The sequence below is a fragment of the Mytilus californianus genome, unplaced genomic scaffold, assembly GCF_021869535.1.
Source record: "Mytilus californianus isolate M0D057914Y unplaced genomic scaffold, xbMytCali1.0.p SCAF_5, whole genome shotgun sequence".
In the NCBI taxonomy this organism is placed as follows: Eukaryota; Metazoa; Mollusca; class Bivalvia; order Mytilida; family Mytilidae; genus Mytilus; species Mytilus californianus.
In genome coordinates this window covers 57,168,522-57,240,610 of record NW_026262701.1, presented here as the reverse complement: position 1 = coordinate 57,240,610, position 72,089 = coordinate 57,168,522, and the positions used below count along the sequence as shown (strand labels likewise).

Below are 72,089 nucleotides of genomic sequence, written 5' to 3'. Positions count from 1 at the left end.
TGTATAAAGTAAGAAACACGTTAAGAAGTATATGATAAGAAATTTAAAAAAGGCAAGAAGATTTCAAATCATTTTTTTTCTAGAAGGAAAATAATTATGTAAGGTGCAAATAAGCTGTTCTGGCTAACGGAATGTGTAGAAATTTTAACTATCGTGCATTATTGTTATAATATTGATTTTTATTTTCCTTTCATCCAACAATCATTATGTATACAGATCAATGTTATATTGGTTTTAAATCTTTAATTCAGTTAACAACGCTGCATTGTTTTATCAAACTTTTGCGCCTGTCCCAAGTCAGCAGCTTATGGCCTTTGTTAGTCTTGTATGTTTTTAATTTTAGTTCAGTAATAAGGTTAGGAGTGTAGTATGACGTCCATTTTCACTGAACTAGTACACATTTTTTAGGGGCCAGCTGAGGCCCACCTCCGGGTGCGGGATTTTCTCGTTGCGTTTAAGACCCACTGGTGGCCTTCGGCTGCTTTTTGGTTGGGTAATTGTCTCTTTGACATATTCCCGATTTCCATTCTCAATTTTATTGCATACTATAACTGGTCAACATCATTCTAAGTGATTTACCTGTGACATAAACTCCTTCCACAAGCCAATTTGAACTAGGTTTGCCACTGTTATAATACTCCACAATCCTACATTCTGAACAAGAATAATATTAAATTCACTTCATTGTTATCAATTATTACCGCCTTAATTACAATCGCCTCATTTACGGCAAGTGATTTTTTTTCTTTCTTCATAAACTGATTTTTAGTCTTAATTAAGCAAAGGTTACATAAGTTGTTTGTTTATACTATCAAGGTTAACTTGCTTACAAAGTTGCGTGTTTGAACATATATTTTCTGTCAAATATTTTGTTTCTTTTTATGTTGCTATCAAATATTTCTGATTTTGTTTAGAATGAGAATGTATCTTGAATATATGAAAATAAAATATGTCAAAAATATTGAACTCCAGTGCAAATTTGTAAAGGGAAAGTTCATAAACACTGACAAAACAAACGCTATCAATCAACGGAACAAGAGAAAAGCAACTGCCGTATTCCTGACGTGGTAATGGCATTATTTGTTTAGTTTTTTTCCCTCAATAACTTAAGTTAGATTGTCTTTCCTTCGTGATTTATACATATCTTTAACTTTCATATGAAAACAAAATAACTGAAACAATAAAGAAGTAAAGTGTTGTTGGTCCCTGAATTGAAATGAACTTTAACATACTTTACGTCGTTGACTAAGCTGGCTCGGGTGTCTTCTTCCATTATGGATTTTTAAAAAGCAGATAACAATCGGTCTAGATCTTTATTGAAATGTGCAAATTTCGAGAGTTGTATGTAATTCATGTGTAAGACTTTTCTTTGTTGTATAGAAAATTATATGTTTTATCATATTTACGGCAGTTTGATTCTCTTTTTTTTCAACTTTGCCACATAAGGGGAGATAACTCAATTATAAGGGGAGATAACTCAAATAAAGTAAATTTTATACAAGAATGTATTGTGAATTTGCCTATTTGATTTTGTAGCAAGAAAACGAGTTCATTGAACCCATTTTTGTTTCTTATCTGAAAGCATATTATTAGAGCTATCTTCGAATATTTTATCTTTAAATTCTATGGTGTAGTTTTCTTTTTATCACACAAAATTAAGTCTTCCATGCATAATCTATACAAAATCAGACAATTTTGCAAAACCCGTAGCATGGAAAAATGCCCTATGACACATACTTTTATTATATGTTTGAATAAGGTATGATGTAAACTACCTTTTGACAAATTATTAAAATATTCTATGGATTTTAATTTAATTGTTGTCTCCCAATTTCACATTTGATATTAAGCATATGCATTTTGAGTGTTCATATTTTTCGAGGGATGTCTTTTTTCCTGTGTTTTTAATTTACCTTTTCTTAGATCATTAACCTTACATATATTTGTATGTTCCTCGTTTACACGTACAATAAACAACAGCAGCCTTTTCCATTTAGGTGAGACCATAGAACCAACTGAGTATATCAAGAGAACAATCGACGCAGATGAAAAAGTAACAACAACAATGGAAAACATTTTGAGTGCTCTGGTCAGTGTTTGGTCTGCTATTCTGAACTCCGACAGCAATGCCTGTATATCTATGTTTCCAAACACGGAATCATACCGAACGTATATTGCTAATCCAAGTGTTCCAATATTACATACCTTAAATATATTGATCGGTGTTTCAAATCATCAATGTATCTATTTAAAAACTACTAAAATTCTCTTTGTGAACATTTCTTGATTATTTTTTGTTGTTTTTTGTTGTTTTATTTTTTTAGTTTTCTAAACTATTTGTATTTTGGCTTGCTTCCTCTTGTTTGTCATGGTGTTGTCAGGTTCTCTTCGACATTTGATTTTTTTTTTATATCATCGGCCTTTCTACCAATTAGCCACCTAATTTCTTTCTATCTTATTTTAAAAACATATCAAATGCAATATCATTGTTACTGTATAACCAGTAGTTTTTTTCGACATTTTATTAAACGTAGCTCTATAGAATTTTTTATATCATTTGTATTAACCATTTCTTGAAATCATTATTACAAAATTTGCGTTTTGATCTATTTTGTAAAAAATCACAATCATAAATAAACTCAGACATTTTCTGAATTTAGAAGAAATAAAACTTACCTATTTCATAATGTATATGTATCTGTAATAATATTAATTTACAATATTTTGTTTCGAAATCAAGACATATGCCTCATTCTTTCTAATCTTTCCTTTAACTTATCAATATTCCTCAGAACCCAAATATACGCACTCACCAGCACAATCCCATACAAGATGAAATGTAACAGCGAAGTTTTGGATCTAAAAATGAAAATAATTCGTATGTTCTTGAAGTAAGAATACACTATATGTTGTTGCCTTGCCCATAATTTTAAGCATACGCTTTAGTTTTTAAGGATTGACAAATTTCAATTCAACTATTGTTGATCGTTCGTGTCTCTTTCAATGTATACGCTGCTTTTTTTCTAGACATTTTTTCGATATATATGCATAAAGAAAACTCGACCAAACAACACATTACTGAAACATAATTGGCATTAACATGACTTTTAAAAAAAATCACCTTTATCAAAATAACATGGTAAAGTTGCAACCTTTCTCTGCAAATGCAAGTATTTTGTATTAATCCCGAGGTGATGACTGATGTGAGTTCACCTTTCGGAAGTTTTACGAACACCGGCATGACATGAGTAAATGCTACGATAGGCATCAGATAAAAAGATGGAAAAATAACTTGTTCCGTTCCAATATCAGTTCCACGGATATTGACAGCTTTTGAGAGCAGCCACGTTGTCCATTATTTGATGTCTGAAAGTATCTATTGTTTTATAAATCATTGTGTTTTGGTTATTTTTCTGTTTATAAGCAAAATTGTTATTTTTTCTGGATGGAGTCTTGTTTTTCATAATTGTCTTACGTAGTTGAGTACTAGTAATTGTTCTTACATTCATGTGTCAATGTTTTGTGTACATTTGACCAATAGACAATTTTCGAATTTGTACCATTTCTTCCAAAAACTTTAGTTTAAGCGAACACCATTTGTGCTTTTAGGGCATCGTCGTTTCCTTCCCACGTTTAGCGAGTGGTTGAAAAAATATAATGCCGTATTGCACGAATTATTAGTGAAATTGAATTTTTATAATTCAGTACTGCTGTCATTAAGGAATTGTGATTAAGTACCTACGGAACAAACACTCTTTTTAGTTTATCCTGCAAAGTGACGATCACGAAGACGCTTGATGAACCTATGCAGGGATACAGGTGATACCCTATGTCTGGTAAATGACGTCATAAATGCTCGCAAAACTGTTCCGGTGAAGGACATAAATCGAAAGTGGTCTAGTGTATGTATCGCTCGATATAATGCGAAAAAGATGTAAACAGAGGAGTAGTAAATAAAAGAACATTTTAAGAAAAATAATTGAAAATATTATAATTAGGAACTATATAGAAATTGAAAAGTACTACTATTCCAGGTGCAAAGGAGAAATATGATAGGGAAGGAAGTCGGAACATGAAGATTACAGTTGCTTGGTATTCACCAGTCATATTCAAACAGTGGTGGCGAGGACCAAAGGGCACTTATAATCGATAGGACATTTATTTGCACTATCTAACAATCATTTGAAATACAGAACGTTGCATTTTTTTTTTACTATTCTACAAAACAAAAGCACTGCAACTTTCATCTAGTGACATATTTTTAACCTCAACTGTTAAGGCTTTCCGTTTTAAATTTTCCTCAGAATTCTGTATTTTTGTGATTTTACTTTTTAGTCCACTTTTGGTAATATCATTAAGGGGTTGCTTGGTATGTATACATCCCGCAATAGTGTTATGTGCTATTTTTCGTATTCTTGTCTTGCAGTTTATGCTCATGTGTTTTATCTATAGAGTGTCTAAATGCCATTTTGTTTTCATATGTTGACATTGTGTTTTTTTTTACTCATTAAGATAATAACACAATGATGACTGCTGTACACTTTTTGACATTTTTACCTTTTATATATATTTGTTGTGCTCACATATTGTTGTCACCAAATGGAATTATTTGCAACTGTCATACAAGTTTCGGTCTTACATAAGAACAAAGAGAGAGTTTTAGCCAACTGTTTTATGTAACTGTACCTTTTCCAGCCAATGATAAAGAAGTGTTGTATCCCTCCAAATATTTTGCGTAATATTATTGTCTTTGAGTTAGGTGCCTTATCTGGGTCAGCAGTACTTTTAGTGTCAAGTGTATTCATTGATGTGATCATTGAATATTCTTTGTTTGCAAATAGGAATCCGATAATCTATAAGTGTAAAGTCATGAGATTATCATTCGAAACACGAAATTTAATATTCATGCATCCTTTAGATTATTTTGAGAAATTTCATATTAATAATCTTTTTTCATAAGATTTGTTTACGCAAATGTCTACATGAGCAGAAATTTTACTACATGAAAAACAACAATGTATAGCAGAACTTTTTGTATGCCGGTTATATATCATTATATTGAACAGCTAAAAAGATATTAATAATTCATACGTTGTACATTTATTAACACATAATGTTTTTGTGTGTTTGCGGACCATTGGCTGTTTGACCTGTAATATAATATCAATGCGTTATTAAACTTTAAATGTATTCTATTACGACATTATTATTTCACGTTTACTGGAAAATTCTTTTAATTTACATTTGGGTATCTTGGTGAAATTGTTTGCCTACAACGTATTACAAAAAGTGATTGGAATTTTGGTAACGATAACATAAAATAACTGTATTTGACAAGTCAATGGCTCTTTTTTAAGTGTCCATTAACAATATATTTAACGCTTACTTTATCGAAAAACCCAGTTTATCATAAAGGAAGTTTCCAATCAGCATGATGTAGTTTAAAATGGATAATTATGGTTGTCATAATGTTTGCGTATGGGCTGTCTTTTTCGTATGTAAATAAACTCATCATAGATAATATATTGTACTTTCTCGTGTGGAGAAGGCTTACATAGACTCGGCATGTAGCCTAATCAAATCTATGGATTTAAATAAAAACCATCATTCAAAGTAAACCATATTCTTGCTCCTTTTAAGAGTTTATGCAATTCCATCCGTTTTTTTTTTAATAATTTTGTATTTTGCAGAGCTTTGACATATTTGTACTATACTATAGCAGTTGTCCTATTTTAACAGGTATTTATTCTTTCTATTTGTTTGGATTGATAATCATTTGCATTTGTCCACTATTTAATCGCCCTATTGTTCAAATCACAAAACAAGGTTGAAGGGTTAAGATTGACATTTCAATGTATCTATGTTTTTCTTCTTCTAATACCTCAATGATTATTTGCACTAGCACTATTCCAAGAAACCAGCCAATAAACATTTTGGTTTTGAAGACAATCGTTCCAGTGCATGTCTAAAAGAGCATAAAAACATTCAATCACTTTAATTAACATTTTGTATGTACAAAAACATAACCTGTTGTGTTATCTTTATTTGATGTGTATCGATATTTTTTTTAAAACAGAAATCTTTCATTTGCAAGAAGAGATTATGCCTAACCACGGATACATTTCAATTCGCAGAACATTTATACGTTGATTTCTTAGAATAAACAAATTTTGTGTTTTTTCTTTATTTAGGCAAGGTCGCAGCAATGACTTTCAATGATAAAGGTAAACATATCTTCTCGAAGTGAGTCGCTTTTCATTCTATGAACGTTATGAAAAGTAGTACATATATCTTTAAATTGTCGTACATGTGAAGTCGTATTGTTTCCATCCTTTCATCGTTTACCACACATTATAACAAACAAAACAATTTGTACTTTCTTGACGAGCACAGTTCTTATGAAAAAACACAATATGATACATTCTCTGTTGAGAATGAATTTCAAATATCTGACATTATGAAAATAAGTCTTCAATATAAAGCGTTAGACATAAATTTGTAAAGTGTTTTAATCATTTTTCATACTGCTGTTGGTACACTGAAGTCCCTTACTGTATTCTTAGGTCATTGGTGCAGGATTTTGTACTGATATGACAACTGGTTCCAATTGTTGTAACTACAATCCTGTCTCCTCTTCCCCGAATGTGACCTGCTGAAGGGTTTGTACTAACATGTGCAACACGATGGGTGCCATACGTGGAGCAGTATCTGCTTATCCTTTGGGAGCACATGAGATCACCACCAGTTTTTAGTGCAGTTCGTGTTGCCCAGTCTTTGGTGTTATGTGTAGTGTGTTGTGTATTGTTGTTTGTTTGTCTTTTCGGTTTGGCCATGGCGTTGTCAGTTTATGTTTTACGTGTGGGCTTGAAAGTCCCTTTGATATCCTTCGCCTCTCCTTTTACAGCGTTCTTTACAAATAATTTCCATTGATGAATTTATAAATTATATAATCACAAAGTCGGTTTACTAGAAACTATATAGACTAGGATCGTTTGAACAAAGATAATTTAGAAAGTAAATATTTATTAAACTTACGTCTCTTTTATATCCACCACAATTACCAAAATAGTCTAAATTATTTGAACTTGTAGTGTAATACGATCCTGCATCCATTCTACTCTCGTGAGCATTTTTACAACAGAACTGGTATGCGTATATACCACCAAAACTGGTATCAGAAAACCAAAACACTCCACAGCACTGTAACTACATATGTTGACATGTTGTTCAGTTGTTTGTTGTTTATTGGTGTTGTTTATAAGTGATTTTCGTTTCTCGTTTTTTACAAATATAAGACCGCTGGTTTTCCTGTTTGTATTGTTTTACACTTGTCAATTTTGGACCCTTCATAGCTTGCTTTTCGGTGTGAGCCAATAATCCGTTTTGAAGGAAGTACTTTGACCTATATTGTTTATTTTTTATACATTGTGACTTTGATGGAGATTTGTCTCATTGTCACTCATACCACATTATCTTATTTATATTGTTGATACTTTCAGTATGTTCACAATATCGTCATTACAAAAAGTAAGCAAGCTCTTCTATTTCAAGAATAAAACTTGATCTAGTTGATCTACGGCGGCTGTCCACTTATTTAATAAGCGAATGAATAAATGGTACAGAATAATTGGTCTTAAAGGATATTGTAAATAGGAAAATTATGCCTTTTGAGTTCAACTGCTAAGATTTTGTAAATACTTTTTTTACACTTATTGAGGTGTTGTTTGAGTCATTCAGGATGGAACAAATAATGGATTAAAAACAAGCGTAACAATTTCCTAATTGTATATGCTCCGATAATACAAAAGTAAATAAACTCATCATAGATACCAGGACTGAAATTTTGTTTTTGCGCCAAAACGCGTTTTGTCTACAAAAGACTCATCAGTGACGCTCGAATAAAAGAAAAGTTAAAATGCCAAACAAAGTACAAAGTTAAAAAGCATTGAGGACCAAAAATTCCTAAAAGTTTTGCCAAATACAGCTAAGGTAATCGATTCCTGAGGTAGACCTTAGTATTTCAAATATGTAAAGTTTTGTAAACAGTTAGTTTATAATTATGACCATATCAATGATAATTCATGTCGACACAGAAGTGCTGACTACTGAGCTGGTGATACCCTCGGGGAATGAAAACTCTACCAACAGTGGCATCGACCCAGTAGTTGTAAATAAAGTCATCATAGATACCAGGATTTAAATGTTGTATTTGCGCATTAAGGTAGAGTTTAGCCTACTTCCATCAAACGTTTTATGTTAATAAAATATTCATGATTATTTAGAAAGTTGATCTCTTCTACTAATATTCGACTTCGGTCAACAACTTAATAAAAGTTTTTGTTCGAAAACTATATTATTCCAATGCTAGATATGAGATTTGAAAAGAAAAAATACATAACTTATAACATTATTTTTGTACTTTTAAGAGACGTCAATTTTGTCAAAAGTGAGTCCTCCGATTATTTATAATCTGATCAGCAATACTAGATACCTGGCACGCAAGTTGATATAGTTCGAATGCAGACTATTTTCGTATGCGTATTGAAAAAATGCATGTTGCATTTCTGAATTTACTCAACCTTTATTCGTTCGTCGTAAAGTTTAAAGAATTTCTTTTTTCTAGTTACAACCATGTGTGTTTAATTATTCCTTTATTTGGCTTTTACTTTGAAGGAGTGACATCGACATTAACATAAGTGAATTATTATCTTCTTTTAAATAAAGAGTTCAGTTGCCTAGTTATAAAAGATAAATTTTATCTAGTAGATACAATAAACGTTTGTTATAGGTTTTGAGTAAGTGTCCTGTCATCATTTGTTGCAGATATATATATATATATAATAAAGTATTGACACAATGCGTAAAAAGTCAAGTAATCGTTTTGTATTTGTAACACAGACATATGGATTTGAGAAGGATTAATGTCGATAAAAGCAAATCCAGCATGACATCGTGTATTGCATTTAACGACGAATACATTATATGTTATTCAGGTCTCAGACAGGGTATATGCTGTGACATTCCCGGCTTTGAGTTTATATAAGCCCTAAGCCGGGAATGTCACAGTATATACCCGGTCTGAGACCTGAATAACACATATATTAAAGATTACCCCTGTCTTATGGTTTTTTTTCCCAGTGCAGGTATTTGTTAAACATTCACAATGCAGCATGTATATTCATTACATGTTTATTGTTTCTTAATATTTTGGGTAATCCATTTAAATGCACCTTTTTATCTTGACAATTTTTTTTTCAGTTAAGAAAATGTTTTCAATATAGTTTTTAGATTTCATGTTTTGTGTTTGTATGTGTGTGTGGCTTCGGTTTTTATAACACATATATTGAAAAACCCAACCTAATTAGTTCCACATACGTGAAGGATTTTATAATTTGCTGTGAAAATAATTTTAGCGTGTATGTAATAATTTATAATAACACTTTAAAACATTAATGTTTCGTAATTGAAGAGCAAATTGCGTGATTTTGTATTAAAAATGTATTATTGACGGATGCACGTCAATATATTCCCTCTGTGAGCCTCTGACATTCCTGAGTGTTCTGTATAGCTTTTGACCACGTCACATAGTAACAGGTGTTATGATGAGGTTTTTGAGGTTCCAATTGGGGATAAAAACGTCGTATATACCCCGGCAGTTTCCTGAATATATACTGACATATCTGTGATGTTCTCCAATCACGAAACTAGACACATTTGTAATCCGTAATATATATATACGGATTTAACATTATTGGGCAGATCTAACATTGTTGGGCTGATGTTTAGACGAGTTGTATATACAGAATGTACACAGCCACTGCTGGTGATCCGATGGATAAATCTGTTGTAGAGTTGTCACTGGTTCAGACGTACTTATAAATATAATTATTTCTGTGACTGTATCTTGCATTAATTTGTAGGATACTTTACAATAGATATTTCAGCTGATCTGTAACAATTCCATCTTCATGCCTTATATATCATGTACTGTATTACGACGCTAGATTAAAACTGACGAGGAAAGGTAACACCCGGCCACCGAAAGCTTTATTATGAAGCCTAGGTGGTCGTGTGGTCTAGCGCGTCGGATACAGTGCGATTTGGAGTCACGATATCTCAGTAGCATGAGTTCGAATCCCTGCGAGGGAAGAACAAAAAATTTGCGAAAGCAAATTTACAGATCTAACATTGTTGGGCTGATGGTTAGACGAGTTGTATATATATAATATATATATATATAAATATATGCAATATATGCATATATGTATATGTATGATCGAAGAGTGGTATGGGTTCATATCAGGAAATTTAGTACTTTCCGTTAAAATTGAGTTCTTGCAAGAATTATGTTATTCTGTTGGGTATTGTATTACAGTTTTTGAGTTATTTCTTAAACACCTGATTCTTTGTTACCATGTCTATATTTCTTCCTCATTTTTTGTCTATGGTTTGCTGTCACACTAATGGATACAATGCAATTCATTAAATTGATTTGTATATTCAATGTCATTATATGAAAAGTATAAATTTTAAGTAATAAAACGGCTTTGCGTCAATCAATTGATGACGCTGTTATAAGTTGACCTTTAAGAATAATTTAATATGTTGTTTATCAGAAAGCACGAACGCTAGTCGAAATGTTCATGTTGACGATCAATCATATTTTCATCGAACTTGCAGCTATTTTGTTAACAAATATTATCCAACATACTTTCATTATCATGTTATTCCAGCTTTCTGTTAATTTGTTCTGAGTATTGTTGTAATAATACCCATTCTGTTGTATATAAAGTTGATTTTTCATGTCGTCCTTAATCTCAAAATGAAAAAAAAAGAATTTTATCAACATATAGTTATTACTACAGATTACTGATCTTCAGGAACAGACATAAATGGAGGTGACTCACTTAATTTGTAATTTATCGTATCATCGATTGGTAAAAAGGTCGGGAAATTGCAATTGTCATCTTTTTTTATACTACTGAAATGGTAGGAAATTCAGTTAAATCAGTTAAGAGATGATACAAATTGAAGTGTATGTGAATTCGAGCAGAACATTCCTCTTTTGCAATACAAATCAAAACCTATTTCTATATTTTTTTGTTTGTTATGTAATATGATTAAACAAAAACATATGCATACCTTCTGAATTAATACAGAGAACACAATGATACTAATTAACCTTGGAACATGTAAAAGAGTGGACAAAGCTGAACTCTGGAAAATAATTATATACATATATGTTTCTAGCAATTATAAAGCTGACTGATCAATATAACGTTTAAAAAAAAAATCAATGTTGATTGGATAAATGTGTAAATCGGGCAGACTTACACTGCTCAAGAACAAGAATCAACTAACATGTAGGCTAGGTCATTCAGATTCGGATATAAATACATTTTGTATGTGACTATTCCAAGTCAGGAACTTGTACTTTGGTAGTTTTCATTTTTCGATATATATCTTTTTGTATTTTAGTTTTGTTCATAAATTACAGCGTTAGTTTCTCATTTAAAAAGTTTTTCTTTTGTCCTTTTGGGGGCCTTCAGTAGCATGCTATGTGGCATGGGTTTTCCCTTATTTTGGTCGCATTTGCAATCATACGATATGTTATTAGTTTAATACCTCTTTTAATGGTATCACATATGTCTCGGCAAGATGCTTTAAACTCGGATGATTTTTCATAAAAATGAAGCTCTGGATGTTAAAGTTAGATTCCTTTGCATTGAACCAACATTTCAGAAATTCGCTATAGTGGCTAACTATTTGGTTACGACATGTCAATCTGTGCTTTTGATGGTAAAAAGTAGCAAATGAACAAACAAATGTTAATTAAAAATGCAAATGTTTGACTTAAGAACTACATGTTTAAGGGTTGAACACAGTTTTCTAGAGGTTATTGATTTAATAATTTCAGTTTACACATCAATAACCTCTAGAAAAATATGTTTAGAACGTTCCACTTTACTTTAATTATCATTAGGTAACTAATGAAATAGGTTAGCCTAAAAATAAGTATTTGACAACCTACCATGATCAATAAGGCTGCTGATTTCCTCCATGACCCTACTAATCCAATGATTGATATTACCATCGTCATTATACCAAATATTGTGCAAGAAGCAGCCAATCCCACTAGTATGTCATAGAAATAGTAATTGTAAAACTGTATTTGATAAAAGATATATTTGAGGGAACTGTCATAAATAAAATTGTCCCAAATCAAAGTAAGTCCTAATCCAAGGAGGCCACCTCCTACTATCTGAAATGTAAACCATTAACTATTGTCATCTGACTATGTGTTTACCCTCATAACAGGGTATTCCATATGGGATGATATACAGATCATATTCTTTCACATATCTATGTATTACCGTATAGAGGGTTATTTTCGCGGGGTGTACATTTTCGCTTATTTCGCGGATAGAACAAAACCGCCAAAATAAATTCCGCCAATTTAAAAGTGTACGTGCAAATGTATTGATTAAACTTTTGAATCCGCCAAAATAATAACCGCAAAAATATTTCGCATACCTTTTTCAATGAAAATCGCGAAATTTTACACCCGCGAAAATAACCCGCTATACGGTACAATCACTGATGCAAGCCAAGCTTACTTATTCAAAGTATTCCCTTACGAAGTTATAAGAAGTTATCACTTTCAAGTTATTTATTTTAAAATAAACATCAGACTTGATAAAACATTTGTAAACAGAAATGGTGTTGCTTTGTGTGAATCTCCTTCAACATATTAGTTATTCCACGTGTATTGTTATGAATATCATTAAAATGTATTCGTTTTTTTGTTAAAATATTGTTCTGTTGTATCTTTAAATGAAATACTCACAAGGGAAGTGATCTTCAGTATAACTGATAAAAATGCAGACTTCGATCTAAAACTGTTGGTTTACATTAGTTATATATTGTAGTTAGATTTACAATAGCGTTTCACAGACTGACAGCTATAAGCCGACATTTATTTCCAATCCAGTATCCCTTAGTCGTAACCTTTTCTTAATTTGAAGTTGTGCATTCTAGTTTCAATTATCAGTAAAAGTCTAGTCGTATGATGCTCTGACATTTTTAAGGTAAGCAATGTTGCAAATATATACAAGGCCAAGTGCAATCTTTAGAAAATGTCCATATAAAGTACAAGTTTTGTCTATCGTCGCTATGACAATATGAAGTAAGAGGGTATTGTCGTATTAACGAACAAGTTTGTGTTAAATAAATGGCTCGTGTGAAAGAGAATGTAGTCATGTCCCTCTTTTCACAAACTACTAGCGATTAGCCTTGAATCTGTCTGGAAATATTTTTTTTCGATTTTTTTTGTTTTCTGTCTCTTCTCATTTACACCTTACAATCCGGTATTTATTTGTCGAACACTTATATATGGTGTCATCTTAAAAGTGTTGGAAATATTTCCATCTTTCATTTGTGTTTCTTCCAATGTAATTTGTCGTTATACATGATTTTCCCCCTTGAAAAACTATACTGCTGTTCTCACAAAAAATACAGAGATGTGATATGATGTCAATGAATCAATTGCCCACCAAAGTTGCCATGAAGTGGATGTTAGCAATAGCAGGCAATCATATGGCCTTCTTTAATGTAAAAAAACATATCACATAGTCGGCTATAAGAAACCTCTACCATAGAAATATTAAAAAAAGCAATTGAGAAAACTAGCGGCCTGATTTATGACTTCACAATTTACGAAAAACAAATATGACCGACATGAAAAACCACAACTAATGAACAACAAGCTCATGACACTTGGGGCAGGCACGTAGAGAATTTATTTGCGGGATTAAACATGTTTGAAGACGCTAAAACTCTTGGAACAGTGATGTAACAGTACAACATAAGACAAAACAATATTACTAATAAAAGTAATTAGTTGAAAAATAATTGGCTGATCACATTGATACAAAGCAGGGTATTTATACATCATTCAAAACAATTTAAAGCACACAGTACAGATCTAATAAAAAATCATGCAGCTAAGGCAAACATAACAATCAGTACACATCCAACATCTAATGTATTTAGGGTAAAGAATAAGTTAAGGCTACAGTATTATACCGCTGTTCAATGGTCATAAATCGATTAAGCGAAAACAAATCTGGGTCACAAACTAAAATCGAAGAAACACATCAATTATAAGAAAAAAACAACGGAACAACAGAAACACTAAACTGCTACAAAAACAAACGTAAACATACATATGAAAAACATGACATTATGCAATTCCAAAACGCAAAAATATAGGTATGTTCATATGAGTATCAAAAACAATATTTGGTATGTTTTTTTACTGATATCAAAATCAATATTTATACAAATAAAAACAATATTTAAATTTCTAATTACATTGTTGAATTGGTAACCTTTAGAATGCATTTATTCACATGTTATTTGAAGGATTGATAAGTTTATCTGTACTGTATCTAAATGCCGGTAAATAACATCAACAAAAAATTAGGATGTGCTATTTCGTTTAAAACACATTTTGTACTGGTACAACCGCACTTGCATATTAAGCCTTTATATCTATGGAACTTTTTAGTAAAGGTTTGAACGATGTGTGGTGAGGAAATCCCTGACTAAATGATTTAACAGTAACACTTATATAACGTCAGTACAACATGGGCATTCCTTACTTATTTCAGGTATTTTCCAAGATATGGTTTGTGTGATGGCTTGATAATTTGGGAACTGGATTTAAAATGTTCCTCAAAAGTGATTTCCGTGACATTACCTTTGCCAGTTATCTCTAGCAGACATTAAAACATTTCGGAGGATACCATGCTTTAAAGAAAACATCAGATAGTACTTGTTGTCTGTAATGCTTGGTTTCTTTTCTTTGAATTCAAGTTTCCTGTACGTATATTCTACAGCAACTATGATAAAAGACTGTGGAGACACAAATATATAAAACTTCATACTTGATATATGACATAAACACAAAAGAGAATATATAGGAAGATCTTGATTCATTTGATCTGATATTCTATATTAACCAATTCGACGGTGCCATATGTGGAGCTGTCTGCTTACTCTTCCGGAGAACCTGAAATTTCCATCGGTGTGTGGTGAGGTATTATTTGCTCAGTCTTTATTTTCTCTGTTGTGTTTTTGGTCATCACGTTATTATATCATTCGACTTATGAGTTTTAATGTCGGTTTTGGTATCTTTTGTCTCTCTTTTATTGATTCATGTTTGCCTTCGATTGGTTTTTCTTCGTCAACAACGTATGTTTTACAAATGTATATATATCATATATCGTCGTGTACATAGCAAAGTGGTAAAGGTCAATACCTTCTGTTGTTTATGTTGTTACTTAAACCTTATTACAACGCATTATAAAGAGTTTACCACGTTACTTAATATCATTTTTCATAAGTCTTGGAATATCTCATTGAAATTTAATCATTGCCAGTAAATTTGTAACAACTGCCATGTGCAGAGCTAGATATAGTTTTCAGATAAAAAATTAAAATCTATGAATGCAAAAGATGAAAATTAAATTCAGAATACAAATAATATCTTCACTTATTACGTTACACATCAGATTTCTTAGTTAGAATATACTTATCTTGTCGTTCCCACAAAATGTTGTTGAACCAGCAGACACAACATCTAGCAATGCAGTTGTGTATGTTAAAATCACTATTTGGAAAGTTTTTCTAGAGAACTTTTGAATTTCACATTTACCCCTATAACATGCTTAATATAGACTTTAAAAAAAAAATCAAAAACCCGTCGTACACTCCTTTGGTATTGACACATAAAGATTTAAATCTCCCTTCTTTATACTGGACCTATGTACCTAAACTTAAAAAAAGAGAACATAATGCATTGTGGACAAAGAGATATAAGTCTCTCTCTTTGCAAATGTTGAAAGTTAAATAGCAATACTCAAATATGCAAACTATCCCAAACATTAAAATATAAACGCCATGATGGAAGGTGCAAGGCAAACTAAGCTCCTTAAAAATGAGAATCCCCATGCATGTGGGATTGAATACAAAATACCTTTATATTATAATAAGTAGTTCCCTTTGAACTTACTTTGTAAGCTAAAAAAATTAGTTTTAAATTGAATAGAACATGACTGAAAAAATTGGCCATATAATTTTCATGGACATGAGACTTACTAATGCGTATATAAATTCAGACGTATCAATCAGATATTCCTTAAAATTGTCTATAGTACTTCAAATGTTAATATTTAATCTTTCTATCCTAATTTGCAGTAATACCATTTTTTTCTAATTTTCTCCGTGCCAAATTGACAGATTAAATTGTAACATCGTCATAGTTAAAATATCGTTTCTACAAAGATGGAGTGTATCAAATGCCAAATTGTCTTAGTAGTTCAACTACTGTATCAGTAGTCTGTCAGTACTAAAGTTGTAAGTACAAATCCCGCAAGTGACTAGGATGGTCAGTTATCAAGTCGTAAGTCGCGAATGGTTCACTGGTACAGTACATTTGTTTCTCGACCCGCTATTATTATGTTTACAGGGTTATTGATGTTTAGATACCAGAATAGTCGTCTGATATGAAACGTTGTCGTTTTGACAAAATTCAGATTGTGGTGTTTGGACTAATTGTGTATGTACATGGGCGATAATACATGCATATCAGGAGATGAAGACCATGAAGAACCTTGTAAATGTAAGTGTTTAAACCTTACTATTCTAAAATGAAGGAACTTATTAACAGGTTTCATCCCTAATTGAGTCAACCTTTCTTAACTATACCTGACATATGATACACGTTACAATCAATCCAAAATATATCTGCAGATAGCTACTGAGCTGCTCATTATAGATTGCAGGGCAATAGTAAATACCGGGCTGTGCTCCATCGCATCCAAGCTATATGAAATAAATATATCTAAACAATTGTTTCAAAATTGAATACAATATTTTGCATGTACATGTGTTAAAATTACTGCTTTTATGTTGAAGAAGAATCCACTCAGTGGAAGTTACTACAATTATATTGCATCAGATACACATTTTGACTATAACTGTCATCCCAGTGATGTTATAAATATTTAAAGATTAAAATCACCTTAGTTTTTATTGTTTTTTTGTTTTTCGATTAAAAGTTTTGTTGCTCCAGCTTTATTTTCTGTGGATGTTTTTGTTTTTAATGTTGACTTCATTTCGTCTTTTTTAACCATTATATTTTGTATTGTTTTGTATTTTTGACATTTGATTGACCTCTTCTTGTCTTCTTTCTCTTTGTACAAACTTTTTTATATCTATGAAATGAAATCAGAGAGGCTAAAAATATCAAAAGGACATTCAATCTCATAAGTCGAAAATAATCTGACAACGCCATGGCTAAAAAAGAAAAACATCAACAGACAAAAAATAGTACAAAAAACACAACATAGAAAACTAAAGACTGAGCAATACGAACCCAACCAAAACATGGGATGATCATGCTCCACTTGTGGCACCCATCGTGCTGCTCAGACTTGTTCAAATTTGGTAATAAGTCTAATTCGTGGAAAAGGGAACAAGATTGAAGGTACTATATTTGGAACATGTCTGTAATCATCTATGAAACCGATATTCCATAACGGTCAACCAACTAGTTACTGTGTCCTTAAAATTTACGAAGGAATTATTTGAACTTGACCACTAGGAACTTTTGGTTAGTCTTATATGTACTGGAAGTTCTCCTTAATCATGTTAATTTGTTTCAACAATTCAACAACAAAGCTAATTTCGAATATCCATGTGAAAAACCAATGTCACAATTTGTTTAAATTTAAATTGGTTTGTTGTAATTGTAGTATACACATATCAAAAATAAGTTATTTGTTATATGGAAAACAGTATGCATGCTGGCATATAAGGTTGTTTGATTGCAAAAAACATACTTCTGTTTTTGAGTTTTTATGAAAATTTAAAATCGATCGGTAGGGTTTCGTATTTTTAAAACATTGATAGTGTTACAACATCAAATTATATACAAAAAAAACATTAAGTGTTCATTCATACTATCATTCAGTATTGATTAAATGAAGGTGTCAATGTATTTAGAAGTTAGCAAAATTTTCACTCATATATATTTATTTGATAGTAAGTTTTAGTAAACATCAACACCTGGACACTGATGGGCAGAGTAGGTCTACTTTTTCAATAATTATTTTCTCAATGGTGATTAATTGAATCTGTGGTGTGATATTAGATTTTCATTTTTCACGATTTCATTACAAGGAGATCGATTTTTATGTATCTAAGAACAAATAAAATCTTACCTTTGACAGAAAATTTGGAAATGTATTGTAGAAATATGTAGATGATATATAACTGGAACCTGCTTCATAAGCGTGTATATAATTCAATAACGTTCCTCTCAGTTTTGACTTCTAAAAATATAGATATAAAACAAGAGTTTTAGTAGATGGTTGTAATAAACTGGTGATCGAAAGTTAATAAATCCGTTTGAAAAGTTAAATCACAAAAATACTGAACTCCGAAGAAAATTCAAAACGGAAAGTCCCTTATCAAATGGCAAAATCAAAAGCTCAAACACAGCAAACGAATGGATAACAACTGTCATATTCCTGACTTGGTAGAAAATGGTGGATTAAACCTGGTTTTAAAGCTAGCTAATTACCTCTCACTTGTATGACAGTCGCATCAAACTCCATTATATTGACAACGATGTGTGAACAAAGCAAACACATTGAAGGAGACCTAGTGAAAAAGAAGACATTAGAGTATTAAATTCTCCAAAAACAAGGCAAGATCGTGTGAGTTTACACTGTTTTGCATTTCCTGTATCATCGGATATTTATTTTGTTCCAGCCATCTCAATTTTACAGAAACCAATGTTCCAGCAATCCTCAGTTTTACATAAATAAATATTCAAGTAATCCTCAGTTTTACATAAATAAATGTTCAAGAAATCCTCAGTTTTACATAAATAAATGTTCCAGCCATACTCGGTTTAATAAAAATAAATGTTATAGCCACCCTCGGTTATATAGAAAGAAATGTTCCATCCATACTCGGTTTAACAAAAATTAATTAAAGCCTTCATTTTTCCAAAATATATATTATTCATGTTAGGTTTTTTTCTAATTCGATGGGAACTAATCATATGTTTGAAATTCGGTAGGATTAAGATTTTCACATCTCATATGATATAAACCAATCAAACAAAAACTAGAAAGATGAAAGGGTCTGCAAAGTAAATTGCGCCGAATATGATTTGTGTCCGTCCCAAGCCTGTTAGTTAGTGGTTGTCGTATGTTGCTGTATATCATGTTTGCTTTTCGTTCATTTTTTGGTGCAAAATCAGGCCGTTAGTTTTCTTGTTTGAAATGATTTACATTTGTCATTTGGGGCGATTTACATCATATTATATCATTTTGTCTATATCGGGAGGTTGTCTCATTGACGATTAAACCACATCTTCTTACACGTATTTGTTTATGAAGAAGTTGTCTTAATTGGAAAGTTTCGTTGCATTTTACACTTAATCATTGTTGTTTTTTTTTCTTCATTTTTTATGGTATCACGATGAAAATGTTTTGTATATGTTGTCATAGTATTACAATTTACCTCATTGTATAATACAGCAAGGACCACTGTGTATATACTGTATATTACAATCATAAATGATCTCAGTAAAACGGACTACAATATTGAAATTGATAGGTAATACATAAAATAATTTACGTGAATGGTTTTGCAAGACATCAATTCATTGTTATATTATCATTTGTTTCTTTTTTAAAATATTTCTTAAAATTTCTGTGGGGTTCGATTTTAAAGTATCCATCGGTAGTCATTCTAATTGCACAGTACTAATAATTTTCTGGCTGTATACGCACATTTCTAGTGTATAATACTATTAGTTTGCCACGTAACGTTGGGGTGAACCTAAGTTACTAAAATGATCAGTTTTATCTTTATAAGTTGACTTTATTTTATACCAACTACATAAAATGATAACAACAAGCTAAACAACTATTTATAAAATTTCAATTTAAAGATGTAACTGTGATTTGTGTTTTAAAGACTGACTTCTACTAAGAGCATTATATATATACAGCAAAACACGGATATAGAAGAGATACTGTAAACCAACTTATTTTCGCGGGCGATTTATTTTTGCGACTTTCGCGAGTAGAAAAGAAACTGAGAATATAAATCGTCGCGATTATGTAAAAATTGGATCTTTACTTATTAAACTACATAAAGTACATTTAAAAATCGAGGATTTAAATAGCCGCGAAGTAGACTAGAAAGGGTAAAACGCGAAATAAAGTATCCGTGACAATAACTTGGTTGTAACAGTAATGTCTTAGCCTATTACAAGTGAAATATATATGTCCTGATTGATATTTTAGTCTTAGATACATGCTATTTTTCAAGTCGTTATTGGCTTTGAACTTGATGTCAGTAACTACAAGCACTCTCAGATCTGTGTCTTTTCGTTGATAGAGATGGGGGATGGATATATACACTGTCGCGTCCTGACTGTATTTCGTTTGATTATTTCTTTGTACTGATCTGATGAGTAAAACCTTTTTCAACTTATGTTTGATAGTTTGTTCTTATATTGTGCTGTGGCACCAATGTCCATGCTCAGGGAAAGGTTGAGCGCGCATTAATATGTTTAACCCCACCACATTCTTTATGTATCTTTTCAGGGTCAGAATGTTGTATGTCAATGGTTGTTGTTGGTTCATGTCTGTCATACTTGTTTTACAAATTATTTGTTATAAATAAGGACGTTAGTTTTCTCCATTGAAGTGTTTGATATTTTTCATGTCGGAGCATTTTATAGCCGACTATATGGTAAGGGTATTTTTTCTCATTGGTGAAGGCCGTACGGTTGCTTATAATTGCTTACATCCACTTTAATTGATTTTATGTGCAGAGTTGTCTCATCGTACCACATCTCCTAATTTTATATTGTATTGGCTGTGTCAGTGATAAAGCAAAATAAGTATACATGTGCATTTCAAAAGTTTAATGACATTGATAAAAATATTATTCACATGTTTATGTCTACTACTATGGATCAATTACGTTTAGAAATAAAAAGAAAGATTGTCAAGATGTCTGATTTGTTTATATGACAGATGAAATTGAAATGTATGTACAGTACAGTATAAATCTTAAGATGAAAATTGAAAAAAAAATTAAACACCGTTTTCATTCTATACTACCAAGTTTACAATCATTAGTACAAACCAAACCAATATTTAACCTTCAAATTAATATACCATACTAAACCGGGCTTACTATCGATAACATTTGCTTTCTTCGCCCGAAAGCTCCCCATATACCAAATACTCCAGTAAGCAGTTCCAGTACAAAAACTCCAATTAGAGAAAACACAATTGCTTTCACCGTTGTACCAAGTGGCATGCCGGATACTTCATGCATATTTACGACTTTAATGACGTCGTCATCTAAGATATCGTCACCAACTTTAATGTAGATTGCCATCATTATAAATCCAAATGAAAGAGCCTAAAACAAGTCATGAAACAGTGCAAATCTTGAAATGGTGAACTGAGACACATTTTGATTGATTGATTTATTGTTGGTTGATTAACGTTAAGTGGCAATTATTTCATGCATGTTCAAGACGAGAACAACTTGACAATAAATACAATTGGTAGCTCTTGTAAAAGAGGTCATCCGGGATGATGGTCGGGGAAATTTAGACTGCCACTGGAAAAGGAGGGTATATTGGATAGGGACAGAAATTTTTCCTTGCAACAGGCCACCTATGGACCAATCAAAGAGTTGTTGCAAGGGTTCTTAACATGCAGAGAGCGTGGCACTCTCCTACACGAGGCATCGGATTTAACGTCCGCATTCTGACCGTACGTGGCTGAAAACTTGTACATCCCGCACAACCAAACGGACGCCCCACTTTGGCAAGCGTTTTACTGCCGGTCGGAAGAAGACCAAGTGACCATATTTCTATTCCCCAGTTATCCTGGGGGGTAAGACACATTTTGAAAATTGTCAGGGATTATGCATTTTTGATAGAGAATTGTTACGATCCAGTCTCCTCTTATCAATCTTCGGATTCACGAGGTAATGATTTTCATTGGTCGCAGTTTTAATTGGCTGCATTCAATCAAAAGCGCCTTTAAGGAGATCGATCACGTGTAAATGTAGAATATGTAAATAAACAATTACCACGTTCTGATTGTCCAAATATATCTTCTTCTTATGAATAGGACGATATTTAGAGACAAGTTTTAAGTTTTCAATCGACTAATTAAAGTTCTAACGTACGTTTCTCGCGCAAATGTTGAAATATCAACGTTTATGATAAGTTTCGGCTTCACTATATTTGTAAACACTAGACACAACAATTTTAAAAACCTCCACACTGAAGAAATTTCAAGTGCTGCCATTAGTGAAGAATGATGTAACCGGAATGGGCTAGACTTTTGTCTATCGGTAGATGACACAGTATATACCTTTAATTTCTAAAAGTCTAAACTTATACTTAAATTCTTTACTACCCCTCCCATCCCTGTTTGTCTTCATCAGAATTTAATTTGGGCGTTATCCATGTGTTTTTATGCTGATAACTTTCCAACAGCTGTATTTAGAAAATGCAGCATATAAGTCATAAATCTTTTCCTGCGCACAGACATTGACCTATCAGTCATGTTTTTTTTTTTGCAGTTATTCAGATTATCGGTAACAACCATTATAAAATAACACATTTTCTGCATTAAATGCTCAATTTCGGATGAAAGAAAAAACGCTAATGATACTTTCGATGGTTTAGGGTTGCAGCTTGTAGTATTTTTCTTCAATATATTCTTCAATTAGTATTCATGAGCAGTGTTCCAGCTAGGTCGTTTTAACAGGGCGGTCCGCCCGCCCTTTCCCGAGTGCCACCCTGTGCCCTTTTTAAGACGCCCTGCCTTTTTTCATAAGTCCATGTCTTTATTGCCGTTATATTTTGATGAAAATATAATTATTCTACCTGTCTTCATATTTATGACAAGTTTATGACCCTCAGCTAATTAACATTTACAGCAGGTGTAGTAAGTTGTGATTACAGATAATCCGCTTATCGACATCCGATGGGTCATTAATCCGTTAATTAAACTTCATAATTGACCATTGTAATAATTTTTCTCATTAAATTCGGTCAGTCAGCATTTCAATTTCAATATTTCTCAAAAGATGACTATTTGCGTTTGATGTATCTGTAGATCGTCTGTTGTTATGTCAAAGATTTTTTTAAAAAATTGATCTCTTTAACTAGTTTTAATCCAGAAGAAAGTAAAAACAATGCTTGACTGTACCTTTCATTGAATATCTATATCCAAATCAAATTATTTCAAGCTGTAATCTATGATCACAAATTGACTGCTTTGTTTACATTTGTTGAAAGCCATGTGCTTTCTTGGCGGGAAAAATTCGGAAAACCCCTTTAACAAGAAACAGTTACATTTCATTGTTATTTAAAGACAGTAAGATTTTCATTTTGATTAACTGCTAAGATTGTTTCATTAAAAATGACTACTTTCTTTGGGTGAAACTGATAATACTTTAATACTCTACATCTAGGGGTGTGTAAAATGGAAAAGGGGGGGGGATTTTTTTATATATTTTTTATATATGATATAACAAATATAAGTTTAACAGTCTGAAAAGACATGGTTAAATGGATTTACCCGCTGCATTTGTTTGCACCTGTCCTAAGTCAGGAATCTGATGTTCAGTAGTTGTCGTTTGTTGATTTGGTTCAAAAGTGTTTCTCGTTTCTCGTTTTTTTATGTAGATTAGACCGTTGGTTTTCCCGTTTGAATGGTTTTACACTAGTAATTTTTGGAGCCCTTCATAGCTTACTGTTCGGTGTGAGCCAAGACTCCGTGTTGAAGACCGTACTTTGACCTATAATGGTTTACTTTTATAAATTTTGACTTGGATGGAGAGTTGTCTCATTGGCACTCATACCACATTTTCTTATATCTTATTAATTCTGAAAAACTCAATGTGGTTTATCATAATTCATTTATTATTTCTATCATAATCAGAATCACTGGGCAACATGTATTAGGCATTTCAAACATATATTATTGCCTTTATCAGAACATTCAAGACTATTAATAAGTATAATTTAGTCTTAGATACATGATTTTTTTATTAGTTGTTAGTGGCTTTGAACTAGCTGTCAGTAACTGCGAGTACTCTCAGATCTTAGTGTCTTTTTGTTGTTTGGATGTACAAGTACCTGGCCACGTCCACTTGTATTTGTAGTATTTGTATTTTATCCATCTGATGAGTTAAGCCTCTTTCAACTGATTTTTATAGTTCATTCTTATGTTGAACTGTTACACCACTGTCCCAGGTTAGGGGGAGGGTTGGGATCCCGCTAACATGTTTAACCCCGCCACTTTCTGTCTATATGTGCCTGTCCCAAGTCAGGAGCCTGTAATTCAGTGGTTGTCGTTTGTTTATGTGTTACATATTTGTTTTTCGTTCATTTTTTGTACATAAATTAGGCCGTTAGTTTTCTCGTTTGAATTGTTTTACATTGTCATTTCGGGGCCTTTTATAGCTGACTGTGCGGTATGGGCTTTGCTCATTGTTGAAGGCCGTACGGTGACCTATAGTTGTTAATTTCTGTGTCATTTTGTCTCTTGTGGAGAGTTGTCTCATTGGCAATCATACCACGTCTTCTTTTTTATATGTACCTGTAGTAAAAATACCCTGGTAGGGCCTTAAAATTTCTACTGGGCCCTTGGAAAAAAGTGTTGGGATCCAGGTTGGCCCCTGGAGAAAATGTAAGGTATTGCAGATCTAGTGTAGTATTTTAACAGACATGCACAATTCATTTCACTAATGAAATAGAAATAATTCTACAAAATGCCGCTGCGCTCTGCATTAAACTTAACCTTAGACCTACCATGCATCACAAATGTTCTAGGGAAGACTAGCTAGTAATATACGTCCTTGCATGGTCCCTTTAATACTGTTACCAAAAATAAGGTTGATTTTCATCTAGCGAAAAAGTGACTAAACCCCCTCAAAACTCCTAGCTGAAACCCCTGCAATTAACATAAGACAATGTTTGACATGCCCTTTTTGAAATATCAATCATCGTACTAAAGTGCCCTTTTCATGATTGGCTCCCAGCCCTTTTGAAATCCTAGCTGGAACACTGATGGGTATCGAATGTAGAAGACTTCCAGTGGTACAAGATTGTTTGCAATAATTTCCATTTTGCAATTGCTGCAAGAAGAAATAAGAAATAATATACCCTAATATATTATTTTGTTTATTAACATTTGACCTCGAAAATGTATTTGCTTACCTTAGTTATTAGGGATGCTATCAGAATAATATTTACTGAAATAGTCAAACGACCTCTTCTTATAGTAGCCATTTTAAGATCTATGGATTGGTTTATTGAACGATGACTTATAAAAATCAGATTTGTTGATTACACGATTTTAAAATGTTATTGTATTTCATGATTCATTAAAGCGTTATAGATGAACAGAAAATATTCATTTAACTTCGGTCTATTTAAATATTCAAAACTTGATTTGATGTGATTATATATTTATAGTACAAAACCTACCTAGTTTACTGATAATATACATACAGCCTAGGACATATCTATTAGAGCATGTAAACTGATACAACGGATAGCACCGTGTTAACTTCAGTAGACATTTAACATGTTTAATGTAATTGCATATTTACGTTAACGTTACAACGGCGTTAACGTGAGACATATTTGTGTTTCTGAATTTATTATATCATTTTAAGTTAGTGCCTGTAAATGGTAAATGCGCACTAGGGTAAATCGTTAAATCGTGCATGTATGCACTCACTTACCATAGCATAAAACCGACAAAAAGAGAAGTGTGTACATTTGTATGTGCATCCTATATTAGTTTGTTTCGAGTCAGTTTGAAATTAACCTAAAAAAAATTCAAATACATGCAATGTATCATGCTGTATAGCAGATTTTCAAACCGATTGATCAGGCGTAAGTACTAACTATCTACATACACGAAAAAGCCGATATGTCTGTAATTTTCTTTTTGAATGCAATAAAACGTAGACAACTGTATGCAATTTAAACTACTCATTTGGTCCGACAACTAGTTTTTTTAGAATATGTTATAGGTCGTCTATTTGTTTTTTGCCATGACGACATTATGAAGCATGTATTATATTTACATCCTTAAAGAATGTTAAACACATATTCTTATTGTTTGGAATACTTTACTTTTGAATATTGTGAAGCAATACATCAATGTTGTATCTGTTTATTTATGATCTACAGTATATGCAGATGTATTTGAATAGAAGGAAATCTGTCCTCTGAGGTGTAATTTATCTATTCTCCAATCAATCATTTAAATTGCACCACCATAGAATGCTGCTTTTAATTAATCGAATTATCAAATTCAAAATTTTTTAAGCAAGAACATTCATTTCAATTCATAATTCACGAAAACAATGATTTTGACATAAATGATAACGTTCGTTTGTTTATAATATGTCGTAAAAAGAATAATTTTGAAATGTATTGAAAACGATAATTTACTACTGGCTGAAAAACACTCAGGGATCACCATGTTTATGAGCTCTCAACCAACTCTTAAACTCGGCCAGTTGTGTAACAGCATAAATTGTAAAAATTAGTAGCAATTGGCTTACCTCAAAAGATCGGTACATGTACGAGGCACAAAAACAATTATCATAAAAACAATGGACTCAAAGCTACGCAATAACAGTACCCCCATTTACTGAAATCGAGTTCAAAGTCAATTTAAACTAACAAATGAAGCATATCCCCCTCCCCGGTTTCAATAAACGTTGTCAATTTTCTGAAACATTAGCCAAATGTATTCAATATTACGTAACGTTACAAATAGGTGGTTAATATCGTTTAAAAACTAAGTTAACTAACAATTTTCGGCACAAAGTGAATGTATCAATTCAGGAATATGACAGTTTTTCTTTTCACTCGTTCCTATGACTTATAACGTTTGGTTTTTTCCGTATTTATGGTTTTGTTAGAAATAAAGTTGTGTGTCTAAAAAAGGTTTTGTACTAATTTAATAGATATTGATCAAATAATGAATATTCTTTTAACTGAGATTAAATTGATGTTTAAACAAAACAATATTTTTTCAATTGAAATCTGCCGCAATTAACCAAAAATGAAGTTTTCATGTCATCTATATATCTTTTTTTTTTGTGAAGTTGTGAAACTTCCATACGTAAATCAATGAATTTAATCCACATATTAAACATGTATTAAAGAACAATGTTATCTTTCACTAGGTAGCGAAAAAATGCAAGTTCACATTTATTGATTGTGGTTTTCTTTGATAAAATAAATTCGATATAGAAATATTCCTAAATTCAAAATGGCTAAAATGAATAGAGGTCGATTCACTATATCAGCTAATATTATTTTGACAGCTTTAGTGATTACAAGGGTAAGTTCAATAATGATAATACGGTTGCAAGATGCATTTTTTAGTCTAATAAGAGACAAACAAAAAAAAAATTAATTTTTCTAAAAACAATGTAATGACCAATCCAGGCATAAAGTTTTCCGGTTAATATTAAAACTATTTCAACAAAGAAAAACAAATGGCATAAAGCACATAATTGCCAAAGTGCATAAGAAAGGTGAAAGACAAGAAAACAAAAATGACTATAGCCCAATAGCACAATTACTGGATGTATAAATACCAAGGCATGATAAAGTATATAACCAAACATAGACTAAACAATAAAGGTTAATACTATACAAAGACATACAAAAAGAATACGTTATTAAGATGATAAACAACGTCAGTACCTATTATTAATACTCCAAGACCATCTACAACAAGTAGTGTCACCAAAAATGATCAAATGGAAAATACGAAAAATAGCAATAGCTGGAATTAACACTTGATCTGGTAGCCTAAATGCACGTATTTTCATGTCCTCCTCCCTTACGCAGACTTACAAGCCACATCTAAATTTACAAAATGAACTTGTTCAACGGAATTTTCAACCGTATGTATTTTAAAAATCCGCTGTCTAAAAAGTGCTGTTTCGTGTCTTATTGACTGTCTTTTGATCGTTTTTCTTTTTTTGTCAATAGCATTTTCAGTTCTTTTTTACTTATGAGTTTGATAATCCCTTTGGTATCCTCTCTATTTAAATAAGTGTTTTAAAAGGATATTGTAATTATGGGTAAACAAACTAAACATGCTGTTATCTTGAAGTGTTAAATGACCTCTTAAGATGAACAAAGGAACTCACAGCACACTTGAATAAATCGAAACGTATGATTACATGTGTTTAGTACACTATTACTTACCATGCTTACAGGGTTTTAGTTTCGGGTTTATAATGATGTCATTCTATATCAAATATGGAGATGCTATTTTGGATGATGATGTTATCAAGATTGCAGACCTGGAATATGCAGCTGGGATGCCACTGGGAACAGCTGTAAAGTCAGTAGTTTTCTCTTTTATCGGAGTGTTTGTGTTGGAGCTAATCACAGGAGTGTGTCGAATGCTGGCAGTTCTTAGACACAGTAAGACAATGCTGTCAATTGTAAGTTATGATTACGATGTAGAAAATATGATTAAAATAAAGACTGGAAACGGAGAAAATCAAAGAAACAACAGCCCGACCAAATATCACAAAAAAGACTAAAGGCATCAAACAGTTATTAACTTAGCGGAAAAATTCTCCACTAAAGAGCGGACTTCAGATGGCTCTTAAGGAATAACGTTTACTGGTTCGGCGATATGGACGCCACACTTAAATAGAAAAAAATATGGATAAACCAAAATTTTAAAAAATGCCACATAATACTAATAAAGGTTAGAGGCGCTAAAATGCGACAGGGATAAAAAAAAACATTCAGATCTCAACTCTCCGTCTATACATCTAGAGTTGCAAGCTTTATTAAAACATTAACGTTATAAACAAATCGAAATTGTGTTTCAATTTTTCTAATATTATAATGTAATGGTGTTGTTTTTATTTATTTTTTAAATTGACATTACTTTAAATCATACTGCAAAATAAACTCCAGAGTTAAATGGAAAGTTAACATATATTTTACTCCTACACCTTTACTATAGTAGCATGATGACATTATATGACACATGACTCTGTGTAAAGGACTAAAAACAGATACTATTTTGCCTGTAATTCATAGAAGAATGGTTCTTTGAAATGTAAATATATATATTTTTTTTTCAATATATGACATCAATTACTAGTTACCGATATAAAAATAAATATATTTTGTTGTGCGATTAATTTCGATGATTTTTAAATGCATCCAACATCGCATAAAAACATTAAATAGATACGCTTCTGGTTCTGTATAATTTGTACCGTCAATACTATCATTGTTGCTTCTATTGCTTTTGGTTTTGGTTTTTTTTTCCAGACTGTTATAATGAATTCTTTGATGATTGTTATATATGGTATTTACATAGTGATCCTATCTATCATTTGTCACAAGGTAAGTAGTACTTCAAGTAACAAATCAACATGCTGTGCATCTGCAGATATTTGAAGCATTTTGTATGTTCATCTTTGATTTACTCTACCACATTGTATTGGGCCAAAGCACATTCATATGTTTCATTTATTTCTGTGTGTTATTGCTGATGGATGTTTTGTTCCCGTTGTTATCAAGCGTCAAATAATTAGCCATTTAATGCTGATTTGACATTCCATTGATGTAACCATTTTCTCTCAATCTACTGGTACAATGTTTTAAATTTTTGAGTTGTAAATACTCCTTATCTTTGAAATATTTAATTTGGCTTTGCAACTGGTTTGATTCGAGCGTCACGGACATGTTCGATGCGCGTTTGGTGTACCAAATTTTACTTCTGATATCTTATATGAGTTTTTATAATTACTACTTGTGAAATAACAATTATAATAAATACTTTATTTTTATAAGGGTGCACAGTTTATCCTCCCATGGCCTTCTTATCCACATATACAATTTTAAAAGATAAAAGTACATAAACAAAAACAAAAGGGTGATAAAATTAAAACGTTCTACACTGCATAAAAGAGCATTTATAAATACAGTCAGACAACTACCATTCACCAAATTAAAGATAAAAAGTCTGTTTAAAGTTAAATTGTTACGTAAAACTAAGTTCTTTTCTTAAATTTGCAAGAGATAAGCTTCAAGTTTTGTTTAAAAATACATTTATACTTTTACTTTCTTTCAAAGTCAAGGTGAACACTTTTCTCTTAGAGTATACCAGCCCAGTAGTCAGCCTTTGGGGGCTGATATCACTTTTATGATAATTGCCAGTCAATTAACGGTTAATAGAATGTTGAAATATTCATAACGCTTATTATGTTACGATACCGGTTTTCGCATTAGCCCTATCATAAAAACAATGGACTCAAAGCTACGCAATAACAGTACCCCCATATACTGAAATCGAGTTCAAAGTCAATTTAAACTAACAAATGAAGCATATCCCCCTCCCCGGTTTCAATAAACGTTGTCAATTTTCTGAAACATTAGCCAAATGTATTCAATATTACGTAACGTTACAAATAGGTGGTTAATATCGTTTAAAAACTAAGTTAACTAACAATTTTCGGCACAAAGTGAATGTATCAATTCAGGAATATGACAGTTTTTCTTTTCACTCGTTCCTATGACTTATAACGTTTGGTTTTTTCCGTATTTATGGTTTTGTTAGAAATAAAGTTGTGTGTCTAAAAAAGGTTTTGTACTAATTTAATAGATATTGATCAAATAATGAATATTCTTTTAACTGAGATTAAATTGATGTTTAAACAAAACAATATTTTTTCAATTGAAATCTGCCGCAATTAACCAAAAATGAAGTTTTCATGTCATCTATATATCTTTTTTTTTTGTGAAGTTGTGAAACTTCCATACGTAAATCAATGAATTTAATCCACATATTAAACATGTATTAAAGAACAATGTTATCTTTCACTAGGTAGCGAAAAAATGCAAGTTCACATTTATTGATTGTGGTTTTCTTTGATAAAATAAATTCGATATAGAAATATTCCTAAATTCAAAATGGCTAAAATGAATAGAGGTCGATTCACTATATCAGCTAATATTATTTTGACAGCTTTAGTGATTACAAGGGTAAGTTCAATAATGATAATACGGTTGCAAGATGCATTTTTTAGTCTAATAAGAGACAAACAAAAAAAAAAATTAATTTTTCTAAAAACAATGTAATGACCAATCCAGGCATAAAGTTTTCCGGTTAATATTAAAACTATTTCAACAAAGAAAAACAAATGGCATAAAGCACATAATTGCCAAAGTGCATAAGAAAGGTGAAAGACAAGAAAACAAAAATGACTATAGCCCAATAGCACAATTACTGGATGTATAAATACCAAGGCATGATAAAGTATATAACCAAACATAGACTAAACAATAAAGGTTAATACTATACAAAGACATACAAAAAGAATACGTTATTAAGATGATAAACAACGTCAGTACCTATTATTAATACTCCAAGACCATCTACAACAAGTAGTGTCACCAAAAATGATCAAATGGAAAATACGAAAAATAGCAATAGCTGGAATTAACACTTGATCTGGTAGCCTAAATGCACGTATTTTCATGTCCTCCTCCCTTACGCAGACTTACAAGCCACATCTAAATTTACAAAATGAACTTGTTCAACGGAATTTTCAACCGTATGTATTTTAAAAATCCGCTGTCTAAAAAGTGCTGTTTCGTGTCTTATTGACTGTCTTTTGATCGTTTTTCTTTTTTTGTCAATAGCATTTTCAGTTCTTTTTTACTTATGAGTTTGATAATCCCTTTGGTATCCTCTCTATTTAAATAAGTGTTTTAAAAGGATATTGTAATTATGGGTAAACAAACTAAACATGCTGTTATCTTGAAGTGTTAAATGACCTCTTAAGATGAACAAAGGAACTCACAGCACACTTGAATAAATCGAAACGTATGATTACATGTGTTTAGTACACTATTACTTACCATGCTTACAGGGTTTTAGTTTCGGGTTTATAATGATGTCATTCTATATCAAATATGGAGATGCTATTTTGGATGATGATGTTATCAAGATTGCAGACCTGGAATATGCAGCTGGGATGCCACTGGGAACAGCTGTAAAGTCAGTAGTTTTCTCTTTTATCGGAGTGTTTGTGTTGGAGCTAATCACAGGAGTGTGTCGAATGCTGGCAGTTCTTAGACACAGTAAGACAATGCTGTCAATTGTAAGTTATGATTACGATGTAGAAAATATGATTAAAATAAAGACTGGAAACGGAGAAAATCAAAGAAACAACAGCCCGACCAAATATCACAAAAAAGACTAAAGGCATCAAACAGTTATTAACTTAGCGGAAAAATTCTCCACTAAAGAGCGGACTTCAGATGGCTCTTAAGGAATAACGTTTACTGGTTCGGCGATATGGACGCCACACTTAAATAGAAAAAAATATGGATAAACCAAAATTTTAAAAAATGCCACATAATACTAATAAAGGTTAGAGGCGCTAAAATGCGACAGGGATAAAAAAAACATTCAGATCTCAACTCTCCGTCTATACATCTAGAGTTGCAAGCTTTATTAAAACATTAACGTTATAAACAAATCGAAATTGTGTTTCAATTTTTCTAATATTATAATGTAATGGTGTTGTTTTTATTTATTTTTTAAATTGACATTACTTTAAATCATACTGCAAAATAAACTCCAGAGTTAAATGGAAAGTTAACATATATTTTACTCCTACACCTTTACTATAGTAGCATGATGACATTATATGACACATGACTCTGTGTAAAGGACTAAAAACAGATACTATTTTGCCTGTAATTCATAGAAGAATGGTTCTTTGAAATGTAAATATATATATTTTTTTTTCAATATATGACATCAATTACTAGTTACCGATATAAAAATAAATATATTTTGTTGTGCGATTAATTTCGATGATTTTTAAATGCATCCAACATCGCATAAAAACATTAAATAGATACGCTTCTGGTTCTGTATAATTTGTACCGTCAATACTATCATTGTTGCTTCTATTGCTTTTGGTTTTGGTTTTTTTTTCCAGACTGTTATAATGAATTCTTTGATGATTGTTATATATGGTATTTACATAGTGATCCTATCTATCATTTGTCACAAGGTAAGTAGTACTTCAAGTAACAAATCAACATGCTGTGCATCTGCAGATATTTGAAGCATTTTGTATGTTCATCTTTGATTTACTCTACCACATTGTATTGGGCCAAAGCACATTCATATGTTTCATTTATTTCTGTGTGTTATTGCTGATGGATGTTTTGTTCCCGTTGTTATCAAGCGTCAAATAATTAGCCATTTAATGCTGATTTGACATTCCATTGATGTAACCATTTTCTCTCAATCTACTGGTACAATGTTTTAAATTTTTGAGTTGTAAATACTCCTTATCTTTGAAATATTTAATTTGGCTTTGCAACTGGTTTGATTCGAGCGTCACGGACATGTTCGATGCGCGTTTGGTGTACCAAATTTTACTTCTGATATCTTATATGAGTTTTTATAATTACTACTTGTGAAATAACAATTATAATAAATACTTTATTTTTATAAGGGTGCACAGTTTATCCTCCCATGGCCTTCTTATCCACATATACAATTTTAAAAGATAAAAGTACATAAACAAAAACAAAAGGGTGATAAAATTAAAACGTTCTACACTGCATAAAAGAGCATTTATAAATACAGTCAGACAACTACCATTCACCAAATTAAAGATAAAAAGTCTGTTTAAAGTTAAATTGTTACGTAAAACTAAGTTCTTTTCTTAAATTTGCAAGAGATAAGCTTCAAGTTTTGTTTAAAAATACATTTATACTTTTACTTTCTGTCAAAGTCAAGGTGAACACTTTTCTCTTAGAGTATACCAGCCCAGTAGTCAGCCTTTGGGGGCTGATATCACTTTTATGATAATTGCCAGTCAATTAACGGTTAATAGAATGTTGAAATATTCATAACGCTTATTATGTTACGATACCGGTTTTCGCATTAGCCCGTTATTAATGCAGTTTCATTTCGTAATATTTATTTAGCTAGACAACAATGTAAATTAAACCTTGGCTGATGTGTCTTATGTAGACCATCTGCGCGTCTAGTGTACCAAATGAAAAGCCTGGTATCTTTGATTAGTTGTGTCATGTAAATCACATAATGCCTAAATGCCTTTTATTTGATTCAAATGAGATAACTCAGTACTAATTAGTATTTTGTTTTAATTGATATGGATGAGAAAAGTATGATAAGATAATAAAATCCCTTGTTTGACCACATTCAATCAATAGACAATGTTCCATCATGCAACGTTAAACAACGCATTCAAGATCAGTAAACTACGTAACCAAATGTAATTAATTGCACGCGATATAAAGAATAATGCAGACTACACACACTTGTAAGCAGATACTGGTAAAAAATTTACGATTTATAACGTACAAATTTTACGTTTAACCTGTTGCCCCTTGTCATGCTGTTTTTGAAGCTTTTTATGCGTATAGTGTTGCATCAACGGGAAGAAGTAATCCCTTAAAAAAAACTACAGTTAAAACTCAGTGCTATCAATGGAGTATGCATTGACGAAACGCGAGTCTCGAGTAAACAATTGTTATCCTAGTATTTATGATGAATTTATTAACGTACTTATAATATAGTGTAACTGATTTGCGTTGTACCGTCGCATGACTCAATGATGCTCAACACAAAACAATTGGAAGGCCGAATCAATTAAAAAGTTAAAAATCCAGTTATTCGGGTGTTTTTTTCAAACAATGTCTCGTTAATGACATCTTATGTGTAAATATGAGTTGAAACAGAAGGAAGATACAAATTTGATATTCAAACTAACACGTCGAATTCAAACTTAAAACACAATTGGAATGAAGACGAAAATGGCAAACGATAAACTACAGTCTACAAAACAAAACATATACGACTAAAGACTTAATAACATGAGCACCACCAAAACTCAATCTTAAGTGCTCCGGAAGGGTAAGCAGATCCTGCTGCTCATACATCAGTCTTCTTCTTGTTTAAAATTATGTCATTGAAAACAAAATATATTCTACTTACCTTTTTAGCCAATTGATGTTTTCACAAAGATAGCAAAACATACGAGTCTCAAGACCATTTCATGTAAAATTTAATTTTACAAAACTGCAATTTTTATGGCACTTAAGTATCCGGATCATATCGTTTGAATTATATATCATCATAATGAATCTAATTCAATCAATATTGGTTTTTCAATTTGTATTTGCAAACAAAAGACTTTTACAATCCTGATACTTTAAATGTCGATTTGACCAAATGGTGAATTAGATTTTGAAACTTCGTTAATGTAGCACATACGATACGACTGAATGTTTTTAAATAATGAATTAAAGTTGCATTTCCAAAAAGCCGTCAGTCTAGTGACAACAACATGACAAAACAACAATCAGATAGTCATCAAAACATAAAATAGAGAGTGTAAATGCAACAATAAAACACAAAGTGTGCGCTACTTTCGTACTTAGTTAAAGATAAAAATTTTTAAACAATTTCACGTCACAATGGGTATTTACAAAATTACTTTGTCATCATTATTAAGATAGCATATCAATGTACTTGTTTATTATTATTATTTGTTTCGTGTGTTTAGTTCTTAAGAAATTTCATTGTTTTTCAGAAATACTCTCTTAATACGTTGGCAACATACACATTGGCGTACAAATATTATGGTGGTTCAACTAATTACGCATATAACATATTTCCAAATTTTAAAAGAATGGTAAGTTTTTTATATTTTCATTTAAAAAAAAATGTTCCTAAAGATGCATTACAATACTTTCATTGTTTTACCATAGTTTATATCCATCTCAAACCACCTTGAGAGCATATTTGGTCAAAAACTACATGTACGCTCATATTAACCTACAAGTTTGGTATATTTTACAATTGAATGGTATAGCAATTGATATGTTTCAATGAGAGAGTGTAAAACAATTTCGTGCAGGCATACAAACGGCAGTATATAATATTTCTAATAAAAGAGTCATAAAATGATCTGATTGCTAGTTGTTAGCAAAACCACTGTGTATATTCTGTTTGAGTTGCTGGTTTGATCTTTTCTAAGCAATGCAACAAACTACGATCAATTTCGTCTTTTTCTGTCTCCCGTTTTTTTTTTTTTTTTTATTGAATATTATCAAAAAGTAAAATAACAAAATTACCCAACTCCTATGAAAATCTGTATTCAAGAGTAATGAATATTGAAATTTTAACCATTAAGTGTCCCTTAGAAGACTCTATCTAAATCTTTAACCACCATTGCAGTATCTCTAAATCCGGTTTCCATAGCAGTGAGAAATATAAAATGACATTTGACTGGATAATGTATGTTGTCAATTTCATAGTCGACATTAACATTCATGTTACGCAAACAAGGCAGTTAAAACATTGATCGACAGTTTTGGATCTGGAAAGGTTGTAGATATATTCAACAGATTGTGATATAATGGAAAGGGAACTAATCCTCACAGACGTGACCAATGTTGTATTGTAATGATTATGTCAAAATATATATAATATATATAAATATATTTACATTACCTGAAGATCTGTGAAATCAGTTAAAGCGCTAGTAAAAGTGATGAATTGAAACCGTTATTATCTTTTGTTAATTTTTCTGATATATTAAAATATTTAAATATTTCAAATTTAACTGTCGAGAGTGGATAAATATCGTATTACACGAGCTTTGGTGGTGGAATCTGTTTCTCTAATGATTTTCAAACAATACGCAGGCAAATTTATTTCGTCTTTTCGAATGATCTGCAAAAAGATGTGTTCTTTCTATGTGACGTCATCAGGCATGGTCGCCTTTTTTCATGCCGTCACAATAGGACATTCAGAGGAAAGCAAGAAAATTCGACGTCATAATCGGATTTTAACCAATGAAGAACTGAGATCAAACGAACCACACGTTGATTAAATTTTTTTTTATACAATGGGTGCAGAAAGGGATAAATTGACGAAGAGTTAGAGAAATATATATATATGGTTAACGGGTGGGGTGTCTACATTAATCATGTTTTGAGGTATGTCAGATGCAAAAGTAGTTTGTCGATGTGTAAAAAAGAGGCGGAAGAATTAAATGGTTCATTCAAAACTCATATATCATGGCAAAGCCATTCCAAAAATTAAAAGTTTGTAAAAACTAACCACACAAAACAGGTATGAACGAAGAGATGCTGCGAGGCGGTAATCAGTTTCTGTGCCAAATGTTTCATCATTCGTGTAATTAAATCCGATTATAAGATTATCGTATCAACTGGCAACTATATACTTTGTCTGCAGGTGCTATTGAACTATTGCTACTTCGAAATGGAAAGTTCCCAATGAGAAAGCTAAGATCACCGTTTTGTGGGTTATCTTTTCTATTTGCAACCGACTTTTATGGTTAATTTTTAAATCTAAGTCAAGATATGAGGCAGACTTAATTGTATCTTTGGTATTTTTATTTTTAAATTAGTAATCTAACTTTTGATTATTTTGTTAGAGAACATCATAAATAAAATCAATCCTGATGATGTGCGTTTCGCATAATTCCTTTTGTTTTAAATCATGTCAATCAGAGCGGTGTTTTACAAAGTATGATTTTTTCGTTCACGGAACAAGATAGCTACGTTAGTATTTTCTCCATGAAATAAAGTTGAACTATTTCTATCAATCTGTCTTCAATCTAAGAATTTCATATATTCTAGTATAATGTTTAAAAAATCACCTTTTTTTATATTATAGCAAATGGAAATACATGTAAGATTGTATGTATACCCAGACATGTATCATTCGAAGGTCCAAGACCCATTCGGGTTCTTGATTCTATTTTGTAATAAATGCACCTACAGCCTTAACCCATTCGGGAAGAGTATTGAAGTCTTCTTTTTGCTTTTAATCCGTTGTCTCTACAAAACCTTGTCTGAATCCGTATTTAAAAGTTGTTGGGTTATTTTTATGGATTTAGGCTCACAGTAGTTTGAATTTCCTCAGTAGTAACGTCCCCAACCGGATTAAATATGAGTTAGAAGGTCAGAGGTTAAAGTCAGATGTTATATATCGCGACACCTTATCTTCAAGACGCTGCATTTATATGCCCATTGTCAAATTTTTGTCAAAGAAGTAAACATGTTTTGGACATTAAAGTCTGGTATATATTAAGATTTAAGGGTAGCATGAGGATAATAATGAGTTCCTCTCGCCATCTTTTGGTAAAATACTTTCTAGTTTTATGTCACAACGGAAGCAGGACAAATCGCCCCACTGGCAAATCGCCCCACACCAAATCGCCCCACTTTTTCACCAACTCGCCCCACTTTTAAAAAAATCGCCCCAAACTGGTTTACCAACTCGCCCCACTTTTGAAAAGTGTTAAATCCCGTAAATTTTTCTCCTGCCAACTCGCCCCACTTAATGAAAAAAGGTAAAATCTAGATGAATATATAATTTTCAGGTCTGCCAACTCGCCCCACTGAAAAAACGAACATTTATTAAATTATTTTTATTGACTATGAGGTGGCATGACTCAATTCATCAGGACTTTTCTATTTTTCATAAGTGGGGCGAGTTGGCAAGACTCAATTCATCAGGATTTCTCTATTTTTCACAAGTGGGGATAGTTGGCATTCACGTCACAGAAATACTGATACTCACTTCTTTCTGCTTTATTTTAACAAAAAGAAAAGAACTACAAAACAGATATAAGAAGATGTGGTATGAGTGCCAATGAGACAACTCTCCATCCAAGTCACAATTTGTAAATGAAAAATCATTATAGGTCAAAGTACGGTCTTCAACACGGAGCCTTGGCTCACACCGAATAGTAAGCTATAAAGGGACCAAAACGACTAGTATAAAACAATTCAAAAGGAAAACCAACCGTCTAATCTATATAAAACTAACGACAACCACTGAACAACAGGCTCCTGACTTAGGACAGGTGCATAAAAATGCAGTGGGTTTAAACGTCACAACTCAGTAATTAAAGAAAAATAATATAGAAAGAACAAAATGTATTAGGACCAGTGACAGAACTAAAAGGAGGCAATACTAAAGTATAAAAAGAGACGGACAATACCAAAATGGCATGCATTGGTCAATACAAAACACGACGATAATACGACAAAGATGATAAAACTCTGGATATAGCCTCTAAATACAAAGCAACATGAAATCTAATTAAACCTTAGGATGATATCGTGTCTTAAAGGTAAATTAGATCTCACTTCACTGGTCACATTTTTTGCAAATACACATGATGCTTAAATAAGTAGAATTATTTTTCTTCATTTTGCTATACACCCTATGTATCTTTTTTTAAAATGATTTCAAGCTGAATTGCCAAGGTCGTGTACATGTAACAACTTATTCATCAGTGCACGTAGATGATGTCTATGACTGCAGAGATGCTTATGCAGAACGATTTAGAACATACATAGAGGCCTACTTTGGTTTGACAGTAACATGCATTATGTATCAGGTACGTTCATGTAAATATGAAAAAAGGCGAAAAATATAGAAAAAAAGAAAAAAGGTAAAAAATACAAAACACTTCAAAATAAATTAGATACTGCGCAAAACAAACCCTTCCAAGATTCAATATAGAATGTAGAAATTGAAAATTATTTAGTTTTGTTTAACATGTTTTAGTCAAAACAATTTTTTAAGTTTGCACTTATGTAAATATAAACCTTGCAATTTCCCATAAGACCATAAGTGAGAGATAACAGTGTACACCACGCCGTGTTCAAACAAACAATTTGTAAAGATCTGCATTGTTACAATTCCTAGAAAAATTTGATTTACAATATTTATAACTTTATTCAAACCTGAGTAAACAAAACTTCATTACAAAATATGAGAGCACCAGTATCAGTGACACTCTAGTGCCGGAATTTCATGACTGTCCCGGAAATGGCTTTTATAAATACATCAAATGGGAAATTTATGTTCTTAAATTAGATAATAGATATACTATGATTAGATTCAACTGTCGGCAATAGGGAAAACGGTAGTATTTATTCTTCCATGTGCGACACTACTAACAAATTCTAAATTTACTACTTCTTATAATAAAAACTTGGACAAAACAGTTATGTGTGGTATTAGTACTTTATTATTCTGTTTTAGAAATTGAAATCATATAGTATCACGACCATCTTCCAACGGAGCTTGTTGGTGGTATACATGTCCACCGTCATTTTACATCAAATTTGTGAAATATGGAAGTCTCTTCGAATAATTCTCAAGAAAATATTTCAATGGGTTTCAAAGTTTATATTGTAAATATACACACTACAGTTATTCACGAATAAACAAAATATATTATATCCTTACATCAAGTCACAATGCTCCTAAGTTGACTTCCTGCACCTGCCTTGGGTACACAAAAGGCCAACCTAAAGCCGAGAAAATGTAATACTACTTTTTCCATATATATATATCGCAACATCGTTAATTCGTCTTGTTGTGCCACACGTTTATAACCTTTTTACGACTTGCTACAGTAGATAATGTAAACACACCAGATAGCATTTTTAAAAACTCTGTGTCATGTCTTGAATCTTGAATGTTAATTGAAATTAGACGAAGTATCATCCATTTTCATGGAATATTTGTTACTATAGTATAACAGGGTTATTTCTCTTACATTGAGGAATATTGTCCCGAGCAGAAAATAATATTGCATTCACAAGCTCGTGCATTATTCTATACTACTCGCGACAATATCAGTGCAATAACTCATCAATATACAAACAAATATCACAGTTACGTGAACAATAAAACAAAATATAATGTAATGGGATAACAGATAGTTAAAACACGATATGATTAAATCGAATCATAGATAGTTAATTTATAATAAATATTAAGCAAGATTAAAATAGTTGTGAACAGAATAAGTTGTTTGTCGTGTCAATGATTTTTCTAGGGCACAGTTCAACAACTAACTAATAGCTATACAATAAAATGTTTTAGTACAAAACTACATTATATCTTTTATGTATATATTTTAATTATTTATACAAAACGAGGAAGCCATTTCAATATTTTAATTTAAGAAAGGCATGTATTGGAACAAATAAAAAAATGATTTAGAGCGTTTTCAAAATTTTTCCATTGTTAATATCAAAATTAATGTAAATATTTGAAAAGCAAAAGCGGTTTTAGTTGTAAGTAATATGGCATACTTTAATGTTTAGTTTTTACTAATTATCTGAACGATTTAGCGTGTTAAGTAGTTTGCGTCTTAGTCTGTTGATCTCTAAAGAACAAGTACCTGATAAAGGTTTTGCAGAACTACGCTTTCAAGTCATTCGCAGTTAATTAAGCGTTGAAGGCGTAGATAATTCACATAGAACAACACTATATAAATAAAGAGAAGTTTATTCTTTAATTTATTATCGCCTTCAACATATTTTTCCACAGAGTTCTAAGATACATTTAGAAATATAGGTTGCAATAATGGAATCGTACTTTAGTTATGGGAATCTTGATAACACAAACATGGCAAACGTCAAACGCAGTATTTTTTATGAAAAAATGGAACGCATTTATGATAGTGTCTAAATGTTTTACCTAATTTTCCAAAACCTTTTGTTAAACATGCTTGAAATCAAAATGGTAATCAGTCCTGCCTTTTTGGACACCTTTAATCAAAAGTTTCAGTTTGTACATGGTTAAAAGTGACTGCGTGTAGACCGTGTATATTTAGTATGGAGTTAGTAGGCGTGGTTTATTTTAATACACGGTTAGTAGTGGTGTTACAACCCTTTAAAACACATATCATTGATTAAAAGCGACCGCGTGGAGACCGTGTATATTTAGTATGGGATTAGTAGGAGTGGTTTTTATTAATACACGATTAGTAGTGGTGTTACATCCCTTTATGAAAACAACACGACGTTGAGGAAAAATCTGAAACGTTCCCCCGGACAACAGATTAAGAAATTGATGATTAAAATAAATACAACAAACACATTAAAAGCTAACAAGTTGTTATTGTTGGCATTTGTTTTTTGTATAGACCAATGGCAGGATGTTCTTTTATATTGAGGACTGGATCACTTTGATTAGTCACTAGTCTAAATGCCACATGTTAAAATAGTCGGTAAGATAAATTCGTTACACAGTGTGATAACACGGATAAATACGCAAAATAAACAAAAATCTATAAAATAAAAGCTTTCAACTATCTAAAGAAACCCATAATTTAAAGAAATATTTGAGATATGAAACAATGATATCAAAATACATAATATTAGTATGAGATTTTTTTAACATACCGCAGTGGTGGTTATTAAATCTAAAAATACACAATTGAAGTACGGTACTGTCATACTAACTAACGATGCAATGATCATGACTTTTTAATAATTTATACATATAACTTATAAAGTCGTGATTTTATCGTTATTAATTATATGAATATACATGTGTTAACCCATATGATCATGAAATATATAACTATAAAATTTACACGGGTACACGAATTAACAAAGTTCTAAATTACGAAATAGTATCTGTTTCAACCAGAAATAACTTGTCTGGGGTTCTTCTTTCACCCTCAATGAATTCGAATGCTGACGTCGATACTGTTGAATGTTCCTTATTAAAACAGGGAGATGGCATTCGATCTGACTCTTCTTGCCCAAATGTGTTAATTTGTCTGTTCCTAAAAAAAAAAAACCAAAATATTAATACTTATGCGCAATTTTTCTTTTGGTCATTTTCTTTTGGATCCAAGACATTTTGAATATTAGGCCTAAAATCCTTATCAAAGACATCCGAAAAAAGGAAAAACATAGCTTTCTATTGTGTTGCCCTCCCTAAACTTTCTCCCTAAAGTAAAGTACCGCGGGATATAGAAATTTATCAAATATTACTCTTAGGGGTACAACTTCACGCAAGGGGTATCCGATGGCTGTACAGAGTGTATATAAGCCACCACGTCGGATTAGAATGGGCATACATGTTAAATCCGAGATTTCAATTAGGAAAATCAATCCGAATAATTCAGTCGGTAAATCCCTCTGCTGTACGCTGGCTGCATTAACCCTGGCATGATAGAATTATTTCGATTCAAATAGAAAATTTTTTGAAATTTTGTACGTTAAAAATACAACTATTTCACGCTTAAAAAGATGTTTTTTTAATGATATCATTTCATTTCAGAGCGAGCAATACCAACAACAATATTCAAAAATTGAAGAGTTCGCAAACCTGTATTTCTAAACTCTAACTGTTAAACAAATCAGTGGAGCGGAACCAGACCTAACCTCAACCTGTTACTCATCATAGTAGATTCACATACTAAAAATCAGCTCAATGTGTGAAGGCGTTTAGAAAAAAATTCCGTTGAACTGTTATTTTCACAAAATGTTCAAAGTTCAAAGCTGTTGTTTCGACAAAAATCAGCGGAGCGGAACCAAACGTAAACTCGATCTGTAACTCATCACAGTAGACTCACATACTAAAAATCAGCTCAATGTATGAAAGCATTTAGAAAAAAAGTCCGTTTAACTACTACTTCGTGCAATTTTCATAGTCTAAAGCCTGTAATTTCGACATAAAGCAGCGGAGCGGAACTTAAAGTAAATTCGATCTATAACTCAGCATAATAGACTCACATACTAAAAATCAGCTCAATATGTGAAAAAAGGTAAAGTAACAAAAATACCGAACTCCAAGGAAAATTCAAATCGGAAAGTCCCTTATCAAATGGAAAAATCAAACGAATGGAAAACAACTGTCATATTCCTGACTTGGTACATACGAAGGCGTTTAGAAAAAAGTCGTAGAATTTTTCGTTAAGGAATGACAGAATTACAGAATGGCTGAATGAAGGAATGACTGAATGACGAATAAGGTTAAAACTATATGGCTCCACAACTTTGTTGCGGGGCCTTTAAAATCAATATAGTTTTGAAAGAATTGTAAGTTGTTAAAATTTTTTGAAATTGCGCTTTACTATGTTGATGGAGGCTGCCATGTTGTAAAACAATGTCCAGAAAATTTGTACATATCTTATTAACTAAAAGTAGCAGACAAATATATCTTCTTCTTATACAACTAACAGCAGTCTTGCCTCTTATCAAACATACAATAGTTGTTCACGAATAAATAAAAATTATATTAATACTTGTACATATAAGAACAACGTTAACATTTTGACTTCCGAACCCGAGTATGGTACACAACAGGACAACCTAGTGCCAAAAACATAAAATATTTTATTTCGCCGCATGATTTTAGTCGCTAACATATCAGATATATATCTTATACGTTGTCGTAAAGCTTAATTATGCTTACAGGACATCAAATGAACTCATCAGCAAGCATGAAAAAAAAATATAAAATAGAAATATTCTTTCTTTACCCGATATCTCTATATTTGAATTTGTAAATCATGACTCCTATCAACACTCCAAGAATGAATAGTCCAGCTACAACACCAATAGCTAATGCAACGTTGTTTTCATCTTTTTCCTCTCTTCGTTCTTTTTCTAAAAAAAAAGATATCACGTTGAAATCAATTTCTTAAGCATTGATTTCTCAGGTATAGAGAATTCTGCAAATCATTTTATGAAAAGTGCTTTTTGTTATATATTTCTTGCATTTAAAACGCCGATTTTTTTATCAACAAGCTTGCAAAATATAAATTTTTCATGTAAAGAAATAGCTTTTAATATACTAAGTATACTTGGGTTTTACGTAAAATTGTCAATTAATCTTTAGCCATTGTGTGTTACAAGTTTGTTCTTTTCTTATAGCCGAAAGTTTATTGTCGTTCTTCGTCCAAAAGTTCAGTAAAACTTGAAGGTAAGTTTTTACATTTCAGATTGACTGAAGCATTAAATAGATTATGGACTTTCCCCCTCTTGAATATATTGGATCCCTGGGTTTTCTTATGGGAGTGGCATATTTGGCATATTTGGGTCATATTTGGGTCATAGCAATACATTTAACAATAGAGAAAAAAATATCATTACATTTTTGTCGTAACAGAAACTTAATCGAAGAAGAAAACTGAATATAATTATAACGACAAAAACATCACATAAAGTCAACCATTTATATATCATTATTTGTTCCCTTTTCAAAACCGTTACGCACATCTAACTTTATTTGATACATTGTAATATAAAGTTATATTCTCTCCAGTCTTCTGGAAATCAATCTTTATTGACTAGGATTGTCAGTTTTTCTGCAAAAAATAGGTTGTTCTCTCCGGGCATTTCAACTTCCTCCGCCGATCAAAACTGACCACCACTATACAGCATATAGTGCTGAAGTGGCGTTAAGCATCAACAACTATCAATCAATCGAATAGATGTATATCTTATTACCAACAAGTATGATTGAAATTAAAATCATTATTCGTAAGATTTCTCGGGATTTCGTGAGTTAAATTGTTAGTTTTTTCTTTTTTTTACATATTTAATTAAAACGAGTCTGTAATGCTAAATTATATGATTTTATTAAAAAAAAACGAAACGAAAGGATTTTTAAAGGGGAAACGTAATAAATAATTCAGATATATGTTATTTCTCTTAACTAATACATGTTAATACGTCCGATGGTCTTCCTTACGTTTTCGGGTATAGGTTTTATAGTTGTTTTGTAAAATATTATGTCACATGTAAAATCTTACCTGGAAATACGCTGGATTTAAATCATTATCACTTAGTCAAAATATCTTATTTTAGTCAACGTTACATTACGTCTTTGTCTTTTATTCGACATAAAATCAGAGTCATTATATTGATCAAAAGGATAAATATCTTAATTGAGATATTTCCATATCGCGGCTTATATAAATGTGAGGTTGGGTTTTATTATGTACTTTATAAAACAGACGGATTCTTAAATATTTTTTTTTATGCCTCGCCACAGAAAGTATTAAAGTGGCATGATAAAATTTCGTTCTTTGTGTCTCATATCAAATTCAACTTTTAATCACATTAATTTGAAACGTTATTCACATGCTCATTATGCTGCATCGATTTGTTATCCATATTTCGCGGTTCGCGGTTCACGGAACATTGAAATGTAAAAGTGTATCCGGGACAGAGTTTCCTATCATGTTTACATAGGTAATACTTTCCATATTTTACATATACATACCTGATGCTGACTGTTCATTTGTTCCTGTTATCGAAGGACATGTGTCCTTAAAAAAAATTAAATGCTTCGTTACTTTACACAAACTCATATGTTGACTACAGTCTTTTAAAACAAAGAATACTTTATAAAACATAATGCAACAATTTCAACCACACATTTTGTACTCAAATATATTTATAGAATTTATAACATATTTTGTACATTTTGATAAAAAGCAAAAATAGTTAACTGATGCTGAAAACTCTTTAATCCATTTTGTTTAAACAAACAAAGAGAAAAATAACGAGGGAATCACACGAACTTTAAACATCACGATATAGAATAGGATTCAAGTGACTATTCTGGTGTCTCAAATATAATACCGCGAAAAAAATATAACTCATAAATTGGTCTAAGACACATCAATGAAATTTAGAATTGTTATATCCTAAGGTTGTAATCTGATCTGGCAGAGGAACTCTTTGGTTTGATCTTAGACTAGCAGTGTTGAGTGGTTATTATTTTTTACAAAATGTGAAAAACAGACAATCATCCTAGTCCTTTTCTTATTGAGAAAAAAGTTCTTATTCTAGTCGTCAAGAAGACTGAAAACACAATAAAGCACATTGAGATTACTACGAAAGTTAACCACTGGACTAATATTGGGCAGTACTAATATCGTTTTACTTGATATAACATTTGAACGTGTTGATCAGTCTTTAGCTGTTTTGTGAACTTTGTCTGTTTTCTCCTTTACTTTTCTTTATTTCTATGGCGTTGTCAGTTTGTCTTCGACTTATGAGTTTTGGATGTCTGATAGGAATCTCTAACCCCACACACTTTTTCACGTAAGTCAAAGAGAGGCGAAAGATACCAAATTGACATTCAAATTCATAAGTCGAAAATAAACTGACAACGCAATGGCTAAAAAAGAAAATGACCAACAGACAAACAATAGTACACAAAACACAACATAGAAAACTAAAGACTGTCAATTTCACAATCAAATTTCAGAAATTAATCATCTGATAATTACAGATACCATCTTGCGTATCCCGCAAAAATGATTTGCAGCCAATAATTAATGAATTAAGCTGATTAGATAAGTTTTTTTTCAGATTATCATGATATCAGAGGCAAAACTGAAAATCCTATAATGGCTTAATTAAAAGATGACAAGACAGGCTTACTTGAAAAAATTCAGTTAACATCTTTTCATTTCGTTTATTATCATAACATTTAAAAGGAATGTGAAAGATTCCAAAGGGATATTCAAACTCATAAGTCGAAAACAAACTAACAAAACCATTGCTAAAACCGAAAAACGACGACAAGACAAACAAAAATACACAGAACATAACATTGAACACCAAAGACTGACCAACACGAACCACTCCAAAAAACAACCGGGGTGATCTTAGAAGCTTCGGAACGGTTAGCAGATCCTGCTCCATATGTGACTCCTTTAACATATGTTGATAAGATAAACACGTCAATGGTAACATAACTAATGAACCTAGCGTGATAAGACCAAATTATTTTTGTTCTTTTAGTGTTAACTCAGTTTAAGACAGATACGAATCAAATGTTGCAAGATGTCTATAATTTTTCTTTAACATTTCAAACAAAATAAAGAACTTACAAGAGCAGTACATGTCACATTAACTGTTTCACAGGAAAAACATTCCTCGTCATATACCAGAATGGTAACGTCCTCACCGAAACTAGAACCATCATTGGAAACACTAATTTCATACCCTTCAGCAAAGACAATTCCGCTAGTTGTTGACCTCTTTTGTCGCACATATGGTAATTCACACGCCACCATATAAGAATGTACTATAGTTGCTTTGGTAGTAGATGTTCCGGTGTAGGATCTTGTGTTTCCAAAAATCTGACAAATATATATATACATATATACAAAAGGAAACAACTAATTGAAAATATTTTAAAACTATTCATTCGACATTTGATATGATTTGTAAATTTATATTCATAATTTTGATTTGCAGGAGAATTCAAAACAGGTGCATTTAAATTAGAAAAAAAAATAATGTAGGAGTATCGAACTCTTATTTCAGTTACATTTTGTTCCTTTGTTTAGATAAAAATATAATTTCTAGATGTTAATCATATGGACGGTTTTAAACTGGTAATTTATGCATTATCTAAAGGAAGTTCGCTAACTTCATAAACATATATTTAAGTAAGCTATGTATGTGATCCAGCTTTAAATCTATTTAAAATGCAGCAATTGATCAAAAGTAAAGCATATCACCAATTTTTATATACACTATAATGATATGTTCTTTGTTTAGATCCGAAAGACTAAGAGTTTGTATATATAGAAACATTTCACTATTTATTTATATAATAAAGTTACCTCAAAATGTCGAGTTTTGCAATATACATCAGGAGGAAGAAAATATCCATATACGTAAGTCTTCTTACATGCCCTTTTCCTAACATCACACAAGCCACTGTCAGGCAAACTAACATTTGAGGGTGGAGTTGACCTTGGCTTTGAACAATCGTCGTCACCAAACAGTTCATTACAAATACAAGAGCCTGAAAGTTGTATAAAGTAGGAAAGCACATGTTTTTTTTCTGTGTGACACTTTTTTGCATAAATAATGGCAAGTTAAAATTATATATCAGATATGATTTGCCATTTTTTCTTAGAAAATATGATACATATGAAATCTTACGTCGATTTGTTTTTCTTCCAATTTTGATATGTATTATCAAAACATGAACATGATGAAAGAGCAAATATTCATTACGCTATAATTCAATTTCATTATGTCCCTTTTGAGGTAAACACTAAACATTTTACCTTTCAATTCTTTTCCCAAATTATAACACAAGTTTTAAACAAAATGTAGTTTTGTATCGTTTAACTCCGCGTTCAAATTGATATATAAAGATTACTAAAATTATTGGAAACAGAGAACATTTCTGTGACTACAAATGCATAGTTCATAAAAAGTTTACTGTTGTTGTTTGTTCCCTTTCAAATATCACGTAAAGCAGTGCTCAATCGTTGACTAATTTGTACTTTTATCTTTTTACACTTTTTTTGTAGTGTTCAAGATAATTGCCATGGAAATCCAGAAATTGATAAAAATCGTAATGAATGCAAATGACTTCAATCTATAAAGATAAGATAAACTATTGCGATAATGTTTGTCTTATTTGCAAAAGTGGTAGTCTTGGTTTACTAATAATTTTTGCTTTATATAATTTCTCATTTGCTATTATAAATTTCAGTTGTTTTCCATTCGTTTGATGTGTTTGAGCTTTTGATTTTGCCAATTGTTAAGGGACTTTCCGTTTTGAATTTTCCTTGGAGTTCGGTATTTTTGTTGTTTTACTTTTTTCAAAACAGTGGCAAAACAAAACACGGAAACAAAATTGTCAAAAATTGTTTTTAAGGTACAAAAACCTCTACAAGAAGTCATCGCGTTATTTTGGTAGACATAAACAGTGAATAAACCATGAAATTAAGGGCATTTTTATTTGACGATAATAAACAATTATTTTCAGTGACCTCAAATGTAATTTTTGATTTCACGGCTGTCATTGTTCTAGGTTAGCAAGGACCAAGTTCACATGTCCCGTCTAGCAAAGCGAACTAAACCTTGTTTTGATTGAAGCCCTCTTTTCCCCGAAACCACAGTTTATTTCTGGCCCTACGCTGATAATTAAAAATACCTCACATTTATACATATACTTTATTTCACGCTTACCGTTCTTGCATTGTCCGTTTGAATTACAGTTGTTCAGACAAAGGTGACTTGTAAGTTGTTCTAATAAAGTTGTTCTATCATCTGTCTTTTCTTCAATAAGTGACTGATTTCTGACTAATTCAGCCTTTGCTGCAGTTTGCATTACAGACAAAGTAATAGCTAAGAAAGCCGTGTCACCAGTTATCTGATAAAATGGAATTACAAAGACATAACATTGAGAAATATACATGATATATGATCGGTCACATGATATAAGTCATTCGTGATAAGACAATTTAAGTTGAAGGTTTTCTGGTAAGGAGATATGCTGTATTGATTTCCCCGAATACTTCCAATAATAGTGAAATTTATATAACTACTGATTTGATTCCAAGAAAATGATATTTTTCATAATATAAGTTTTATCAATTACGAATTACTCATTATTAATCACTGTTACACGAAGAAAGCAAGAAAATATAAGCCATTGTTTTGAATGCTTAAAACTCCCTCAATTATTTTGAAAAAAGGTATTGTAAGGCAACTTTGTGACCCTTGATAAATGTATTACATAACTACTCTTTTGTCAAATATAACCAAATTCTGGGCAAAAGGTTATTTTGCATCAAACATATAAATTTTGACAAGTATCTCATGTCATTAACATCATTGTGTTAGCTCAAGTGCATTTCTGCTTTGAAGTTTGCAGATTATAAAACCTGGTTTAATGGTGTAAGATTTATATTTTTTTTCCTATTCTTGAACCTCCTTCTTTAATGGATTAATACTAAATGCAAAAGAGTATTTACTTGATAACAATATTTAATTAATAAAATATCTTTAAAACGACATTAAATTCCACTGGAGTTTAGGCAATCATTTGTTTCTTTCACTGTTTACAACACGACGAAAATATAACGAATTCATCCCATAATACACAATGGTATATATTCATATCTAAAACAATCAATGTAAATTAGTTTTAATAATTAAACAGAGTTTCATAGGAATACATAACCGAGGATTGCTATTATTTGCAATAAGCTTATGCATTCGAAATAGAATAATTCATGGTTTGAAAAATGCATTTGTCACCTTTTCACCAAAATATATAAGCTTATAGCTTTCTAACATGCTTGCAAGCTATATATTCAATATTTGATAAGATACAGGACAAAATCAATTACTGTGCTTTTTTACCTGTTTAGTTTATCCGTCAACCTATAATTGTAAGTATCACTTGTTGAAAATTATTATCAAGTTATGGCAACTTAACCCACTTTTTAATACACAAATACAGTTAAAATGATGATAATGATGATTATGTATGCATGTTTAACGTCTAGTGGCATTAAATGCATATTCATGACATGGAACTGCATTTTCTAACAAATGAATGTACCAGTAATACATTGAATATAAACCTTTAAAACGATGATTTATTTCCGTAACTATTTTCAAAAATTTGATCTGGTAACATCTAAGTTTCAAAGACTTACAAGACATATGGTACTATGTGGTATACATTAGTTGGCATATATGGTACGTTATGATAAATTCATGGTACGAAATAACAGTAGTATGAAATGATTATGGTACGAGCCTACCTAGCGTAGTTTTATTGTTTGGATTTCAGAAATATATTGAAACAGATGTAAATCCCGTTCCCTTATAAAAATATTTTCTTTGAGAAAATGATGACAAGTAGAACTTGGACGATGCATATCAATTTAGAGTCCATTTTTTTAATTATATTTAGACAAAAAATAATGAACAAAATATATATGAGATACATGTATGTATTACAATAACATATTATTTTATGTTATTTATGCGCAATTACTATCAAATCAGCAATGAATTATTTGGGTGTAAAAGAATAAAAACACAATCCTATTTTAGCATGCTATGAGTCAAGTTGTATTTTGTAACATCACATATCAAAGTACATATTTTTTTATGCAAATGAAAAAAGTAGAATTACCTTTATATCTTCAATAGAGGAATTAATGTAATCTTCAATAGATATCCAAGAGGCTACTCTCACATCCATTGGGAAGTTTCTATCGAAATATTCCCTGCATGTAGCTTCTGCTTGGTCTTCATTCCATCCGTTGTGCCATTCCGGGGTCTGTAAAACATAAGAATCTTAAAAGAAATACTATAGACATATCCAATTGTCTTAGCAGTATTTACCTCAATATTTCGAAATTTTATTCTAATGCTCTTTAATTTCGTATTTTGATTTGTTTTCCAACTGACGAGTGTTATGTAGACGAAACAAAGGTCCGGCGTACCAAATAACAAACCGTGCATCTGTGATGATTTTTGTTTGCCAATATTTAATCTATAGAGAATGCTTAATAGAATATGCATCTCTCAAACCGATACGTGTGATTTGTAATTGGAATTCTATCTGGTTTGTCATTTCGAAAATCTGTATAATTTGAATATATGAGGATTTTGGCCTAAATTTTTGGTTTATTTTGTATATTTTAAAATTGAAAAGAACGTATTTCAAAAGAATGCTTTCGGGTTGCCTATCTTATTGACTTATAGCTCATATATCGTTTCAATCATTTTTCGCGAACGGTAAATCTTCAAAAACTGTAATTGAAATTGACTGTAAAAGCTGAAATATCTTCTTGAGAGGTGGAATTTTTGTTAGATAAATGCATTTGTGTTTTTTACAAATAGACTCTGCTTAAGGCGGAATATTCTTTAGGTATCGTGACACAATGGTCTGATACGAGATTTGGAAGTCCAAAGGCATATTCAAAAATACGTTTGAAATGGTTAGTGTTTGAGAGTCAAATCTAAAACATTTTACGATCTGATATGACCACGTTTAATTTTTAAAAGTTACACTGATATAAAATTTCAAAACTTTTACATACAAAGATGATTCTTTTTATGTTCGTTTATTGATTGATATAACTATTTTTGTTTACGTTATTACAAAATGAACTGATCGAAAAAGACTTATGATATAACCAATAACATTAATATTGAAACCTTATATCTTAAACCATCAAAATACATTAACATGGTTAGACCTTACATGGTTTTAGTAATTGTCTTTGGTCCTTTTTGGTCATTAAGCAGTTTATGTATTTTTACATCATTTGCCTCTAATTCTGAGCCATCAAGAAAGGCGTTTTGGATGCACCAAATGTATAAGGTATTTTTATTAAAATACTTTTTTTAACATATTTGTTTGTTCTTTCTGTTTTTGAATATGTCAATCTTTTGAATTTAGAAACTTCAGGGACCTGTCGTTATTTATCTTCAGGAAAGGGCCGACAAAAAAGAGGGGGTCAGAAAAAAATTTAAAACCTGACAAAGATGGGGTCAGAAATTTCTTTTTGTAAGCAGAAGGGAGGGGTCATGATTTAAAAAAAAAATTATAAGAAAAAAAAATAAAGAAAAGAAAATATTGAGCGATAACCAACTATAACTACTGAGTTTGTCTTCTGAGGTAGCCTCTTCGAACATGACCTTCGTCATTTTACTCACCTTATATAATTCATTAACCTTTTGCACAATAAAAAACCAAATTGTAATAATAGTTTCCCATAATATTTCAGTTATGCCCTTACATTATTCCAGTATTAGGTTCGAATTATTATCGGTATAGGAGAACCAACTATGAACTAGCTGTCAGTAACTACGAGTACTCTTAGATCTGTACTTAGTTTCTTTTTGTTTTGGGGACGAATAAGTACTCTGCCTTGTTCACTCTGTGTTTTTGTTATATGTATTTCTGTTTGTATCCATCTGATGAGTAAGCCTTTTTCAACTGATTTTTATAATTGTTCTGTTACACCACTGTCCCAGGTTAGGGGCTTTGGGGGAGGGGGTTGGCGCCTGCTAACATGCTCAACCCAGCCACATTATGTATGTGCCTGTCCCAAGTCAGGAGCCCGTAATTCAGTGGTTGTCGTTTGTTTCTGTGTATCATATTTGTTTTTCGTTCATCATTTTGTACATAAATTAGGCTGTTAGTTTTCTCGTTTGAATTAAATTACATTTGTCATTTCGGGGCCTTCTATAGCTGACTATGCGGTATGGGTTTTATTCATTGTTGAAGGTCATATGGTGACCTATAGTTGTTAATTTCTGTGTCATTTGGTCTCTTGTGGAGAGTTGTCTCATTGGCAATTATACCATATCTTCTTATTTTTATATGAAAATTGTAAATCCTCCTCTGAAGTAACTTTAAAAATTTTAATTGTTTTACTCTCCTTATATATTTCATTTTTACTTTTCCTAGCTTACAAGACCTAATAGTAGTAATAGTTGCCCATACAATTTCAGTTCTGTTCATACATTATTCTTATCTAATGGCTTGAATCATTATCAGTATGAGGGAACCTAGTATAAAAATGGGAATTTCTCATCTGAAGTAACTTCTTTGAATCAGATCTGGACTTTTTTACTCATCTTGTATTTTTCATTTACTTTTCACACCTTTAAAGACCAAATTATAGTAATATGTGACCAAATAACTTTCAATTTTGTCCTTACATTACTTTCATATTCGATATTAAACATTATCGGTATAGTATGACCAACTATAAAAAATGGATTTTCTCAATTGAAGGTACTTGACTGATAAACATTTTTACTGTTTTACTCACCTGATATATTTTATTTACTTTTCGCACCTAAAAACTCCATTTTTTATGATGACAGATACCCATATAGATGTTTATGAAATGGATTATTGCCCTATAATTTTCTTATTATTGCTGTAACAGATAAAATCAGGACTGGTAATTTATTTACTTTCTTTAATAATAACATAATTTTATTCTTGTTTGACATTTATTAAAAAAATCCTTGTCCGTGAAATAAGAAATGTAAAAAAACTCGATATCCTACAACTAATAAGCTTGAGAAAAGTAGTTGTCCCATTTTTAACATTTTGCACCGTTAACACCCTCTAATAAATATAGCTTTACCCTCATGACAAGTAAACTTACACTTTCAGAGGGTCACACATGTTTCGCAGAAATGGAAAAGGGGTCATTAAATTTTTTCGTGAAATTCAAAACATTTTACCTTCTCGGAAATAAACAATGGCTGGTCCCTAATAATGACATAAAGATTGAACTATCCATTTTTTTACAACAACATTAAATTTTAATTTACCCCCTATTTTTGAACATGATAAAGCATCCATTGCTTATACATTTGAAAACACGAAAAGCTCCCCCAAAGAAAAAAAAAAAAAGAAACCAATGGGTATATCATAAGTTATCTGTCTAAGCCTGACTTCACTGACCAAATCCCTAGTTTTAAACGGAGTACTGTAATATACAAAACTCAACTAAGAAAAAGACATACGTTCAATATATATATGGATGCATATTAGTTTAAACATACCTCAGCAACAAACGAATCGTCATAAACATCGGACAAGATTTCAAATGGCGGGAATTCTATAACATCATCTGTATCATCTATACTTCTTTTACCCCTTTCATTAAAACCAATTTCATCTATGGATCTTTTTTTACGGGTTCCATCTGTACATTTGCTTTTAAATGATAGATTACTTTCAACATCGTAACATGGTTCCATTGGCTGCGTAAGATTACAGTGCAGGCGGTATTTGTTTGTTATGTCTCCTTCCGTAGCACCCTGTGATGCACATTGGCAAAATGAAGGCGAATTATTCGATTCTTCTATTATTGTTGGGTTTTCTACAAAGAGCGATTCCCTTGTATCAGTAACCCTACAAAATATACGAAAACATCTATCAGCATCTGATCGCTAAAATTGTTGAACTTGAAAAGATTATTGGGGTAATTCTTAGTGACAATCTAGGCAAAGCGGTCTACAGAGAAAATTCAGGGTCTCTCATTTCTTGTTTTTGTGTATTCATACTCAAGTGTAATTCCTGGCGAAATATTCATGACATCAAGATACTAGTACTGAAAACTGTACAATTATACTTATGTTTCTTTACTGCAGAGGCAATTATGAAATGAGTAATTATTTAATGCAGTTACCTTTTAATTGTTTAATATCATTTAAACCAAAATGAATCTAGCAACAAAATATATATTTCAAACAGTGGATGGGTTTTGAAAAGAATAAATTTACTTTTAAACGATTTTGAGAACTCTTTTTAGGACTTTCGGACAAAAATGTGGCCTCACCCATTCACTGCTCCTGTTAAATTCAAATGGTCTGTTTAACATATTTAACCGTACTTTAACCCAATTAAGGAAAAAGGGCAAACCAAATAGTGAAAAAAGCAAATACATTAGTACACCTTCATTACGGACAACACCACTATCAAATAATCGACTGTTTTGATGTTCAATAATAATTATTTTTTAGTAAAATACTACCAATGGTATGGACTAAACTTTCTCACTATCTCACTTTCCTCAAGTAAATACCTTTATTTATGTGTTAATATATTGTTTTGAAAAACAGAGGAATTAAATACACGCCAATTCATTGTCAATACTTGATTCGGGAAAAAAGTACAGCTACTAAAACAGCATTATACAACTTCCATATTTTAATGTTGTGTTCCGTTGTCATAATAAACGAAATGTTAATTTATGCTACCTTATTTTACTTACATCCATGATTTTGCAAATTGTTGTGAATCTGTAATGGCGATTGTTTCTCCCCTACTGAGAAAATCGTCATCTGTATTTTTATTTTCACTGCTGACATATCCACAGAGACCCTCTGCACAGCCAAGGTCTAAAACGGACGGTTTAATGTAAATATAGTCTATATATCTACCATTTACTCTAAATGTTATTTCTGTGCCAATTGGGAGAGTTACCTTAAAAACAAATACATATCAAGTTATCTTATAGTAACTAGGAATTTAGAAAAACTGTTGAAATATTATGCGTCCGACATAGAGTAGCATGGGTATACATATTTTACAGGAACATTGCCGATCCATGAAAAAAAAATATTCGGCGAGGCTTCTGCCAAATATCAAAGCAGACATAATATCAATAACAGATAGCTGAGAGGGTGATAGAGAAGATTAGTACTCCGAAAAAATAGTGTCCTTCGAGTTATTGATCTTTAATAACGATTTGTGCCAATTTTTTGCGTTGCCTTATATCTTAAAAACTATAATGTAAAGATAGCAACTTAAAAAGTAGAAAATGATCTACTAGACAAGGTTAAAAAAATGGTCAACAGGATCGAAATCATCCCCTTACTTCTTATTAGAGTTACTGCTCTTTAAGGATGAATATTTTGTTTTGTGTTTATATCTATTATCTTAAAAACTATAATGGATATGTAGATACTTAAACATGTAAAATGATAAACAAGTCAAGATATACATAAAAATCGAAATCGTCAGCTGACTCCTTATTGCATTTACTACCCTTTATTGAAGATTTTTACCATTTTCTTTTTAACTTTTCGGCCTATATTTTAAAGATATTATATATAGATAAAAGTTTAAATCAGCAAAAATTATCAGTAAGATAAGATCAACGAAAAAGTGTAATGACAGAAATCGTCAGTCACCTTCTTATTGGACTTATTGCTCTTTGACGACGATTTTGCCCATCCCTCCTATTATTTAGAAAACCATAATAGATAGATAATAGATAAACGCAAATATGATCACCAAAACAACATCTAAACCTGAGTCAAATTTTGCTGAAATCATTGGTAGACACTTTATAGGAGAGATCGTTATTAAATGACCTTTTTGTGTCTTTGCCTATTATGTTGAAAATGATAAAAGTTAGAAAGGCACTTTAAAAATCAAACATGATTAAGAAAACAAGATATACAACTGAGTCAAATTTTGCTGAAATCTATTGTTGACTCTTTATAGGCGAGATCGCTCTTAAATGACGATTTGTTTTAACCTTTTGTGGTTTTGGCAACCTCATGAGAACAGAAACTGTAAACAGAAACATTATCACCAATACAAGATCAACAAAAAAGAGATTTTTGTCATGAATCATATTCTATATAAAAATAAAAAGACACTAGTCCACACTTTTGGAGAGTGTCCATTGTTGAAATTTTCATTTTTAAAGACACCATTTTGTTTACTGAATAAATAATTATCCTTTTTTGTTATTTTAGAAATTTTACATCAAATGACATTGCTACAATGCAAAACAATATAAACAGTGGGCGTCCGATAAGATGCTTAAAGTTTAATGGCGCATTAAACCTCCTGGCCCTTTTCATCAACAATAAATGTCAAAACGCCTCCGAGATTATAATCAAACATGTTTTAAAAGAGACTAGAAATGTAAAGAAGTTAAGGATGCAGATGAAGGACAAGGGTTTCTCAACTTTCGATTTTGGCCACTTTACAATAATTAGAAACAGAACAGACACAACAACTGTCGTAAAAAATTGAAAACAACACGTTTAATAATTTCATGCGTCCGAAACGCTTTTTCTGGATTTACCTTCATCAGGAACGCTCAAAGCCAAACATTTGAAATCCGAGGGATGTATAAGTACCGAAACAGTTGAAGAGCTATATGACAAAAATACCTAAAACAAAGAGCCAAATCCATCTAAGGCCAACTTTGCCTGAGGGTGTCGTAACCTTCGTTTGAGCGATATAATTAGAAATATTGTAAAACAAAAAGTATCAATACTTTATAATCAAAATGAACCTGACTAAACAGTACTTACAACAAATTTTTTTCCTGAATCCTGACTATTGTCAATAGATATACTACGATCATCGCATACTCTTTTAGCTATATAAGGTGTTGACAAACCACGCACAAACTTTGTTCTTGATACTGTTGCACATGTTCTTACTACCAGTAAGGACTTGCCACTTTGAATAGCTATTCCACAGTTGCATGATGCCCTCCAACATCTTGTGAACACTGCATTTACCTTTAATAAGATGAAATATATTTGTTGAATCTCTATAAAACATTTATAATACAAAGACATATATTTGTTTAATTTTTATGAAAAACTTGGAGAATTTAGTTTTCTTACTAGTATTGGTGACGTGATCAACATACAAGTTTACAGATGAAAAATGTTGAGAGCCACAACTGGTTTACAAGCGGACAAAAATAAACAAACAAGTTCAATTTGTAAAATAATGATCCAGATTGACGATACAATATATAATTAGGAATGTAGGCCGATGAGAGTTACAATATCATAACTCAAGCAGATATTATTAATGTTGAATGACTTAAAATGACGATAAAGCAGGCTCAACTACACATCCTGACACACAACCGTATCTATTAAGAAGTCTACGAGCAAATGATCTGAGAATTATTTACCTTTACAAAGTATTGTGTTACCTTAATAATGAAAAGGTCAAATTCCTATTTTTTCTATGACTATTGACTAATCAAAATAAGGGTACATGTTGAACTACGTATGATGACTTTCAAATCAACCAAGAATGAAAACTGTCAGGCAAATGGTCTCAGCGGAGTTGCGCTCAAATGGTATCATTGTGCAAAATATGAACAAATGATCCAATCTCTGCTTGAATTCGTATACTGGAGATATAGTATGCCGATTACAAATAATTTTTTTTAGTACGAAAGTTTAAAAAAAAAAAATATAGTTTTGGTTTTGACGGTTATAGACGGGTAAAGCAAGATTAACCACGTTTGAAGATCAATATACTGACTGAATCGACAATTATGCACATTTCGTACAATAAGGCAGACATTGGTTGGTTTTCTATAAACTGTTTAGAAAATGAAGAATCTTAGTTACGTTTTTTCCAGAATTCCTGCTTTTATAGGTTAGCAACCTGTTTGAAGAAAAGTTTAACAAAAATACCGAACTCCAAGGCAAAAAGGGGTAGTCCATAAAAACTGACAAATCAAGCGCTATCAATCAACGGAACAAGTCAAAAACAACAACAATATTCCCGCCTTTATACATACATTTTCCGACGAAAATGGTGGATTAAACCTCCAACGTTTTTGACAGGTAATCTTAGCCTATCTATTTTTACTGAGGAGATAAACATTGTGTGAGGACTTGTGAAATTTAAAAAAAAAATATTTTAAGGTTGTGAAAAAGTGTATTTATTGGATGTTTCAAGAATACAGTGTGATTATCGTTTATATGAAACACTCGATTTGTAATATCTAAATCACCTGATAAGGATATTTTGTGTTCTGATAGAGTATGTGCTCTCCTGCCCCATAATAATTATAATATTTCCTATCTGCAGTATAGAAATGTGGATCGTTGTAAACTTGACAATGACGACCTTTCATTTTTTCATCGGCATCAGACACCAAAACCTGTAACAAAAGTAACAGGAAACAATGAGTTTTACACTACTTTTATTAAATTTTAACTTTTTCTTAGACAACTAAAGTAGAAAAACGAAAGAACATTAGAGCTTTGCGAAAATGTTGCAATGTAAAACATATTTCTGTATAAAGTTATTTGACTTTCCCAGGAAAATATAGTAATTGTTTGTTCGACTGAGACATGTTCAATATGCTTTGGTACTTAATATGGAAAGTGAGGAATATAATCTCATGTATGTATTTTCTCTGATCGGGCTGTCATGCTAAAAGGTATAAAAAAAGTATTTAATGCCAATTTTTCTTCAAAGTATAATATATAATTATATAAATCTTAATATTGTCAAAAAACAACATTTTTTTCTAACTGGTGTAAACGTGAGAGATTTGTTAGACTTTTATGTTTTCTTTACTCTCATGAAGTCATACATTGAGATATTGCCATCAATATGGACTTCATTGCTACAACTATCCGGACGCGACAAATTCATAAAATGTTGTTCTCCTTTTTTAAGAATCATGAAATCATAACTGAAATGTTTTCATTTGAGAAATTTGAACACTTCCCGATGTAGTGATAAATATAAGAAGACGTGGTATGAGTGCCAATGAGACAAATCTTCACCAGAGAACATTTGACATAGAAGTTAATAACGACAGGTCCCCGTACAGCCTTTAGCAAGGAGCAAACCCCATACTAAGCTATAAAAGGCTCCAAAACGATAAATGTAAAACAATCCAAACGAGAATTATTCACCTCTATAATCGGAATTGAAATATCATCCCAAACACCAGATCGATCAGCTGTACTTGGACGTGACGTGACGCTTATTTAAGTGGTGCGTTTTCTATCTCCGTTGTACTGTCCATCAATGTATCCTGTAACATTAAACTGAATCTTCTGTCCGTGAGTTGATGATGGAATTGATAAGCTGCAAAATTCGAAACCGTTAAAAACAATATCCTGTTGTAAAATATTACTTGACGAACATGTCGCTGGTGTCTCCTGGTACTTAGGCAGGGTAATATAAAGGAGATGTTGACAGTGATTTTGATTATAAGCACTAAAACATCCCATAGGTACTGTAACGTTATAGGAAATCAAAGTACTTTCACTTTCAATGACTTGATATTGAAAGTTTTCAGGCTGAAACAGAAATTATGTTTGTATGTCATCTAAAACAATTTCTAATATTCTGTTTTTCATTAGAATTTGAAACTATACACAAACACTAATAGCGAGATAAACAGCTAGACTTATAGTTAACAACCTTTTTGGGGGAATTAAATTCTTTTCATATATTTCACTTTATATGTATAGATCTGGGACGATTGAAAATTGACATGTATTGGAAGACATCAATCTGTTAAAGAACACTATCTTTTGTCTCTTGGTTATTTTAGTCATTAGATTGCTGTATCTCTGACGAATATCATTATTTTCCTTTTTGTATATAAAAAGGAAATTAAAGTAGATAAATTTCCATTTGTTATATTGATATTAATCACACAATGTTTTGTTAGAATGTTTGGTATCTTAAGATTTAGTTTCCCATATTTTCGGTACATTCTGTACAAAACATTAATGTCAAGAATATAATATGAAACTAAAATACATTTAATTTGAATTTCTACACGGATTGAATAAAAAGAGATGTTAGTATTCGTCAACAAAACAGCATCTTCGTAGAACAGAAAAAAAAATAAACAACTACTTGTTTGGTAGCAATCAGAAATTAAGCATTGTACAAAACATGACATTTAATCGCTTAACATCTGAATGTTGAAAAATACCTCTTTTTTATTTAGATTGTCTATTTCAATGAAATATCAAATGCTAGAGTTATAATTGTGATGGATTATTAAAACGTATTAGCTTTATATAAAATCTCTGAAAACAATTATCTTAGGAAATGAATTTCCACTGAGGTTATATTTTAGACGCACACGACCTCTTTTAAAACACAATTCAATTTTTTAACATCCGTTTGACCATTTGTCACACGAAAAGACCAGAAGTAAATATATACGTTAAGATTTGACAAGGAAATAAACTGAATTAATAATTGAGCACCATTGACATTTAGTACTGAACTATTAGTCCCCGAGGGTATCATCAGCCCAGTAGTCAGTACTACGGTACTGAAATGATTTATTACGAACATTTCTAAAATTGTCCGTTCATAAATTTTGAAAATTATAAAGAAACTGAGGTTTCAACTCCCTCAGGCAAAGTTGACCTTAGATGTATTTGGCTATTTTTTAGGTCCTTTTGGTCATATAGCGCTTTATTTGTTTCGGTTTTTATACATCATTGGGTTTCAAATATTCGGCTTTGAGAGTTCCTGATGAAGGAAAATCTAGAAAAGCACTTCGGACGCATTAAATTTTAGAACGTGTTGCTTTCATTTATTTGCTAAAGCGCAGTATGACACAATGTAATTGAAATGTTATTTTTAATTTTTAATTTTTATTTATTATTTACTTTGTTTACTTACCTAACTTCATTTACTATAATATACTTTGATACTTACATAGACACCTGCTTTAAACCAGTCGCTGTCCTGATAAAAGCCCGGTATTGTGCCAGTTGCGTTCCGAAGTCTAACAGATCACTTCACCTACCACGATACACACCATAATTTATAATTGATTACTTAATAAATGAGTTTTTTTCATAACGGCTGTGTTGGCACAAGCAGACAAACATAGGAGTTACAACAATGGGAATCGGATGAACTCTAAACGGGGCGAGTATTTGATTTAAGGTCATGGTAGGTATTATTTGTAATGCATGCATCATCGGTCACACGATTTTGCTTATAAATAGTGAAAAGTGTCAAAGCCATGCAAATACATTAAAGTTATTGCTTTTATTGATCACACTTTCCCTAATTGAGCTCAAGAATATGTCCTAATTTTAATTAGTAGTCAATGCACCAATGAAACGTATAAATATAGAAAACATGGAAAATATGAACCCAGCCTTTAAACGTAAGTTTCTATCTTGAAATAGTAATATACCAATTCTTAAGTAGACAAACCATACATCATTCGATACTTCATTTATTTTTACAGCACTGCAGAAATATTCAATTAGTTTTCATAATTGTCCCATATTTGATGATTAGTTTTCTTTCTACTGGAAGAAATATGATAAGGTTAAATACTCACTTTTAAAAAAGTCAAATTAATTGTGTATACACAAGGAGATACATGTATTCAAATACGAGCAATTTGTGTAATAAGATATTTGTCGATGTTATACATCCTTTGTTTTGCACTAAAATTACGTATTCATGCTTGAATGTGTATTTCTGAAATTCACAGCAAACGTTATTTGTTTTTTTTTCTTATCAATCGGTGTTGATCGGATCTAGACTGAAAAGACGACATAACCTATCTCAATCACGTTTAACCCGCAATTCACTTTTATCATGTTTTCCACAATAAATTTTGATGTTAAGGATGTTCGCTCTTCTTGTTTTTGAATTTTTGCCAGATATTCGGAATCCTCTGGTTTTATCCATGCTGTGCCATTAAATATTTTGCCCGCTAACCCCTACTTTTGTATCCATTATTTGATTACATATAGTTTGAAATGCCATATTTGAAAATCTTATAAAATCCTTGTTATTTTTTCATCGTTTTTGAAAGAAAAAGGGTGCCAATGTTAAATGTATGAAAAATCTAGAGAGAATTATTTCCCGCCAAATTTTCAATGGCTTATATCTCGAAAACAAGCACACGGACCCTTCATTTTTTTCTGCTTTTTTATTTACTTTATTTATATACTATCAGTTTATAACAGTCTTTTAAAAGGCTTGTTATTTTGAAAATGAGTGGCGAACATCCTTAAAAGTTGTTTTACTTTAACACCTGTATGAATATAGTGAAAGACTGAACGCAAATTGAAACGGGTTACCGTATACCTTGAATGTCAATTAATTTACCTTAAGATATAATAGAAAAAATTAAATCAATTGTCATAATTGAACTGTATAAGGTTTAACAACACAAACAATTAGTTAAAAGGCAATAAGAAGCTTCAAATACTTATCTACAATTAAATAATTTCATTTCAAGTCAAAAATGTAAATGTAAGGTTCAATACTGGTTCCCTGAGCACTTCAGCTTTATCGACCAATAAAGCAGACAGACACGAAAGAGCTACTAGTGCTGAACGTGCCGTTAAAAAACAATCAATATTGGTTTACTGCTGTTTTTTAAAGAAACAACTTGATAATTAAACTAGATAGAATTGGGTTTAAGATACAAAAATACCGAGTTTTAACTATTTTTCATACTGCATCTACAACAAAAGTAAATTTCCGTTAGTCTTTGTACTATTGTTTATTGTGACAGAACTAATCGTATGTGTGATAACACAAACTCTGATGATATTCATCATTAGACATGAAGAAAGAAAACCCCAGAGCTATACAAATGATAACAAGTATAAAGACAACTAAACAGACAATGTGAAGTATAGATGAAGGAATATCGGCACCACCATTGAAAACTGACTGCCACGAAATAGCCAATAGTGCTGAAAGTGGCAAAAAACACCAATCAAGAAATCAATTTATACTGGTTTAAACTAGATAGAAGTGGATTTATAAGATACAAACATATGGGGTTTTAAATATCTCTCATACTATGACATCTCCAAATCATGCTATTTCCATTAGTCATTGGACTATTATTTATTGTGACTGAATTATTCAATTTATGATAACACAAACTGTAATGATGTTCTTCATTAGACACGAAGAAAGTAAAACCTACAGCTATACAAATGACAACAAATAAAACAACAACTGAACTGACAAAGTGAAGTGAATGAATATCAGCTTGAACAGTTAGATTAAATAAGAAAAGAAAGTGGGCACATAATTTGAGGTTTTTTTCCCAAACCATCTATTTTTATTTTATATTTCTATATTTCGATTAGTTTTCTTACAATCGTATTCATACGATGTCTTCCAACCCAGTCTTCTGGACGAAGGTCCGTCTTTCTTATTTCATTGTACACTTTGTTTTGGTATTCTTTGACAAAATGGTCATTAATATACCAGCTAACATCATACACATACGTTGATACTTCATCAAAGATACACTGAAATACTACAATAAGACTCGGACCATTTTGTGGATTTTTTTTATCAAATGATCCAATATCCAAACTTGATATCACTCGTGGGACCACTTCTTCCGTAGGAAATCCGGTACCTATATTTAAATTGAAGCAACTATGAATATAAAATGTTACAAGTGAAAATATTTCATTCAGTAAAATTCATCATGTATCTAGATTTTCAGAAATCATACAAACTGTTATTTTAACATAATGTAAAAAAAAAAGCGAAATGATTTGAGAATATATTTTTTTAAATAGTATTTTACTGTTAACAACATTAATGTGCAATATAATATTTGTTCTATTGAAAACAGCGAATGTTTATTGAAAACACATTGTGATTTATCTACCTAAACTATAACAATTTCACACATACTTCACATAGAATGTTTTATATATTGGTTAAAAAATAAGTTTTTTATATAATGATAAGTATCATCAAGTTACCAAGCACCCCAATAAGCTTATAATAGCAATAGCAATATTGTTAAGCATCCTATCAAATGCATTTTAATTTGCAATTGATGGTAAAGGTTTCTATCAAGAAATATATTAATGAGCAGACGTATGTTTTCCAGCATAAGTAAACATTTCCGAACAAAATTAAAGCATGACTAGTAATTGATTCTGCATAGTGAATGCAACTACTCCAAAACTAAAAATGAAAATGAAAACAAACTATTCAAATGATCATTCATCCAAAACTTCACGGATATATAGATAATTCAATCGAAAAGTACTTTAATTACAAAGACTTATGTTAGTCGCTATTTAAAAGAAGGAAAAAGACGATTTTTTTTTATTTTCTGTTGCTGTTACATTTCCTTTTTATCAGCGATGATTTAAAAGTAGATGTTATCTATTGTGCTTATAAACCACGTTTGTACTCTTGCGTATGAGTAAAAATAAACATGGACAATTATTTTTATAATAGCTATGAGAATAAAATAGAGAAACACCGACAATTCGATACGATTTATAAACATTTCTTTTTTCTGAAAAAAATCTGTCGATTGGAAAACATTATCCATTCACACTATAACAAGTCCATGCTCTAATGTGTCTTACATTTTAAACAGTTCATATCATTTTAAATATTTGAACTAAGTTTTGAATAGATGTACCCTTAGCTTCATAATACCCCTACTGTCATAGGTGGCGTAGAAAACATATCATGCTATTCTAATTGCCAATCATATAACCTCATTGCCTTGCACGTTGAATAAAGGTATTGCATAAATGTAAGTAAATATTTGTCATAATTGAATATAACCTTCTATATGCTACTAATAAACTATGAAGGAAAATTTTAACCAATATTCGTTTTATAAACTTTTCTATGTAAAAATGTCATGAACATCCGGGCCATTTTTAAGAGAGATCATCATGAAAACTAAATACAAGAATAGAAGGCATTATACGCTCCATAAAAATTCGAAACTCAAAATGTGAAATACGACTTTTAATTATAGCCTATAAGATCAAATCGTTCCAGCCATGAAACTATTGGGTCCAAAAATGCCATTATGATGCATTTGATATTAACATTATTTTCTTAAAACATTCATCAAGTCTGTTAGAATTCAAAATAAAAGAAGAAAAAACATTAAACATTATTTCACATGACTTTACTGAATTAAAAATAATGGCGCAGTAATCATACAACATATAAACTGTAAACAGCAATGATGGTCTATACTTACTAGTGCAGCCGGGATAGAATTCATTCAGTGAAGACTGACCATCTGGACATTGAACACCTCCAGTCCCTATTTGTATACGAAATATCAATGTATAAATCTATGGGTTTTTCTTTAAGATTTTATAGAGACATGAAGTTACAGTAGTTGCAATAAGTTCAAATTAATTCTTAAATGAAAAAAAAATATCCCCCTTTAAAGGATGACACTTCCCGGGAAAAAAGTCAAAACGTGAAATATATGTTTAGAAAACGAAACATCTGATTGGAAATCCTTTGTGATAGGTTAACAAACCGATCGAGATTGTCGACGGAAGTGCTGCAAAATCGCGAAACACGTACAAAGTAATTGAATAGTTTTCGTATTAAAATTCTAAACCGACCATTATTATATACTACAAACTTCCAGTCAATGTATGAGTATTCTATTATCGAAATAGATTTTTCAGCATGAGTACATCGACATCAAAGAGTTAAAAACCAAAGAAACTAATTCACATAATCAGGAAAAAAACAACAGATATCTCACAATGGCTGTCAAACTCCAAAGTCAACATTTAGTTTAAGTAGTTAAATCTCAGGTGTATAAAATATCTACACACATTTTATCTGTTAAAGGCTGTACGCAACCTGCAAATGTAAACATGTCTGTCCTTGTGGTATATATATGGATGGTCTTCCTGGCAATCATATCACGCATTATATCTATTTCCTTTTCTATTACTTACCAAAACAATAGGCAGCCTTTGCTCGTTGGCTAGCCTTCAATTGGTATACATAGAAGTCTGTGCAATTTTTTATATCAACATTCCAGAACTCCTCGCATAGGCTGGTGAAGGTTCTTGTACACACCTTTATAGTAACTACATCATCTAAAACATCAGGCATCAACCCTGCAATGTTATAATTGAAGTAATTAATAGGTAGAAAAAGGAAAAGACACAATTTGTTTAACCTTAGAATACTTAATTACTTTAAACTTTATAGGAAATGTACTTTCATTATCTCCAACAGTGTATAAATATATAATTTGAAAAGACGAGTTACGATGTGCGTATGAATGCTAATCCTGTAATAAACCAAATAATTAAGCATGTTACCAAACTATCTATGTTCTTTAAGCAAACTAATACTTTTCTTAATACCTATTCGGCGTTTTTTATTTGGAAGCATCATGTCAGATAATACAATTTGGAATCAAATGGGGTTGATGAATAAATAAATCATTTCATGTACGAAGAGGTTTAATGCAATGTTTCTAAAATCGGAATTAAAGCAAATGTTAGAGAAGGGATAATGTACGATTTGGGGCATTTCAGCCTTATATCAAATGTATTTCCAACTGTCTCATGTAAGATCAAATGTTGAATCTTAACCCTGATCACAATTGCGTTTAAACATATGCATATAACGGTATTTCTTGTACAAACCAAACATTTATAAAATCTAGGCGTTTGAAAGGAAGGATGTATATTTATTATATCCACTAAGAGTAGTTTTTTTTAGTATCGATTAAACCAATTTTAGTTACCATCTAGCCATATTGGATACCACGTTCCACATTTGAATGCTTCGGGTGGTTCAGTTGGCATTTCTGTGCCGGACTTGCTTATTACTTTGTACCACCCCTCTTCTAACACATCATCACTCATTGCGAAATCAGTATCGAAGTTATAGGTGTATGCTGCCGACCTTTTCTCCTGATTCTCAATCAAGGAATGATTTGTACATGGATCTGTAGTAATGAAGACTTTCCTCTTAATTCTTGCAAAATTATGCAGGTACTGAAGGTTTAGATTTGTGTATTCATTTTAAGGTAGTGCAAGAAAAGAAATAGCTTGAATGTACAACAGACCAAAGATATGCTTACTATTATGAAAACATTAATAACACCCGATACAGATGCAAAACACGGTCGTTTTGCTCTCCACTGTTAAGAAAAAAACTTGTTTATAGACAATATCAAACTGAATAAAAATGTTTTTCAAGCGACAAAATATTTCCAAAATTGATCTGTACAAGCAGAATCAGGGACGATGTAGGGGCGTTATATCATTATTTCAATATGAATTTATGACTGCCACAATTAAAAAAAAAAGTTCTGTTTGTTTGAATGCGGATTTTTGAGTTTACAATTAGGTGCCACATTTGGAGCAGAAACTGCTCACCGTTCCGGAGCACCTGGACTCCTTGTTTTTGGTGGGGTTTGTGCTGCTCAGTCTTTAGTTTTCTATGTTGTTGTTTGTTTACTGTTGTTTGTCTGTTTGTCCGTTTGTCTGTCGGTGACGTTCTTTTTTTAGCAATGGCGTTGTCAATAGATATAAGAAGATGTGGTATGAGTGCCAATGAGACAACTCTCCATCCAAGTCAAAACTAATAAAAGTAAACCATTATTCAGTTTATTTTCGATTTATGAGTTTGAATGTCCCTTTGATATCTTTCGCCTCTCTTATAGCTTGCAAAAAGTATAATAAGTAAATAAAACTTCGAACATATGAAATTTATTAGTTTTAATTTTTTTTTAGTTACTACCACTAACTCGATAGTACTGCTGGTGGGCTTAGTTAGTTATCAAGGGTATCATCAGCTCAGTAGTCAGTGCTTCGGCACAGACAAGTTATACAACAATCTTTTCTAAAATTCTTCGAGTGGCCGAGTGGTCCAAATAGTTTACCTACATTATCATTAACCTGTCAACAAAGAGGTTGTGAGTCCGAACCCGCACAAAGCAAAGTTTACCTTATGTATGACGATCCTGTTTGTCCTGTAGCACCTCATTTTTTCATGCATTTATACAGCCTTTGCCAAAACTTAACGTTGATGAAGGTGAATCATAAACAGCACTTTGGACGCATGATATTTTTAACATTATAACATTTTTACTGGCACTTTATTGATACCACTGCTTGTGAATTGTTATTCCCTAAGATTATCATCACATCAATGGTTAGGTACTGAAATGGTTTATAACATACCTTCCCTTAATCCTCCTTTGATAAATTTAAAGTTGACCTTAGAAAAGTTTAGTTTAGGTCCAGTTTGATTATATAGATCATTATAACAAATACTTTTACATTTTGGCTTGCAACGTTTGGGGCATTCTTGATCAAGGTGAATCCAGAAAAGCTCTTCGGACGAACCAAATCTATAAGTTTTAATTTTCATCCTACAAGTTTCAAGATTGTTATGAATTCATTTTCTTTCATATGCATTTGGGACAAGTTTTAAAAAAGTTTTGCATTCCTTATATACAAATTTCAATATGAACAAAAGAAAGGAAGGAAGTATATATATCCTTTGAACAAGGTTTTGATTTAGTTTTGACAGGACGTTTTTCTCTTTTGTTAAGTTCTACTTTAGATTATAATAAATAAATTGATATGAATCTTTTAAAAGGACGTTTTTTTTCTAATTGTTTTATATTTTTTTATGTCTTTAACCTACTTGTACTTCGATCTACAGCTATTGCCTCTTTCTTTCAAATAAAATTTATCGGACAAAAATTATATTCGGACATCATGCATGTTATGATCAAATGACATAATCTTAGATAATTTTGAATTTGCTTCATAGTAGAGCTGAATGGATGTACAACGTTTAAATTACACCCTTGTGTATTAATGTACACTTTTCTAGCTAAAAATAGTTAAAACAATGAAGTTATTTAGAAAAAAATAATAATGGAAGTGAAAACATTTACCCCGTTAAGTACTATTGTTAAATTTAGTGAATTATTAACACGACGGGTGAACAAGATCTGCCTACCCTTCCGGAGCACCTCAGACCGCCGCCGATCTTTTAAGCGAGATTCGTGTTGCTCATTCTTTGGTTTTCTATGTTGTGTTTTGTGTACAGTTGTTTTTCTATTGATCTTTTCCCCTTTTTTGCCATGGCGTTGTCAGTTTATTTTCGACTTATTATTTTGAATTTTCCTTTGGTATCTTTCGCCTCTTGTTTTATGTATGATTAATTCTCGATTAATCGGGAAAATGCGTCAGAATGGTGCATAGTTATTCATAGGTAAACATCTTTTTAGAAAATACTACTCTACTTGATAGTTTGTCTTCCTTTAAATATTTTTAGAACCAAAATCTGTACTCTAATAATAAAAAAAACCAAATATTAATTACTCGTTTGATTACAATAACTGACATTGTTTTTTTATTTTACAATATAGTGTTTATTTTAAAGAAAAAAATACAAGATAAATCCTCAATCATTTTACTAGCGTAGAAATTTCAATCAAAGATCATTGATAAATTATACAATTATGATAAATAAATAAATTAATTCATAAGTTTGATTCTTACCAGAAAACTCTGCAGCGGTAAAAAGAAGAACAAACAAAATAGCACTGTGACGGAAAAAAAATAATCTCGGCATTACTGTACGACACTTAATTCAGTAATGATTAAATCCCAAATGGAGGTCAAGCAATACATTGTTTATTTTTATTAAAAAAATTATGTTAATCATCACTTTATTTTTGAAAATTATATATTACAACGAATACAGTTTAAAAATACAAAATAAGAATAGGTGTAAATTTCCCCTTATATTTTGTGTATCGGCAAATAGCCATGATTAATTAACTAGTCGATTAATAGGTCAATGACAATCTTTGAAAAGGCTTTTGCACGTCAACCATCATTTTGGTCAAAGATTCATCGTGAGCTATTTTCGGTCCGTCATCTGTTTTTTCTTGTATTTTCCTCTGAAACTACTGCACTTAGTAAACTTAAACTTGGTCGCAATCATTATTGTTGTGTTGAAATTTTGTTTCTTGCATTGATAGGGGAAATAATAAATTCACAGAATGTCCAGGTCTACTCAATTATGTCAAAATGATTAGCCACCAAAGTAACTGTTCTAAATGACGATATCTGACTAATTTTAGCGTTTAAGTCTATCATCTTTAAGACTGTAATGTACAGTAAAGTACTTAAACAGCAAAAGTTTTTAACAAAACAAGTTCTGTAA

General features: G+C 31.4%; 1 protein-coding gene and 1 long non-coding RNA gene across 2 annotated transcripts in view; both read right to left on the bottom strand.

The window, feature by feature from the left end:
• LOC127702944 (uncharacterized) overlaps positions 1–2,189 on the bottom strand; it is a 3,275-nt gene extending 1,086 nt beyond the window's left edge. Inside the window, exons 1-2 of the long non-coding RNA XR_007982577.1 lie at positions 1,969–2,189; positions 580–654 (exon numbers count right to left, since the gene is read on the bottom strand). This is a non-coding gene — a long non-coding RNA (uncharacterized LOC127702944). The remainder of the gene's footprint in view (positions 1–579; positions 655–1,968) is intronic.
• A 38,060-nt stretch (positions 2,190–40,249) lies between these two features.
• On the bottom strand, positions 40,250–65,443 carry LOC127702943 (von Willebrand factor D and EGF domain-containing protein-like). Its single transcript, XM_052207263.1, has 14 exons — positions 65,234–65,443; positions 62,805–62,891; positions 61,028–61,417; positions 60,112–60,261; positions 58,655–58,867; positions 56,593–56,804; positions 55,379–55,730; positions 51,975–52,121; positions 50,012–50,195; positions 48,646–48,830; positions 47,905–48,156; positions 46,284–46,329; positions 44,536–44,662; positions 40,250–42,831 (listed from the first exon to the last, which is right to left on the bottom strand). Exons 4-14 carry the CDS (start codon positions 60,232–60,234, stop codon positions 42,666–42,668), a joined length of 2,007 nt encoding a protein of 668 aa, XP_052063223.1. The 5' UTR covers positions 60,235–60,261; positions 61,028–61,417; positions 62,805–62,891; positions 65,234–65,443; the 3' UTR covers positions 40,250–42,665.
• Between the last annotated feature and the right edge of the window lie 6,646 nt (positions 65,444–72,089).

What these genes read in the sequence shown, in the direction of transcription:
- LOC127702943 (XM_052207263.1), bottom strand. Translation starts at nt 60,234, where the DNA reads ATGAAAGGTCGTCATTGTCAAGTTTACAACGATCCACATTTCTATACT. An exon ending in ATTCAGGAAAAAAATTTGTT is followed by an intron (nt 56,805 to 58,654) that starts GTAAGTACTGTT and finishes TTTGTTTTTAAG; the next exon opens with GTAACTCTCCCAATTGGCAC. An exon ending in ACGATTCGTTTGTTGCTGAG is followed by an intron (nt 52,122 to 55,378) that starts GTATGTTTAAAC and finishes TATGTTTTACAG; the next exon opens with ACCCCGGAATGGCACAACGG.